At 43.5% G+C, this 60,948-nt stretch overlaps 3 protein-coding genes across 5 annotated transcripts; 1 reads left to right on the forward strand and 2 right to left on the reverse strand.

Moving 5' to 3' along the window:
- The first annotated feature begins 6,140 nt into the window (after positions 1 to 6,140).
- Positions 6,141 to 20,558, forward strand: LOC104326378 (granulocyte-macrophage colony-stimulating factor receptor subunit alpha). The gene is made up of 11 exons (XM_009931161.2): positions 6,141 to 6,246; positions 6,418 to 6,554; positions 7,268 to 7,388; positions 8,939 to 9,068; positions 9,156 to 9,331; positions 10,488 to 10,627; positions 14,303 to 14,335; positions 15,292 to 15,421; positions 16,073 to 16,166; positions 16,812 to 16,893; positions 19,545 to 20,558. The coding sequence occupies exons 1-11, from the start codon at positions 6,159 to 6,161 to the stop codon at positions 19,611 to 19,613; spliced, it is 1,200 nt and encodes a 399-aa protein (XP_009929463.1). The 5' UTR covers positions 6,141 to 6,158; the 3' UTR covers positions 19,614 to 20,558.
- A 1,751-nt stretch (positions 20,559 to 22,309) lies between these two features.
- SLC25A6 (solute carrier family 25 member 6) lies at positions 22,310 to 26,041 on the reverse strand. The gene is made up of 4 exons (XM_075427600.1): positions 25,856 to 26,041; positions 24,366 to 24,852; positions 23,456 to 23,596; positions 22,310 to 22,966 (listed from the first exon to the last, which is right to left on the reverse strand). The coding sequence occupies exons 1-4, from the start codon at positions 25,964 to 25,966 to the stop codon at positions 22,809 to 22,811; spliced, it is 897 nt and encodes a 298-aa protein (XP_075283715.1). The 5' UTR covers positions 25,967 to 26,041; the 3' UTR covers positions 22,310 to 22,808.
- Positions 26,042 to 28,411: 2,370 nt separating this feature from the next.
- On the reverse strand, positions 28,412 to 59,185 carry ASMTL (acetylserotonin O-methyltransferase like). Of its 3 annotated transcripts, none has more exons than XM_075427620.1 (13): positions 59,046 to 59,185; positions 57,399 to 57,530; positions 55,543 to 55,590; positions 54,839 to 54,903; positions 52,825 to 52,886; positions 50,639 to 50,747; positions 44,871 to 45,297; positions 40,613 to 40,775; positions 38,316 to 38,500; positions 36,216 to 36,345; positions 34,971 to 35,114; positions 34,301 to 34,423; positions 28,412 to 28,665 (listed from the first exon to the last, which is right to left on the reverse strand). In XM_075427620.1, the coding sequence occupies exons 1-13, from the start codon at positions 59,136 to 59,138 to the stop codon at positions 28,451 to 28,453; spliced, it is 1,896 nt and encodes a 631-aa protein (XP_075283735.1). In that variant the 5' UTR covers positions 59,139 to 59,185; the 3' UTR covers positions 28,412 to 28,450. The 3 variants fall into 3 exon arrangements, with proteins under 3 accessions (XP_075283735.1, XP_075283733.1, XP_075283736.1); XM_075427618.1 differs by lacking the exon at positions 28,412 to 28,665 and adding an exon at positions 32,137 to 33,308; XM_075427621.1 differs by lacking the exons at positions 28,412 to 28,665; positions 59,046 to 59,185 and adding exons at positions 32,137 to 33,308; positions 58,046 to 58,576.
- Positions 59,186 to 60,948: the final 1,763 nt, after the last annotated feature.

The following is a 60,948-nucleotide window of genomic DNA, read 5'->3' on the forward strand; positions in this document are numbered from 1 at the left end:
TGCCTTCTCTGCAATGCTGCTTTCCAGCAGGTCTTCCTCAGCCTGTGCCGGTGGTGGGCGTAGTGGCTCCCCAGGTGTAGGATCTGGCATTTCACTTCGCTGAAATTCATGAGATTCTTGTCAGCCTGTTTCTCCAGCCTGTCCAGATCCCTCTGGAGTGACATATTGATACATCAACCTTTTATCCCAATTTTGTATCATCTACAGAAATCAAAATACTGGTCTAAAGACTGAACTGATTCTGGGAAAGTTGCATTTAGGCAGCAATTTGAGAGGAATATTTCATTGCCTGATACGTACTGTAAGGTTTTTATTCCTGTTTTTATGTCTTCTGGTACGCTTAGAAAGTGTACGGTACTCTCCATATGTTTGAAATGTATCAGCATCAGTTTGTCCATAATGTATAAGCATCAGTTTATCCTTACATTACCCTATGATTAAAATTCAAATTTTCATTTCTGGAAGTGTGTCATGGGCAGGAATTATTTTCCCAGAGCCACTCAAGAAAATAATAGCACTGGCAAAGCTGGAAATTAGAACCAAGGAATCTTGGTCTCTGGTGATATTTTCTGTGCATCCTGCATTCACAGCCTAAGACTGAAGGCAATAGACTGAGCAGACTAGGAGGGTAGGAACTGAAAGTGCTTAAGTCAATATTTAATGGATGCTTTCTGTAAAAGCAACTATAGACATGCCATAGCTTTTAAATGTGACCATATTTTCCTTCTGACACAATGATACTGAGATCATTCTAGAGCAGATCAAGTCTGTCCATGCCTTGCTACAAAAGATCAAATGGATTCACGTTTGCTAGCATCCAACCTACCAGGGATATGACGTCTACTGGTGAGTAAGACGCATCATACAACTGGTAACATTAGATAATGAATTTAGCAACGTTTTCCTTGGTAAGATTTTGCTAGTAAAAAAATTAAACATACAGGCCATGCACATACCTCTAAATAAAAGAAAGCTCCAAGGCTAAGTGTCACTGACTGGCTTGTATTCACATAGCTTAAGTGGACAGACTACATCTACAGAAAACTGTCTTGGAGAGAGCTAGGGAATGAGCTAAGAATTTAGGAAGGTGGAAACCAGGTTCTTGGGTCCCCTCTGGGTCCCTCCCCTATGTAGCAGGGTAGACACATGCTAAGAGGTCAAAGCACTCGGGAGGCTGGACAGGAGAGAAATAAGAAAGCAAAGCAGAAACAAGCATAGAGTTAAGTACGGGTGTTTTCATCCTAACAGATTCTATATTATCTCCTGCATTAGTGAAATATGAGGAAATACCAGTTACACAAGAATATATGTATTTCTTCTAGACTGATCCTCCAAATAACATTCCCAAATGGTTTGACATATGTACGTGTTCCTTCTGACACCTTCAATCCTGAGGTCTGTTCAGAGCAGAGGGAGTTGTACCACACCTGATCGTGAAAGACCAGTCTGGGACAGGGTGGAAGTCCTGGGAGCACAAAGCTCCTACAGATGTGATGCTGGAACCACTTGCTTGGCCACCAACCTGAAGGTATGGATGGGTCAGGCAAGTGGCTTAGGGCTTACCACAGCTCCTACATCTCTTATCCCGCCTGCAGGTCACAGAAAAGCCAGAGGACCTGGCTATCTGTTGGTACCTTCAGCTGGGGTGATAGAGAGAACGTAGGCACAACCCAACACTAATCCTACTTCTTGTGTAATCTGTTTTAAACCTCAGCCAACCATGAAACACAAATCCCTTGGGAAGCAAAACCACTTAGTGTTGTGGTCAATGGAAATGGTCATTTCTTATGAGGAAAGTGAATACAGGCCCTGCTATTCTTGCTGCAAGCCCAATGACATGTCCGGAGCCTGGAGGCAATGGTGCCAGCAAGCACTCCTCTAAGCAGGCAGGGCTCCACAAGACTCCTTCAGCAGTGCTCCAGACAAGAATTTCCATGAGAAAACGTGAAGAGTGCTTGCAGTATGGGGCTGCTGCCATGTGTAGGAAATCTGAGGGAGATTTTGAAAGCAGAGAAGTCATGCGAGCAGACAGAGGGAGATGACAAGAAGAACGAAGCAAAGATTATAAAGGAAAGGTAAGCAAACAGCTTCCACAGAATAGGAAAAAAAATGCCTTAGAAGCAACATAGGATGAGGAAAGGAAGGAGGAAAGCTCAAGTGTGACTGAACAGGTGGCAAAAAATGGAGAAAAATATGGTTGTATGAAAAGGGGTAGACTGGAAGGACAAGAGGTCTTGAGGTTCCTGTGTGCATCACTGAGAGCATGGGAAAATGGAAAAATAACTGTTGAGACCAATATCTCACATCGCATTTCACAGCCAGTCCTCCACAGTGTTTGTACTTAAGATTCTTCAGTATCACCTCCTAGCAGCTGTGGCCACATCCTTACTGTAGCATGATGATTTACAAAGAAAAGATTGATGCCATGCGAGATAAGCAAAGAAGAGGCTACAGTGAAGAGTCTCTGTTGCAACCCCGACATGATGTCCTGTCCTGGCTTGATTCATGGAGACCATGACGAATGGGTCACATCAAGCCGTTTTCCATGAAATACAAGGTGGCCTCTGGAAATATTCAAGACTCCACCTGCTTGGAGGGTCTGGCTGAGTTTCTGCTTTCACCACAAATGGAGTCAGTCTGGAATCAGCACTCTGAAATGACCATAAAAATTAATGTAAAAGGACAGACAAGTAACAAAATATCACCATGTTTCTCTTTTTCCTGAGTTTCTAAGAATTTACCTCACAGTCTTAGAATTAACCTTAAAAATATCTGAAATCGAGAAACTCGCTACTAGGAAGTTACACTACTAGGAAATACTAAACAAAAAAACAAATGCATTAACCAGTGTTGGTTCTTCATGTAGAAAAAAAAAAAAAAAGCAAAAAAACCCAGGAAAACAAATGCTAGGAACAGGGAAATCTCTTCCAAAGAGACCTAACTTTCTCTGAGAAAAGGAAAATGGCACTTAAGATAGATATATTTGACAAGAGCTGATGCCAGTGTTTGACTAGCTCTCCTCAGACCTCCATGCCACATGAATGAATGTGGAGTCACCCTTTGGAGGTATGCACGCTCCCTTAATAATTTAGATTTCCTACAGTGATCTGTAACATCTGTCTCCTCGGTTTCTGACAGAGCAACAAGCAAAAATTTGAAGCAGACTGTTCTGGAGTGAGGGATGTAAACCTCTAAGAACAGAGGGAGTTAATCTAGTTTGAAAAGTGGAGAGCCATTTGTCATAGCAAACAGGAAAAAAATGCTGTGGTGGTTTGACCTTGGCTGACCATCAGGAGCCCACCAAGCACCCCTCTCACTCCCTCTCTTCTTTACTCTCTCCTTCCCACCAGCAGGTGATATCCAGCCACTCTCTGGCAAGGAGGGCCTCAGTACGCATAGCAATTCCTCTGGAAGGCAAATGCCTTAATAACAAACGCTTCCTCCCACCCCAATCCTCCTTTCTCCCAGCTTTTATCACTGAGCATGACGTCACATGGTGTGGGATATCCCTTTGGTCAGCCAGGGTCAGCTGTCCTGGCTGTGTCCCCTCCCAGCCTCCTGCCCACCCCCAGCCTGCTGGCCTTTGTGGGGTGGGCGGGCTGGGGTTGGAGAGACAGCCTTGACGCTGTGCGTGCGCTGCTCAGCAATAGACAGAACGTCGGTGGGTTATGAGCAGTGCTCTAGCTACAAATACAAAGCACAGCACTGTATGGATTGCTGTGGGGAAAGTTAACTCCAGCCCAGTCAGAACCAAGTGTTTCTTAAGCTAGAGAAGGGCGACACGTGAAAGAACAGCCATGAACTACCTTGTGGAACCAGGCGGCAGCGCCAACCCTGTCCTACATTCACACAGCCCAGAATGTAGGGGAGGCGTAGCTTCCTACACGTGGTCTACACACTGCTTCACGAGAAACAATATTCACACACTCTGTGAGAGACAAGAAAAAGTAGGCAAAAGAAACCTGACCAGATGTAAGGTTTGATTGCAGCTTGAAAAAATGCCTTTAGGAAAAAGACTTCCAAATCAAAGAAACTCAGCACAGGGAAACAGAAAATCAAATATATAGAAAATAGGAAGATACTAAAAAGGTTAATAAGACTTCTGTATAGTAATAGTCAAAGGCTTTAAAACAAATAGTAAGAAATTTTTTATGTGTACCAGAAGCAGTGAATGGAATTCAGCCATATCTCCATTGACTATAATGGGAGCATAAACAATTTGTGCTTATGTAAATACTTACTTGTAGATATTTTTAGATGTTTTAATATCAAAATTCATCCCACATAGGATATGTGCAGGTATGTTAATAGGCTTGTTTCATTATCAAGACATAGTGGAGGCAAGTCAAGAGGGAAAAGAAACACTGGAAAATATCTCATCTTTTGTAGCATTCCTCCTTGAAAGGGATCATTAGCATATACCATGTCATTTCCGGAAATTGGACTGAAAAACACACAAAGACAGCAGTAGGTTCTAGAAAATGTTGACAACTTACAGAAGGAAAGTTGTTGGTGCAGAGGACCAGAAATACCACAAAGGAAGGTGTACACTGTAATGGTGTAAATCTTTGTTCAAAAGAACTGTACATGAAGACTTGAGAGTCACGTTCTCTAAAATAGCTCTATGCATGTTCAGCATTTTTCCTAGCCTCTCAAGTGTATTTTATAGCCCAAGTTCAATTGTTTATCACTGTAATTATATTAGTTTAAAATAATTATGGACATATTCTATGAGCTAGCATCATATTTTGATTACAGAGCAGACATCCTTGAAGTTTAATAAAGTCTACTGTAAGATTCAAGAATTTCTAGACCCAAAACAAATGAAAACAAAGAAAGTGCAGGGAAAAAGTATCCTATTTAATCGTGAGATACAGTAAACTACATCTAACAACTGGGATTCTTCAGTATATTCGGTTTTCCATTAAAAGAGATGAGAAGGGAGGGACCATGTGCAAAAACGAAAAATTAATTCAGTTAGTCAGGAACTGACAGAAATGTCCTCGAGTTTATGATAAAAGCTGATATTTGGCATATTCAGGATGATGGAAAAGCAGCTGAATCCAGGGCTATCCAGTGCCAAATTGCCTTCGGAAAGGACCACCAAAATTCCTTCTCCTCAGGTACTTTTCTGAACAGAAAGCTGTTCTTAGCTGATCTTTTGTCAGAAAAGAAAAGAAGAAAAGATGATAGAAAATAGCACTGAAATTAATAGATAATATATATAAAACCAACGATGCGTCTGCAGTCAGCTTTGATCTTTGCCTCCAGGAAAAGAATGAGAAGTGATTCAGAGCACTGCTCTAAACATTGTCTTAAGGACTATTACGGCCTTACCATGTGAGATCTTGAAATCAGCCCCAAAAGCCTTTCAAGCAAGAATGTAGATTTGCCACAGTTAAAAAAAGGTAAGCAGGTCAGCATTTAATTCCTGCTAAAACCTGACAGAGATGGAGGCCTTTCTCTTCCTGCTTTGCTTAGACAGTTCAGATCTCATGGCCATTTTCCATGCACTTCTCAGCTGCGATGGCAGGAGCAGGTACAGGCTCTGAATGTGCCTGGTGGTGATGCCAGCTCTAACAGAGCACTCACGGAGAAGCGAGTCATCCACACCCTGACACAACCAAAAACCAAACCATCCACTTCCCAAAAGGTGCTTTCAACAAATCCTTGAAAGCCAGCCTAAATGCTCACTTTGCAACAGAAGCTGGAGCACTGCACAGGAAAATGTGCAGTGATGTTCACAAGATCAGAAAGCAAGAAACCCTGACTTTCTGATGGTATGGTTCAGACAGATATGTGGGACAACAGTAATCCTAAGTCATGGTCTCTTCACCGAATAGAGTGAGTATATGTATCATAACGAGAGTCTGTGGCCTCTCTATCTCAAACCGCTGTGTTGTAATAGATACTAGTGAGCCTATTCAGTTCTTTCAAAGAAGAGGTACCTGCCAGACGTCCTGAAGCACACCCTCTGTTTGGATTTTCCAAAGAATATTTTCTTAGGGTGAATTAGACAGCATCTTTGACTCTTCCCATAAAAAAAAATTAAGCTTTGCAGAAACCAAAGTACACTTGGGCATCACTTTTCTGTTTTTTTTTTTTTCCTTTTCTTTTTTTTCCTGAAGGCTTTATTGTCTATTTCCAGAGAAGAAAAGATGATTGATACTCTGGAACTCACTTTCATGATTTGGTGGTGTATGATGCTGTTTCATCTCTTGCATGCTGACATTCACTGTATGGGGTGTAAGTATATTTTTGCAGACATAATCTGAGAGACAGGGTTTAATTCTTAATTTATCAGAGATATTTGCAATTAATCTGGCAATTGTCATCTTAAGCCTGACAGATACTATCCTCTGCATTCAATGAAAACAATAGCGTATCCTTACTGAACTTCTTCTGTAACACTTTCAGCAGAGGCACAAGAATCACCTATTACAAGCGTGAAAATGAACTGGAGAAAAATGGAACTGTCCTGGGAGAGCAGCAAGAATTTCTCTAAGTACACATGCACCCTCATGGACAGGGATATGGAAAGTATACGAAAAGAGGTAAACTTGCTATGCTGTGAGACCACATGAGACTCGTAGAGAATTTAGAGAGACAGAGCAAGAGACGCTTCAAATAAAAAGTGAGTTCCCCAAACACTGCCATGGATTTTCATTATGTCAGGTTCTTCATTTATTTCCCAATAAATTGGATCATGCCTGTAGCACAGGTTATGTTATAAGCCTACATTATCCAAACAGAAAAGTAGGAAGCTTGATAGAAAGAGAGATAGAAGTGGCTTATTTAGCCTAGCAAAGCAGATGTCTTAGTTAGAAATACATATTAGAAAATCACATCACATCTTTATTGAAGGTTATTAGTATAATGCCAGCTTTCTTACCCTTGGGGAGGTCAGATGAGGACTTCTATTTTGCTTACTCCTTTGATTAAATTCCATTGTGGTTCCCCCATTTATTAACCCTCTTCTGTTCCACCACTGGAGCACTATCAGCCTTCTCCAATAGCTGCACACTAGCGCAGCATTCAACTCCTTAGCTGCAAAGCTTTTTGTGTTATGCTTTAGATCACTCGGCTCCATTCTACATCACCCTCAAGAAGTAAAGGAAAGAGTTAGCTCTTGAGCCTAAAACAGGTACATATACACGCAAGATTTTGGCCATGTGAATTGAGTTTCTTGAATTGCACTTCAACAGCCATCATCATCTAACACCAGCACTGGAAAAACAGAGAAATAAAACATCATGTTCTTTTTCAGGTGAATAGTCCACTATGCAGGTTTCCAGTGGAACAATACGTGCCTCTGCACAAAGGGGTAGACTTTGTCATTGAAGTGCCAGACACAAACATCTCAAAAACTTGCAGCTTTATCCCTGGAGGTAATGACTGTGGTCTGGGTAAGGTCTTCTGCAGTTGCAATCTTTTAAAGTCAAACATAGCCTTAGAAAATAATTCCTTGCCCAGGAGGTAACTGCTTTATTTTCTATTAAAAATCGTTTTTTGCAGATCTGCTAAGGTTATTTGCTCTGTAATGAATGTTTCCACCATTCTGCAAAACTACTACAGATGTATGAGTAATTGCATTATTCTCTTTCATACTAGGGCTCCAAAATGCCACAAAATTACAGTGGTTCAAGGGTGGTTTCAGATAACTGTGCTGGCTGTTACAACTTAACATGTTGGTGCCTATTTCTTTATTAAATGCTTTTCTGCTGGGCTGTTGGTGAGATTGTCAGGAGCCAGACCAGAGTTAGCTAAAGGCACAGTCTGGGGAGCAGTGAAACCCGTAAAATGGGAGGAGAGAGGAAAGCAGCTAGGGGCAAACTGGATGCAGCAATCTCCTCCTCTGGCCCTGGGGTGCACACGCCCGCACACACACACACAACACACACGTGCACATTCCCTCAGCTGCTGCGCACCCACTGAGCTAAGGCAACTGTTTGCAAAGATATGCCGAGCCTGGCCCATGTGGGAGTTAGTCAAAGTGGGATTAGGCAGATCCTAGGTTCGTAATTCCAAACCTGAAGTTTTTACGGCTCGTTTTTCCCTTCCTTCTTAACTCAGAGTACACTAAAATTGCCCAGTCACCACTGATCTGCAGCAGTGATGAGCTTGCTCATATCTGAGCAGAGAAAGTACTCCCTACTCCCCTCTTCCTGGGGACTTGACAGAGGAAACACTCTCACAGTGACCCTCAAAATACAAGCCAGGACACAGCACCTCTTAAAAACTCTTGCTTTCGGTGTTCCTCCCCAGCTGGCCCTAGCCTCCACTCATGCCAGTTCCCCAGGGGACGACTCCGTGCTTCCATGAGGGTGCCGGAGGGCGCTGGGGGCAGCAGCAGAGGAAGCCTCCACCCTTTTGCTGAAATTGGGGCACACCACAGAAAGAAGCAGAAAATTACTGAAAGAGAGAGAGAAGGAGGCTGAGCACGCCAGCCCAGCCCAGCCACGAGGCAGCTTCCAGAGAAATGAGGTTCTCACTTCGGTGTGCTCCAGAGAAGGAAGAGATCAAGTCTCTATCACCCACATCAGGGTGGAAAGCTCTAGCTTGGAGGCTGTTTGATCAGAGGGCCCCACCTTGCTTTTAAATGTCCCAGCTTTTTAAATGCTGTGTGTAAGCACTTCAGGAATGGATTGCTGAGAACTAATTTTTAAAGGAGAAATACTTCTCTCTGCAGCACCAAGGATGGTGTTAAAAAGCAATGTGCCTTATTTTAACCATGTGAATGCTCTACTCGCTCCCAGGTTTCACAGTTCAGAGGCAGTCAAAATATGGTGAGTCCAGCTTTTTCTCAGTCATCATGCCTAACTCAAGCAATAACCAGCTGGAATTGCAGGTCTCTCACATATTCAAGCATGTGCCAAGATCCTCCAGCTGAGAGCAGTCACACGATTTTTCCTCATTACGGATATTCCTGTATTTGCAGGCATGAATGGGTCAGCAATTGAAAACTTCTCCTGCGTGATTTATAATGTTTCCCTCATGAACTGCACTTGGCAGGCAGGCAAGGATGCTCCAGGAGATACTCAGTATTTTCTCTACTGGCAGAACTCGAGGTAAGTAGGTCTGCTTGAGTCTAAGGAAGTCTGAATTCTCATTTGACACATCACACTGCCCATGTTTAACTAAAATACTATATACAGAGACGATGATGTGATGGAATGTGAGCTTTACACTAAAGATGAAAACGGCAGAAACACGGGATGTAGATTCCTAAATGTGAGGATAGAGACTGAAAAAGCTTACTTCCTGGTGAACGGGTCTAGCAAAGACTCCTTGATCCAGTTCTATGATGAGTACATTCCACTGTATAAAATTGGTAAGTGAACATTTTAATTTTATTGTTGCTTTATAAAATAAGGATAAGTGGGGATTTTTTTCTCTGAAGAGCTGTGGTCTGTAGCCATCACAGGATCCTGCAATGCAGGACAGACTTCATTCCTGATAGCTGACAGAATATAGTTCAAAAAATTAACTAAAACAAGCAAAGGCACAAGCAGCCTGAAATAACGGCTTTGAGAAGTAGTGTGAACTTTTCCATGGAATCCAAGTGATGAAAAGCAATGGTTAGACTTTCAAGGCCAGTTTTCTGATGGGCTCATTTCTCTATCCCATAATTCCACGCCTCTCTGAAAGCCACAAAAGCTACATGCCCTAAGACGAGAAGGAGGGTTCAACTTGCAAATTAAGAGTGTGTTATTTAAGTATGTGGTTACCTATGTATGTGCTAGGTGTTTAAGCTCCGGTATATATCTGGGACAGGATTCAGTTGCCTAGAAACATGTCTCTAGTGCTGTTTGAGGCACCCTCAGACACTTGAGGCATCCACAAGGCTTGCAGACGTGGTCCAGGACCTGTGAAAGATGAGGATCTTCCTGGGTGTCCTATGCGGTCTGAAATGCACCGCGTGAGGCTGACTCCTGCCTGCAGCCCATGCAGGCTGTAAAGCCCAGAGCTACTCAGCCAAGCACGCCTGCCCAGTCGTATGCCAAACGGCTTTGCAGACAGCATGGGCACTACTGATGAGGTCTCCACTCGCTATAGTGGTTAGACACTTAGGTCACACCTAGTCCACTACATTGTAGGCACTCAAATTTAGATGACTTGGTCTTCTTCCTGAATACTATCACACGCACAAAAATTTCCTATAGTTTTTTCCCACAGAGACTTGCGTTCTTAATGTGAAATTTAGACGTAGAAGAAAATAGCACTCTGCTGATTGCACTACTGAATTGCACAAAATCCTTCATGCTTTTTTTACATGAACTTCAGTTACTTCAGAAGTCCAACAACTGAAGTGATATATTCCCAAGTTTTGCCACTGTACTTTACTCCTATTTACCAGACAAGATTTCTTAACATCAGTACCACACAGTTGTACATCAGTTGCCTCAACTTCACGTGTATTTTACTATGAACACGAGTTGTGGCTGATTACTGACCATGTCTACATTAATTCTTTCATTTCTTTCCAGAAATACTAACTCCTCCATTAAATGTCACTGTCACTTGTACTAGAGGTTCAGCTGGTTGCGTAATTACATGGCAACCACCCCGTACAAGTCACGTGGAAAAAGTACAGTGTTTTCAGTATGAAATTAGCATACAAAATAAGGTAAATGCAATTTCTTGGTTTGTACTTGGCACCTTACCTACATACATGCATATCTATAACATGCAAACTTCTGTTTCCTTTATTTATTGACTTCTCTCTCCTAAGCTGCGGTGTCCTCCTGCTCTGGCTCTGCTGGCCTTGCATCCCACCACTCACGAGCTTATTTCATATGAATCAGATGTGTAAAGCAGAAAAGCAGAGGAGAGCAGGGAAACGTTACGAGGGGTCTCTGTCCAAAAACTGGGAGACTACCCGAGATGCTCTCCCGCATAAGCACGCCTCACAGGAGGTGACCACATTACGGTAGCCCAGGATCTGCTATGAGGACCCGGACTGGGTGACAGCCTCCAGCCCAGGCCGGGACCCCTCACGCTCGCCCTGCTTCCCTGGGCACCTTGGCTTCAGCCACCCTGATGGCATTTTGCAGCTTCTGCACATGGGACTGTTTTGCCCCCCTCAGGCTCCACATCTCTCCTCCACCGCCTCTCCCGCTCTGTTGCCCTTCAGCAGCCTTCCCTCAAGCGGACACTGCCCTCCCCTCAGATGCTGCCCTTCTTCCACCGGAGCCTGGTTGAGCCAACCCAACCCCCGTCTGTCTACACAACATACGCCACAACCTCCATTTTGAAACTGGTGCTGAAACAGAAGCCACTCTTCTGAGAAATTAGGTACCAGCAACTCAGGGGAAAGTTCACACAAGCCTAGGGTAGACGTCTGCAATGGATCCGTTTGCTTTTCAGTGAGTTATCCTCTACTCTTTCTACAGTCAGATGCGGTGTTACCCATCTCCTTCCAAGGCAGATGACAGACAAATCGTGTTCCTAAAGTGCTTCTTTCTTTCTGTTGGCTATAAGAGAGCAACGTAAGATGGCTGTCTCAGAAGTGAACATGTATGTACCAAAAGTGAGATGGGATTTCTCCTACATTATAGGCAAAGTGCTGTCAACTTACCGTAGTGACGACAGCAAAAGAGCAGAACAACATAGAATGTGTCTTTGGCCATAGCTGAGGTATGTCTGGTTTCCACCAAGTACGAAAGAGCAGAGAGGCTGAGGTATCAAATCCTCCTCCACAAATCCCAGTGCCTAAAGGGCCTGATTTTAATACCCCTAAGGACAAAGCGCAGGAAAATTCTGTGAGCCTAGGATTTTGACAAGGAGGCAAGAAATAGCACTCTTCCTCCTGTCCCTGGGATACCTGTTTCACCATTACAGAATCACAGAATCACAGAATGGTAGGGGTTGGAAGGGACCTCTGTGGGTCATCTAGTCCAACCCTCCTGCCGAAGCAGGGTCGCCTACAGCAGGCTGCACAGGGCCTTGTCCAGGCAGGTCTTGAATATCTCCAGAGAGGGAGACTCCACAACCTACCTGGGCAGCCTGTTCCAGGGCTCCGTCACCCTCAGAGTAAAGAAGTTCTTCCTCATGTTCAGACGGAACTTCCTATGCTTCAGTTCGTGCCCATTGTCCCTTGTCCTGTTGCTGGGCACCACTAAAAAGAGTCTGGGCCCACCCTCTTGACACCTACTCTGGAGATATTTCTCGGCATTTATAATATCCCCTCACAGCCTTCTCTTCTTCAGGCTAAAGAAGCCCAGCTCCCTCAGTCTTTCCCCGTAGGAGAGATGTTCCAGTCCCCTCATCATCTTCTTTGTAGCCCTCCTCTGGACTCTCTCCAGTAGCTCCTCATCTTTCTTGAACCGAGGAGCCCAGAACTGGACACAGTACTCTACATGGAGCCTCACTAGGGCAGAGTAGAGGGGGAGGAGAACCTCCCTCGACCTGCTGGCCACACTCCTCCTAATGCACCCCAGGATGCCATTGGACTTCTTGGCAACCAGGGCACACTGCTGGCTCATGGTCAACTTGTCCTCCACCAGGATACCCAGGTCCCTCTCTGCAGAGCTGCTCTCCAGCAGGTCATCCCCAAGCCTGTACTGGTGCATGGGGTTATTCCTCCCCAGGTGCAGGACCCTGCACTTGCCCTTGTTGAACTTCATCAGGTTCCTCTTCGCCCAGCTCTCCAGCCTGTCACATGAATGACACCAATGCTGTGGCAGACTAGGGCTCCCTGCCTACCCTATTTCCCAGCCACAGCTCAGAAGCTTACTATAGTGGCAACTCTTCAGGCATTTGTAATACAGACCATTTCAGGAAAGATCAGCTGAGGGTTAAACATATATATACAACTGCAATAATGCAATACATCATTAAAACTCAATTCAAAATAAAGCCTGTAGCCTGCAGGCTATTTGGATTGCCTGGATTTTGTATCTTGCATGCATTAATAGTATCTGCTTGGTAGCTATTTCAAGGAGCAATTGCAGTACACGCAGCTTTCCAAATGGCTGGTATAATTTGACAGTAGCATCTTGTGTGAAATACTTAGAATGTTTTACTCAGAGATATAGGTTACAACGTGACTAAAGCAACATCATCCAAACTGTTTTTTTCTAAAGAAATACAGGTTACCTGCTGCAGTCAGAACGGGTGGGGGTCTGTAGATTCCTACATTTGGGTGTGAAATTCACCTCACAGGCTGAGAAACCTTAATGTGGGTATCTGCAAAGGAGCACGGATACCCCACAACGGTCAACGTGCATCTAAGGCTTCGTGCAGCTGAGTAGTAGGTGCCTCATTCCCCTTAAAGTTCTGTATGGGTACTGGAGGTACCAGAGGTACCTACATGGAAATGGCAGGTATACACAGAATCACAGAATGTCACACCTTTCAGGAGGGGGCACCTGAGGTAAGCCAACTAAAATGGCACAGCACACTAAAAGTTTAAGTAACTCATTTGCACCCTCCCTGTTCACAGCACAGGCTGATGACTTCCATCGTGTCCTACATTGAAAGACCTCAGCTGACAATGAGTAATGGGGAAATACTAGTCTACTTTATAATGCAACATACATACTGGGTGTATTCTATGAAACGAGACATTCCTTCCAATAACATCTTTCTTACTTTTCCATAACACGAGCCATTCTTCTGACATTACAGGCGAAAGATTTTCCCAGGACCTCATCTTTCCAAAGTTTTCCGGGATCCTTGCTAAAATCTCTGCTGTTGATTTGCTCACTCATTTTTGAACCTGTTATTTTTTCAGAATTTTCAGGTTCTTTGATCCAGGTCAGCGTCTGATTCTAGTTAAGTTACATTTTCATTGTATGGGATGTGCAAGTAGCTCTTCACAGTACTTCGGGGAAAGCTCCTGAGTATGTGTCACTCAGATGTCTAACAAAGACTTTGACAGAAAGGAGGGTAACTTTGCTGTTCACATCAATTTTCTGCCCCATATTACCAAACTATTGTGAAAGCACAGCTTCCAGATAAGCTGTGTTTGGAGGATGATTTGATTGCTTGCATAATTTGGATATATTTCTGCTGGATGAGAATGCACAGTGTAAATATATCTTACGAGGCAAACACAGCTTCTCATAACCACTGACAAACAATCATGTCTCCTTCCTTTTCTAAAATGAAACAGAGGAAGCCAAAACTGTGAATAAAGTGCTATACTCTGGCACATTACTAGAGAAGAGTATCCAACTGATTTTTCAGTTTAAGATTACTTGTGATCTTTATAAGCAAGAAAATGAGAACAAAAGAGGGAGAAATATTTAATTAATTCACAAGAAAACAATAAAAATTAACGTTTGTCTTTGGTTTGCAGGATGAACCCAAAGAAGAGAAAAAACATCCTTCTGTAAGAGTAAATATTCTTGTCATATATAAATTTGTGCTTTTGCCCACTTAAGCATATAAATACTATTATATAAAATATGGTTACTTCTACAACTATGGTTTTTGTATCAGTATAGAAATGAGAATTCAGGAAAATATGTTCCTGTGGTATCTTTATGTGTAAACTTTATACATTCCTTTTGGATGGGGTAGCTTATACTAGGCAGAATTTTCCATACATTTCACAAAACTTCATATTTTCTATTTATTGCACAAATAGATTTTGCTTAAGACAGATGTGACATTTTCCTTAATAAAAACTGGAAACATTCTCTTGCTCATATCTGTTGGTGGAAAAATATCACTGTAGTTCAGGACAGCTAGAGAGAGGGAACCCCAAGATCTTCAAAACCTGTGGAAAATAATACATGCTGTCAGTCTTCCCCTGACAAATGCGTGGTCCTCTTGGCCCGGGAAGAAATTTAGGCTTGGCAGATTCCAGACTTTGTATAAAGTACCATGAGGCCAGATGATACATATCTGTTATTAGATTGCCTCAAAACCAGTAAGCCTGTTTAGCAAAGACAGACACCATCCAGGAAACATCTGCATGATTAATCCCCACAAATGCTGCAAGGTGAATTTACAGGGTACTTCTCCAGTTTCAGCTTTCTGTCCTCCTGGATTTTTAGGATCCACAAACAAGGACAGGGAAAAAAGTGTCCTTAAAGCATAATAAAATAAAGACCCAAATAAACTTCAAAATCCAACTTCAAACTTCAAAAACCAGAAGGATTCAATAGCAGGATGCACTAATTTATTATGGTTTTAGATTTGGAGAGAAAAACATTTAAATAGTACATACCTACAAAATAATACAAGTTAGTTTTTTATAGAAACTATATCAGGAATCTAAACCCAAACTTTTATTAATATTTGCCTATGGGGTGAAATGCAGTCTGATTGCTTTGGTTTTAGGTAAGAAACAACAGATATGAATTCCAAAACTACAATGAGAAAAAAAATTACATTCTGAAAATCAGAGCGCGTGGAAAAAACTGTCTCGTAAGCTCAAGCTGGGGGGAATGGAGTAAACTCATTGAGTTTGGTAAGACTAAGAAATATGATTTTAACACAGATTTTTTTTTTCAGTATTACCATGTTTGCCTCCCTTTCTCTCTCACGCTCATAGATATGAATAAAATCTTAATTCTTACCCAATCACATGGAAGTAACCAGGTGGAAATTATTAACACAGAGGAGAAGCTCCAGTACTATGGCAACAGAGGCTGACACCAGCCTTTGAGTAGCTGGCATTGTGAAAGCAGCAGTTACTCAGATGCCCAGGTTACAGGAACAGGCTGAGACAGACCCAGTCTTGTCTTCAGTCCGAAGTGCTGAGGCTGCCTTCCAGTTCTTTTGCCATGAATACCATCCCCTTCCTTCCACATCTTCCTTTTCACCCTTTCCTCAGCACTCTTTGTACATTTCCACCACTTTTGTTCCATTATTCGTTCTGTGACTCTGCTTCTTCTTCTCCTTTTCTGGATTTTATTGTTTTTAATTCTGTACCTTTTAAGTGTTTGAAATGTGTTAAAATGCGTCAAGTGTAGCTGAACTTTTTGATGAGGTTCTGTAAAAAGTCAAGTTGAAGTCCTTTAAATTATTCAAAAAATTGGGTGAAATTTGCATTCATTACTGATAGTCACAAAAGGTAGCTTTCTGGCATGCTAAAATATTTCTCTGTTGGATGCTTCAGGAGAAGGGAAAAAACCCTCTATTTTTGTGATTTTACTTCCGATAGCACTTGGAACAACCTTAGTGACACTGCTCCAGTATTGTCTTTTCAAAAGGTAAATCAACTTTATTGATACAGAAACTATCTATATAGTGTTATTTCTATGAAACACATTCCTGCTATTTCCTGCCTTCCTGCCTACAAACATAAATAATTTATTTATTAATGTCATAAAGTATTAATACCAGCATTGTTTCGGATGTCACTTTGACATGCAAAATCACTACAAGTGGAAAAGGTGGAAAGGATGTTAGTAAGTGATTGATTCCACTAGATCCTGCAAAAACATTTCTGTTCCTATTTTTAAGCATTTAATACCTACATTGCTTTGAAGCCATTGGCTTCATACAGTACCAGACAAGAGGGAATTACGACAAATGAATGTGTCAGTATTTTGATAAAACTTCTCACTGAGTGGTGGAAGAAAGTTATGTCACATGACTTATTGAAAGTCATTGTTTAATAAAGTATTTACTGTGACTCTCACCACAGAATAAATTTCAGTTACCCAAGTGATAAGTACAATAATTGTTACCCACCAGCCTACACTCAAATTATTTTCCTTCTCACTTTGTGATATGTAGGGCCACAGCTATTCAGTCTTGAAAGTAAAAAGTGTCCCTAAGGTACAAGACAAAATGTTTGTGTAAGTTATCTTACCAGTATTTTTAATTTCTTACAATTCTTTTTGTGCCCAAAGGTATTGCAGTTTCAAAAGCGTATTTTCTCCCATTCCACAACCAAGAGACAAATTTAATACATCAGCTGATGAAGATATCCAGGTATGCTTTCTTTTCAAATCAGTCAAATTTATTAACTATAAACCATGATAGGCCAAAGACTAGAACTGGCATATGAAGAGGAGAGTTAAATTTGGCCCATTAAAAACTAACTTGCTCCCGTGCAAAGTATGCTGTTTTGAAACTAGAAATGCTCTGTGTCAGTGCTGAGACTAGTGATTTTCTGTACATATTTGCAACCATATTTTAAGGCCAGTTCTCACTTTTACTGTGACTGATAATTTCTGCATGTGCCAGTTCTGCTGGGTTGCAGTTCATACTTTGCAGATAATCTAAGCAAGGAAGCATTTGCCATTAGCATTTTCAAATATCAACAATCACAATACAACATGAATATATATGTAAGTCTGACCAATGCTCATGCAAAAATACTGTTGCATTGAATCATGAAAAGCAGGGCTGGAAAGCCTCACCAGCTTAACTAGCATTCCTGTTTGCTTCAGCACAGGATTAGTCACGACAGTTCTGATGCTCTGTGCAAATTGTGTTTGACCAATATTCTGTAGCACCCTTATGTGCAGTCTATTCTACTGTTTAACCATCCTTACTTTTAGCAAGCTTTTTTAATAGCCTATTTTATTGCACTTAAAATCTGTTACTTCTCATCCTCGTTCCTTTACAGTATCTTACACACTTGCACACTGTCAACAGCACCTCAATTCCACCGTCTTTCTCTGCATGTCATGACAACCAGGCTTCAAATCATTCATGTTTCTCTTCTGATTTGTCTCTGCCAACAGTGGTTTTCATTGCAAGGGAATGCTTTATATCGGCCAGCTAAAGCAAAGATGTGCTTTAAGCCAGTAAGTCAGGCTAGCTGTTTATTGCCTACAATGTTTCAGTGGTCAACACCACCCTTTTCAGAGGCTTTCAGAAGTCCTCACACAAATTTTCAACAGTCCTTTACAATGACTCCTCAAAGCTGTTGCGACTAAAACTTTCCAGTTTTGGTAACTACGCACCAGCACGCTGTTTTGTCTTCGTTGTCTTTGGTCCTACAGTCTTTGGCTTTCACAGAAGGCAGGTAGCAATGGATGAGTTGGATACCTTGGTAGCTGTGGTAACTTGGATGAGTTTGTATCTTAATTCATAAATACCTGACATCTCACTCCATATTAGGCTGCCAGAGCTAAGGCTATAGAGCAGCAGCCCACAGTCCACCAAATTAAGAAACAGTAATTGCTAGTAAAGTAGTAAGCAGTCCCTCAAAAACTGCAGACCCTCTGGATTGCTTGCTTTTTCTAAACTTGAGGAGCTTCCAAATTCTTGTACATGCACTACCAGAATTGTTACTCAAATCACTCCACTACAACCCAGAAAACTGTGGATGTGGTTTTGTAAATGGTGGCACCGGCACTTCCACACAGCCAGCAACTTCTCAGCAGTAACTGTCAGAGACCACATGAAGCCCTCAGCTCAGGTTGCCTCATACCTGCCAACAGGCACTGTGAAGGTATTGTGTAAGTCTGACACGTCTATAAAGTTTCTAGACTCTCCTTTGCCTGTTTTAATCTAGTCTTAAAGCCCAGTATTACTTTACCTTTTCTCTCCACACTCAGGTAACTAACACTGATCGAATGCTGTAATTCCTCAAAGCGGATAGTAAAGCACAAAAAGGTTCTCAGGAGACACTGCCTTCTCCACTGAATACCAGGATTATTGCTTCCCAGCATTTAGTGCTAATATATTCATGAGCTATTTTGAATCTGTAATGTCCTTCAATCACACCTTTTTAAAGCCTGCATTTCCTCATTTGTCCCTACTTACTTGACAGCCTTTCACATTTTCGCATGGTTTGTCCTGTTTCCTTCGATCACTGAAAAACCTCACCATTTACAACCCTCACCTTTCCACACCGAGTTTGCACCTGCATCCTTAACACTCATGTTAAAGAGCTGCCAGCTTTCCTATTCGCTGTGGGTAAGATCTTACCAACCAATTCATTCAGTTCAAACGCCTTGCATTTATTTTATTTCACACATCTTCCTTCATTTTTCAGTCACTCACTTCAAATGCTTTCCTCACCCTCACTCAATTACATTTTAAATATTGTTTTCCTCTTTTCCCGAATTAGATGTTCCAAGAACTTGCAAGGCACACCCTGTGCCCATGCATGGCTCTGCTCTGCGAATGGCCAAGCAAGCCTGCTCTTATTTTTCTTGGCTTTTTTTTTTTTCCAGTATTATCCCTCCTTTTTAAAATATAAAATCTATCTCCCCTCAATATTTTAAGCCCCAAGTCCTGTATCAGTACTATGATCTTGCCCAGCAACTTCCCCTCTCACAGAACTTCAGGTTAACCAACCTAAACCGGTATGATAGCAACCAAAATGTTCTCTCAGTAAGTCTAGTTAATGCCTACATATGGAAAACTCAGACAATACTTACTGAATAAATTTCTTATATTGTTAAGTTAGTTGTCCAGCATTTAAATCAACTTTTGTTCTTTTACCTTCAGCTGACAAACAGCTACCACTGATCATACGTGTTAGAAGTCAAACAATCCTGAACTGTAAATGTACCAAGACGAGCTCCCTTTGGTACTGGTGTATCTAACATTTAGAAATGTTCTCTCCGATCATCAACTGCAACTCCATAGCTTACTGCATGTTACAGAATTTTCTTTCTCTTTAGACAGAATACGTAAATCTACCAAAAAAGAGTTGTACTGAAGAAGTAACTATGGTGGAAGAGATGACCTGACTTTCCAGAAAGAAAACACGCTTGGATTCCCCAACATGAAATAAAATCATGGATCATCCTGAAAACTAAGGAGTCCTTCAGAGCACAGTCTAGCAGTGAATACCATCACCTATAAAACTATTTGTCCCATAAAAATCCACCTAAAATGGAGCAGTGGAAAAAAGTGAAAGAAAAAAATCAGTAAAATTTGTTCTTTACACTTTGTTGAAAAGCACAACGCCCAGCAGCTACGCTCTTCTGCAAACACCTACTGTGAAGACTTGCTTAAACCTTGCTGAGATTTTCTTCATGATGTGAGACAAGGCCTCTCATCCATAACAGAGAAATTTGTATTTATTTCCCATCTCCATTGCTGTGATGTTTCCTTCCTCCGAATACAGCGATTTCCTGTAGGAGGACAGGACTGCTTAAGAATGCTACAGTAGTTAATTTCCCCAGCTGACTGCTTTTATCTACCTAGTGTGTTTTCTGGAGCAGAAACTAGCTATTTAAAGCATTTAAAATTGCCCTTCAGCCTTGCAACCAGCAACACCAAACTGCCACAGTATACTCAATAAGCTTTACGCCAAACAGAAAATGGGGAATGATGTTTGCCCTAAGTAAGAATTCACGCTGGGCTGCCAGTCAGCCATTTCACAAGCTCAGTACTTCCAACGCGAATGTGAACCTCTGCAATATTAATATGGACTTAAATCACATAGATATTACTTATATCTTAAAAATCCAGTGTAACAGTTAAGAAGGAATAAAATCTGTAGTAAGATTTAATAGCTAAATTTTAAATGTAAATATTTCCTTTCTACAATGCATTTTATTTATTGCCTTCAAAGTGTGCAAGCCCTATTTCCAATGCCTTTTAAAAATATAGACTTTAGAAGCTAGTATTTTCCTGTACAAATTCCAGATGTTTTCCTGTCAAAAGTATTTTTCAAAATAAACACATTAGCAAGTAAATGTTTCAATAAGGCAGAAAACCAATGCTTTTTTTAAAAGTCTCATTTATTGTTTGCCTCATGTTCCCACACTGCATAATCATACATTGAAAATTGCTGCTGCATGACTAAGGGAAGCCACATAATTAAAAAAATGAACACCAAGTAGTACATGCTGAGCTCACAGCATAGGTACATTGCAGTTCCACTTAAAAAAACCCACCTACACTTGCATTGATTTATTTTCCTATTTATTCTGGTTAAAATCTAGTTCTGGAGTGGAGGGGGGATGCGGAGTGAAAAATGTCCTCCCCCTTTTAGGGGCTGCTCGAGTAACTGTCATGTTGGGTTCTTCCCTACAAAGCTAGGGCCACCACACACTCAGAGTGAGGTATCCTATCATTATCTCTACCTTTCAAGCCACTGACACAGAAAACCCGAGGCAATGTATTTATATAGAACAAAAACTCTTCCCCTGCCCCCTCCAATTAATATAGTTACAACTGAAATGACAGGTTGATTGGCAAGGTCAACACCAAATGATCAGCCCGCACCACAGGAGCGCTGCCATTACCAAACAGGATAAAAACACTTGCAGTAGGGACATAAAGTTTGCTATTAGCTTGTGTACAAAGTAATTGTGCAACGTACTTACATTCACATACAGATGTTGAAAGCGGTGTTTCTGCAACAGCGAAGGAAAAGGTAAATTATGTCTGAGAGGAAGGTAATAATCAGCCAAAGCCAAGTCATTAATTTAAATACTTCATCTTGAACACCAACCTCAGAAGGCACACAGAAGAACTCGAGACAGCTCAGCCAGCCTCCAACAACTCACACAATGACACACTGTTTCTTTCTTAAGATATAGGGAGAGTTCTTGAAAACACGATTGGAAGATGAGTATCTTTTTCCATTACTGGTCCCCTCCACCATGTCTTTGCAGATTACAAAGTACAAAAGCAAAATTATATACATATGAAGAACAGCACATAGGTATTACATCACCTCAAATAGCAGTATGAGAAATTATTTGATCTGATTTTGGTCTTCTGACAATCCTCAGAACTAGACAACAATCAGTTAATATTGAAGGCTGACCTACCTTGATCTGTATTTTACAGCTACACAGAAGCATACATATTCCCTCCCACAACCCCCATCAACTTCACCTCTTGGAACAAAGCTCATTTCAGATTAAATTCACCTTCCACAGAGGTACTGACCACCGCTACAGATCAGGCCAAACAGTATCCTGAAGGGCACAATCAGCATTTCCAAATAGCAGCAACAATACAACACACAGGTTACTCCGAAGTTGAAGGCATTTACCAGGTTCCTGGGTTTTTGCATGAATGCCATGTTGCTTTCTATATTGAATTTTTTTAAAAAAGAGTATTTCATTTTAAGCTGGTTTACCAAGGGCAAAAGTATTACTTTTTCACTGTCCTTGGGACTTTGGGTTCTCCTACCACTACAAAAGAACCCCCTCCATTTTAAAATCACATGAGCAGTTGCAAATCAATTTCTAAGAATCATGCAAAAAGCCACTTGCAGCAGCCCATCATACACTATCAGGCACAAAGAATGGGAGTGGTTTCTATTAGTATAACCCATGCTTCCCCCCCGTCCCCAAAGTTCTCACATTCAATTATTTCTTAAAAAAAAAATAATCAAGCTTATTCTGTTACAGAGTGCAGTGTAAGTGTATCAGAGGAACCATTATCGAAACAAGTTTTCAAACAAAAGAGGCTTTCCCAAAGCTTTTATGTAGTAATTTCAACACAGAGTAAGTATGTTTATTGTTTTACAGCAGAATGCCCCAATTTAAGAACAAAATTGCTAGATGTTCAGCTGTGCAAAATGGTACATAGTGCTTCAGTACAAGTGGAAAAGAACATGATTTGTTAGCAAGTACTTTCAAACACAATTTTATGGTCCTAGAAGATAGGACTTGAAACCGGGGACTGATCCACAGGCAAACAATTTTTTTCTGCCTAAATTGGACCCAGAACCAATGCCACTTGTTCCTCACTGCTGGGAAAAAAAAAGAAAATCACCACACTGAATTGCCAGATTCAGCATCTTCATGCATGTTACTAAGAAATGGATCAGTCCTCTTTGTCAGTTTCTAGCCCCATCTACAAACATCATCTGGCTCCGATAAATAAGACTCACAGGAATTTCTTGAAGGTCAATGGTCCATAATGGTAGTTATTCTACATGATCTGCTCAACTTGATTTCCAATTCTAATTAGGCTGTTTAAATGACTTTCTTGAATTCATCGTACAGCACAAGCACAAAAGCACCCCCCATGCCTCTGAGAACATTAGACCATGCACCCTTGAAGAACGCCTTTCCTCCCTCATCCCTTGCAATCTTCCGCCAGCAGTCAATTGTTCCAGAGTACATGATATCAGCTGTAGAAAAAGAGCAGAGTGTCATTTTTAACTCCTATAATTCTATCCAAGATGTTTTTAACAACTGCCCTGTTTCACTTCTCTAGCTACTCTGTAATGTGCCACAGCACATTAAGGCTGTAACACAATACCAGTTCAGGCAACAGAAAAGCTTCCAATCTGCTTGCCTAGTTATCGAAAGCTTGGTCACAAAATAAAAACATTAAGTGTTCTTTTTGGCAACTGCAGTGTGCCCCGTTAGCCTTCATTCAATCTGTCACTGTAAACAGGCAGTCCATTTCACATTCTATAAGGAAAAGTCCTCAGCATAACTCCTGGCAAACACCGCAAGTTATGACCCTACTGCATTTCCTTGTATCATTTAAATGTTACATAACTTAAATCAGATTTACAGAACAAGGAAGTGTAAGTGTTGAGGGATGACTACTGGGAAAAAAGCACTCCATCTTGTTAATGCAGCTTAAAGAACTGCACAAACGGAGAGCCTACCTCCTTTGCGTCCTGACTGCATCATCATTCTACGCCGCACTGTATCGAAAGGGTAAGAGACCACACCAGCCACCGCAGTCACCGTCTGGGCAATCATCCAACTGATAACAATATGAGTATTTCTGGGATCTGGGAGCATGCCTGCAATAAAAACAAAGTAATTAGCTTTTTATCTTTTACTTCCTCCTCCAGTTCACTCACTGCATGACGGCTACTTTACTAGACAAAGTATTCTGAAGCACTGTAAAGCCACACTTCGAAATTGCACCAAGACATTTGATAAAATTATAACACGCTGAAGCCGTATAAAAAAAAAAATCAAGGAAATTTCCAGGATTTTTCTTCTCAATAATCAAAACAAGTAACATCTAGGCACCAGGATTCTTTTCAGGCTGGCATAAGAAGAGATCTAACTATTCCCTACTCTTTTTAGAAGGAAGTGTCACTAAGTCATTATTCCCGTGAATTATACTAAACTATAACCTAGTATCAACAACCTCTATGCCCAAATGTCAAGCTCAACAAACAAGTGATTTGATAAAGCATCGCTCAATCCCATTCTGCTAAACACACTTAAATCTGTTTAATGTAACTACAGTAGCACACTAAACAAAAAAAAAGACTTGTAATTTTCTGTAGTTACTGACATGCTTTGCTGGCATTAGGAAAATCTCCTTTGAGGACAAGTGCAAAACCAGTAATTTAAAGTAGCCTGCTGACATCAATACAGGCCCCAGTTTTGACACAAACGCTGCAGTGCCACTGATGTTGGTACCAATACCCCGCTCCCACCTCCACACTCATATAAACTGTAGTTACTACAGACAAACACAGAGCAACATCCAAGAACAGGCATGAAGAGACAACACAACTCTGAAAATAGTTTATCAGATCCCCTCTGAAACTTTACCTTTTGCTGTATCATAGATCCCGAAGTAGGCAGCTCTATAGATGATGATGCCTTGGACAGAGACATTGAACCCCTGGTACAAGCCACGCAGACCATCAGACTTGGTAATTTTGATTAGACAGTCCCCTAGGCCAGAGAATTCTCTGTCTGCGCCAGCTTTTCCAACATCAGCAGCCAAACGGGTTCTCGCAAAATCCAAGGGGTAGACAAAGCAGAGGGAAGTGGCTCCAGCTGCACCACCAGAAGCCAGGTTACCAGCAAAATACCTCCAGAACTGAGTGTGCTTGTCTACACCTCCCAGGAACACCTGCTTATACTTATCCTTGAAGGCAAAGTTGAGAGCTTGAGTCGGGAAGTATCTGATGACATTTGCCAAGTTTCCTCGCCAGAAAGACAGCACTCCTTGTTCCTTTGGAATACGCACTACACAATCAATGATACCCTTGTACTGCTTATCAGCGGCAATCTGTTTACTTGCATGTTGCACCTGCGAATAAAAACACGTATTTTGACTGTATGCCTTGGCAGGCCTGCGCTACAGCTGGGTTTAGTCTGCGTACAGTACAAGCCAGAGAGCTGTTAAGCCTGAATGCTCGATGGCACAGACATTAAGCCTGTCCACCACGACAAACCACCCTGGCAGCAAACTTCCAAGCAGCAAAAGCTCCTGGGTCAGCTTAAGTCGTAAGACTTGAGAAGAACCGACATTTATTTGCACTCTGGCCAAGACCAAAGAACTCGGGGATCGGCTCGAGTTAACGCTCACAGGCCCAGGCCAGAGGACGTACGGGAGGGAAGAGCCACCGACACTGGACACCGTTCACAATCCCATGAACCAGGAGAAGGCTCCAGGCCACTCCCGGGCTGAGGCCGGGCCGCAGGCGGCAGAGCCGGCCGTGAGAGGCGCGGCAAGCGCGACACCAGCGCCATGCCCGGGGCTCCCGGCCGCACCGGGCCGGCGGGCTCCTCCCCGGGGCCCGGCCCGGTGTCCCCGTCCCCCCCCCGGGGCCCGGCCGCCGCGAAGGTCACGCGAGTCACCTTGGGGCGCGAGGCCGCCCCACGCCCCGCCTCGCACGGGGTCACGCCAGGCCCCGCGCTCCTACGGGCCAATGCGCGGCCCGGCCGCGCCGTCACGTGAAGGTCACCAAGATGGCGGCGCGCGGACGCCCTTCACCCCCCCCCAACGCCCGCCGGGAGCGGGCCGGCAGGAAGTGACACCCGGAGCCGCCCCCCCGCCCCTCCCTCCCGGCCCCCCACGGCCCGCCCCCACCGCGCCCCGCATAGCGGAACCGGCTTCCCCGCCGCCGCGTCTGCCGGCGCCCGCCGCCCACGTGACCTCCCCGCCGGCCGCCACCGCCTCGCGCGCGCTCTTTGTTCCGCGAGGGCGCGCGCCCGCCCTTCCTCCCCTCTCCCCGTTCGCCCGGCCCGCGGCGGAAGGCGACCGGCTGCCCCCGCTGCCCGCTCCCGCCGGGCGCCGCCGCGCCGCTGACCTGCAGCAAGAGCTTGACCCGCTCGATGGGCGCCACCGCGGTCTTGCTGATAGCGGCGGCGACGCCGCCCGCCAGAAAGTCCTTGAGGAAGGAGATGGCCTGGTCCGCCATGTTCGCGCCGCGCCGGAGCCGCCGGGGAAGAGACGCCGCTGCCGCTCAGGCCGAAAGGGCGGGATCGGCGCCGCGCATGAGCTAAATGCCGGGCCCCGCTGGCCCCGCCCCCCAGCGCCCCATTGGCCGCGCCGTCCCGGGGGCGGGGCCTCGCCGCCCGGGGCGGGAGGGGCCGGGTCGCCTCAGGGCGGCGGTTACGGCGGGCGGCGGGGCGGGGCGGGGCGGGGCGCGGCTCCCTCGCCCTCGCCCCTGCGGCGCCAGTGGCGCACCGCCGCGTCGTCCAGGGCGGCTCGGGCCTGCCGGAGCCTCCCGCCGCCGGCCGCCTCGGTGGGGGGCGGAGGCGGAGGCCGGCCCCCGCGGGGCGGGGCGGCGCGACAGGCCCGGCACCGCTGCGGGACCCGCCTGGCCCGGCCCCGCGGCGCAGCCCGCGAGTGGCCGCCGCTCGCCGCAGTCGCTTTCTGAAGCGTTTTGTGCGCGACCGCGCGCGCCGCGGCGCCCGCGAGGCGGCTGGCGGCCGTTGGGAGCCGCCGCGGGCTGCAGGCGCGGCCTCCCCCGCCGGCCGCGCTCGGGGAGGGGCAGTGACGCCGGTCGAAGGCAGCGCTGTCTGCGCGGGTTCTGTTCCCGCCATCGCCGCGCCGGGGGTCGCGCCGCCGGGCTTCGCCGTCAGTCACTGAACTGGCCCGGGGCCGCGAAACCGGGCCGAAGGCCTTGACCGCGGTGGCGATGGGGAAGCTTGGTCCCTCCCGGCTGCTTGCTTGGGCGCCGAGAGTTGGAGGAGCTGTGCTGCAGGTTGCCCGAGCAGGCGCTCACGGCAGAGCCTCTGCCCCTGCAAAGACAGGCCTGGTCTCCCGTCAGTGATTTCTGCTGATTTTATTGTGTGCTGAAAGTGAAATTTTATTCCTAGCGGCCAAACTTCTCCCTGAAATTATTCTTCCTAAAAGCAAGTCTTGAAATTGTTCTAGCTGCAGGGCGTTAGTTCACGCACACCTTTTGTTACTGCTCTCACTTTTAATGGATGTTTCCTACAAAAGTAAATAAAGCCAAGCGTTTTTTGAAAGATGACTGGTGAACCACAAAGCCGCAGTAGCTGAGGTGTCTGAAACCACTGCTTACACGTCTGTACTTTGCAGGATTTCAAAATGAGAGCGTCTCTCTCGGGGGGCGTGTTGTGAGAACATGATGTGCCAGGCATGGCCCTTGGCTCTGCTGCAGTACCACACAGACCGTGTCTCATACAGCACTATACCATCTGTTTGCACATCAAAAGATATGAAGTAAATGGTGTGCTATTTTATATTCTAAATCATAATACAGACACAGTGAAGTGACTCCTGTGCCCACACAGGGTTAGGCACATGCAGTGTTACAGGCCCATATTTTGGATGTAATGAAAGAAAGGCTGTGGTGCATATTCTCAGGCAGGAACACAGCTTAGTGTGGTATTTTTCTTTTAAAAAAAGCTCGTAACTAAATGTTAATACTCATAGCACAACACTGTGTGCTAGGCTGGGATTTTCTTCCCCATAAAATTTTCTATTGCTTAAAAAAGAACTTCATACTGTGGGACTCTAAAGTGTAGTCAGTTTGAAAAATGAAGGTCAAATGTACGTAACTTCTGCGACACGAAACTGTTCAGTCGATAGTTGTCCTGTCTCATTCACCTTGTGAGCTCAGATGCATCTGACTGGGGGAAATCCTTTTCCCGTTAGCACCATGCTTTTCCTTCTGTTTCTGCACCTTTTGGTTTTTTGTGTTTTGTTTTTTTTTGCTTTTCTGTTCTTTATCTAAACTCACGTTCTGCTATCCACTTTTGTAAGAGCTCACAAATTAAGTAGGGCTAAAAAGGAGGAGGAGGATGTTCTTGAACCAGATGAAATTTCTGCATTTACACAACTGCCTGTTTCCAGAAACCTCACAGAAGGCAGTCGTCTGTCTTGACTCTCTCAAGAAGCTGCTGCTTCAGTTCGTCTGTTTCCAATCTTGACTACACCATTGCAGTAGCAGTTTCCAGACTTCATCAGACAATGTTTCTTTATTTACAGTAGAAAGTGTAACATAAAAAGGTATTAAAATGGTGATGGAGTATGGAAATGATACTGCTTTAACTTCCTGAAACAGAGGCAATGTGTGCTAGTCTGAAAACTGGACTATTCTAACTGCACCAAGTATGATGATCTGATTTCTCAGCAATGTGAATACTGCTGTAGGGCTGCTGACACCATTTGTGGTTGGGTTGTTTCTGAGGGTACCGCAAGTCTTGTGCAGCCACAGCATCGCTGCCATCAAGAAGATTCCAGCATCATTTTACTCAAGTTCGAAACAAATGCAAGCAATCTCTCCCCCTTTTTAAAGGTACCTTCAGAGAGCTGACGTAACGTTTCTTGTCTATAATATTGATGAGAAACTGAGAATGCATTTGCATAATTACCACACATGAAACATGACTACAGACATCCATATTTTACTACTAAATCCATTTTTTTCCTAGGGCTTAACGCAGAGAACAACATCTAACAAATTTCCTGTCAATCTGATGTTGATGTTTGTGAATCCATGTTGTTCCAGTAAGCCTCGATATTCGGAGCCACTTCTCTCCTGACCCTCTGTCTGCACAAGCATGTTCAAAGACTGAAGCAGAGCTGTGCTCCTGTTCTTCTTCTCATCATCCAATACCATTTCAGCCAGCAAAATCCCACAGCCTAATTTAAAAAGAAATGCATGCAACAGTACTAATCCATTATCAGGCAAGAGAATTTCTGCTACCATATATGAGTGCGAAGTATAAGACATGGGTGATTTCATTTATCATTTATGGATTTGCTCTGCTATTAAATGATGAATCCACTATTAAATGCATAATCCACTCCTCTCACAAAACCCAGGAAATTCCCTTCTGCACTATGGAGGAATCAAACACTCACAAGCCAAGACACGTCTCTGTTTTCAGGGGAAGAGGGGATGACTTCTGTAGACTTGGCACGAGGGCTGTGGAAAACAGTAAGACAGGCAGAGTAGTTCTGTCTGCTTGGGAAACATTGCTGCTTCACATTCATACTGAAATGGTGCCCAGCAGACAACACGGTGGACGGCGCGCACTACAGAAGCAGAAAAGTCAACGCTGTACATTATTTCTGTAGGAACGGAGGTTTTTGTGGTGGGACTGACCTAGGGACGCGAGCAGAACTTAAATGATCCTGTTTACACACAGCCTCCTCCTCCACCTTCAGACCCATGAGGGGAAAGGGAAGACAAAAGCAGGCTACTGACAAAACGAGCATTGTTTTACTTGTCGTCTTTTGGCCTTGCATCTTACGTGCTGGTTTCTCTTGGCATGGGAGTGGTCAGAGGCCACCAACTCTCATCAAAATAGCAGCATTTTACAGGGGTTTTAGTACTACCAACCGCTGTATAACATTCATATCTTTCTGACCCTTAAGACAATCCCCTCAGAGCCATTCCTACCCAGACACCTCAGACTTTTAACAATTGATGAAATTAAACATAGCTCTGCAGTTTCTTAGAGAAGAGACTGAGATCTGCAGGTAAAATTGCTGGCTGACACCTCAGTGTTAACTATAAGGAGCCACGAAAGTCCTTCTGACAGCTCATTAATAAATTCCCCGTTTCTTCCCTGTATCATCAGCTACCTTACTAAATGCGAGTTCAAGCCACTTTGACCCAGGTTTGCTTCATAAAGGATTAGCCAAGCATGTCTGAGGCGAGCCTGAATCTACGTTCTCTCTCCAGTGGGATGCTTCTGCCCCAATTCAGTCATCCATAGATTAGATAGCTGTACTTCAGCTAGCCGTCTTAAATATGCTCTATCCACTATTGAATGTATAATTACTTTTATTAGGAAAATGAGGAAATTTCATTTCACAGATAGGTGAGACAAATCATCCTCTGAAAATGCCTGTTTTTCTCCTGATTGGAGAGCTCAGGGTGAACAGATGATTTGAATGCCTAATGTTTAGTGTCTAAAGTTAGGGTGGTGAAGACCGTTTGTTATGATTCAGTGGATTCTATTCCCCCGCCCCTTGCTGGTGTGATTCTCCTTTGCCTTCAACAGAGGGACCTGGGAATCGCCGTTCCTGGTTACACAGCAAATGTTGCTAGGTAGAGTAATGCAGGACTATCATTTCTAAGTCACCACTATATTACAGCTTTGGAAGACGGTGTCCAAATTTTGCATACTCTGGAAAGAGGACGCAAACAGAATGGTCATTATAATTTGTCACGGAAAGTTATTTAGGATATCCAGATAACATCACGGAAATCTGGAAAAAAATACGCAGAAAGCACAACCAATGTGGGAAGAACACCTTCAAAAATTAGACACGGTAAATTAAGTTTCTACAGGGAAAAGGAAAAAACATGCTCTCTACAGTTAATGAAGATTTACTAATGGAATTGAAATTTCTTCACAGGAAGACTGAAACAGAGCTAACTTTCAGTGCTTCCAGGAAGCATACTTTGATGAAGAAATTTTGGCCATGGTTTTACAGGGAATAAAAATCCAACATCCAAAACTGAACAGAGAGCTCATGCAAAGGGGCTGAGCCATTAAATAGCTCTTCCTAAGCTTTTGTGCTGGGTGGCTCGGATGACGTGCTACCCTTTGCTTCTGTCCCATTGCTTTTTCAGGCACACATACTGGTTAATAACTCTAACAAGGTCAAAAATTCATATAAAAATCATTGAGCTAGGACAGCCAACCAAGTTGTGTCTCTTCTTACAAACTTTTATCTTCCTCGAGGATTCTTACCTCAGCATTCAGTAGGCAAGTGCTGAAATTCTTGCTTATATTATTCATCTATCATTCTGTTAGCCCCCACCGTTCTCCACCTTAAAAAACTGTTTTCTGTGCATCACATTTCCTCTAAACTGTTGTTAAAGCAGAACGTGGGTAAAAGAGAGCAGCATCCAGAGGGCACAGCTGCATGAAACTACAGGTTGTGTTGGCAGAAGTTCATTTGGATTTTAAAACTTCGCTCCCTCATTCTTCATGTCCTGATTAGTGCACAGGCCCAATTCTTCCTCAGTTGTGCCTATTGCTTAGGAAGTCTTTTCAGTGTAACACCACCCCTTCCGCCAGTCAGCTAAAGATACCAGCTTTCTCCAGAGCAAGTGAAAAACTTAATTGGACATTAATGAGAGAAGACGAGCTTATCAATTCTCTGGTGACCGGGATATGTCAAATGATTATAGAACAGCTTAGGCTCAGATGGACCACAGCAGATCTCTAGTCCAACCTCCCGCTCGAAGCGGGACAGCTCTATAGGCAGCGCAGCTTGTTCATGGCTTTGTTCTCAGATCCTGAAACCTCCAAGAACAGAGATTCCACAACCTCTCCAGGCAGCCTCCTCCAGTGCTTAATTATCCTGAGAGTACAAAGCTGCGGTACATTACCATGGACACCACGCCCAAGGGACTAATGCGGAGTGTGTATAGAGTGTTGTGCTTTAACCACAGAGTACACCAAGGTGCCAAGCACATTCTATTAAAATTTTACAGCCAGATACATAGTACTTAGAGGCACAGTTTTAGAGTATGTGAGAGTTACAGGTATGCAAACTTTAGGATTGAATTCTTCTGACTCAAACAGCTTACAGCAGCTTAAAGAACAGCATTATGAACTTTATGAATAACTGAGATGAGAAACATCTGATTTCTGGAATGAGTCCCTCAAAATACAAACCTGTTATGCACAATAGCAAGCTTCACGTCAATATGGAAAAGAAACATTTTAAATTTATTCAGTTGTTGAATATTTTGCCTTATCTCTTTAAATGTCTGTTAGTTGAGATTAGTCAATTTTCCATTCATATAAGCCTTCTGCTAAGAATTAAAAACCCCACTGTGGTAAAAGTCTGACACTTCCCTGACTTTGTGCAGCTAAAATGCTCTGTAGTAAGCATGTTTCTCATGATGAACTGAATCACTGTGGCACTTTTGCTCTACTCAGTGCTCAAAGAGCAAAGTAACTTCTGATTAAGTAACATAAGACAGTCTACCAGGCAGATGTAACTCTTGACCTTGCTCACCAACTCTCTTTAATTTGCTGAGGTGGGTGATTCAGCATAGGCATGGCCTCTTTCACACAGTGGCTCACTGGGATTACTGCTGTAGAAGTGCGACAGGCAAGAAACTCACAACTGATACAGAAGACAGCAAGTTTGAACGTGCAACTTTAATCTCCAGGAAGGCTTCCACTACAAAGTACACTTTAAACAGAAAAAATAAATATCAACGAAGTATCAGGAAAAAATAAACATTAGGAGAGGTGACATCAGTGACAAATTATTTGAAGTGATGGGATACAGCTAAAGACTGGAACGTGAAGAAGCTTCTATTTTTAATTTTCATAAGAGAATTTAGGTATAAATCCTAAAACTCATCTCCAGTAATGAGACATAAAGCATATACGGTCATTTAACCACATTCAGAAAAACCTGAAACTGACAGAAACTGACAGGAGCAGCTCTCAGCTGCAACCTGTGTGGGTAGGTAGGGTGGCTGGAGGTCAGAGGCTGCTGAAGTTCCTCTGTGACATTGTAGCTGCTGTAGGACAAAGCTCAAACGTGTTCCTATTTTCACTTTTGCCTGAGGAAAAAGTGCTTTAAAAAGGGTATCCTTGAGATGTTTTTGAGTAAAGCCCCACAGAAAAGTGAAAAAGAGGACTATCACCCCCAAATTCATACAGGTGGCACAGTATTTATTTTTATTTTTTTCCACTTCTGATAAAAATGAGCAGTTACCACAGAATACACCATAGGGAGCCAATTCTCTTTAAGGTCCAAGAAAAATAAAGTGTTAATGTGGTTCATGGAAGCCTGTAGTTTTAACTTGCCATGCTACACAGCTATGTCAAGTCTGCCAACTAGCCAAAAGAAGTGGATGTGAAGGCATTTAATACACAGGAGTCTTGCCCTGCCCCAGACACTTTTTAAATGCACAGAACTCATACCTGCAGAAGCTGCAGTCTAATTTTTATTCAAGGCCTGTAAGAACTATGCTTCAGAAAAAGGGTCAAAACAATCCTAAGCTGACAGTATGTACTGGTTGATGATAGGTATATTGCACAAGGGGTGTAAAAACTCAGCATCCCTGTGCTTCTGGGCACACTATGGTGACAGATTCTTCTTGAAACACAAAACAGCATCCAGTAAATTTCCTGTGATCTTAATTTGTACATTTGTGAATCCATATTTCTCCAGTAGCTGTTTATATTCTGAGCCACTTCTCTGCTTGCCTTCAGTCATACTGAGGGACTGCAGCACAGCTCTAGGAGGGTGCGTCTTCTGTTCGTCAAGCACAATTTCTGCCACTAGCAAGGCACTTCCTGCATTTCCAAAACAACCAGAAGTGGTTCAGTAAAGCATTTCTAGCTTCAAGTTTCTAGTGTTTTGTTCAGGGACAGTTAGAGGTCCCTCAGACCAGTGTTTTAATGGTCTTCAGTGAAAATGAGGGACAGTAATTTACTTTGAGTAATCTCTTAACAATTTATGGTTGCTTACAGGAAAAGGAAGGGGGAGTTTAGAGCACCATCTCCACTTCAGTGACGTTCAGATCACTTCCTGAACATGCTCTTGAACTCAGTCTTGTTTCCATCTGAACCAAGCAACTCTCACAAGCACCTGTCATACCCAGCCTTCACATAAGAAGATTAAGACAGTCACCCAAAATTTTCTTTCATAATTTATAAACACGATTATGCTTTATGGCCTAGATCTAATTTTGAATGCTCTCCTATGAAACAAACTTCATAGTGACAGTTAATCCTGTTGGATTAAGGAATCAGTTAATCTCAGCGGTCAGGCTTTCTCCTTTTCTCTTCCCCTTTGATCTTTCATGCTGTCCAAACATAGGAGAAAGCAGAAGAGGCTTCTCAAGAAATCTGTGCATAAACTAGTGCTGAACTCCAGTTCATGATATTCTGGGCACCAGTGAGACAGCAAAACAAACTGCTGCTTCTTGATTAACCTGAAGGAACTTTAGTTAGGCTACTTGTATGTACAGAAGTAAGTACATGCTTAGGTATTTGATGATACAGGTATTGGTATGAAAGACTGGACATTGCAGAGATGAGGGAGATGATGTAATTGTGTGTGAAGTCTGCAACTACACTAAGGGCTTATTTTATATAGTTTTATTAGCAGCTTTGTTTCCTTTTTTTCTTAGTAGGTGTTACCATAATGCAGGCACAGACATTCAAGCAACGACTACTAACATTGGCCAGAAAAATATGCTTTTTTTAATATGAAGTTCTTATGATCATGCATTCTGTTTATGCATTACCACGCACATTTAAGCTCGCAAGATGAAAAAACTTACCTGGTTTGCAAACAGCTGCTATCTTGCTTAACAGCACATGTATCTTTTCATCAGGCCAGTCATGAAGAACACGTGAAAGGATGTAAAGATCTGCTTCTGGAAGATTATCCTTGAAGAAGTCACCTGTTGGAAAGCAGAGTTAGAACATTCCAGCAGAAACCACAGAGTACATTCCTACAAAATTAAATGAAAATATTGTGGAGGAACTAGGCGCTTCAGCAAAAAGAAACAAGAATGAACAGGCATAGGGATGCACTGATTTGCAGATAAGGAAAGTGTAGTTAGAAGAGCAGATCACAGGTAAGAATTCTGTAAAAAAAAAAAAACAAACAGAGAGAGCCTAAAGCAAGGAGGGAGACACTGGTGTCCTTTCTAGCCACCATGTTGATCTTGCCTAGGTAAGAAAAGCCTGAGAAAAGACATGCAGCCTCTACTCTCAGTAACACCCAATAATGACTAACTCAGACTTATTTATCCACATTCTCCAACTGTAGCTGGTTTGGTTTTATCCCCATAGGCTTGAGAAGTACCTGTTTAGCATGGGTGAGCCTACATTGCCTTGTACTAAGACACACATTTGGGGTTGGAGCAGGACAGCACACCATACTGTGCAGCAGAAGAGTGCTCCAGGATAAAAGAAGTAAGACAAAAAATTGTGTGTTACATTCACCTGATATAAATGTCACTGAAGCTGTGTGTTGTCCTGAAGGCTGAAAGTAAGAGGTGTTTGCAATGACTTCTGGAAGGTCGAATACCGTGACCTTGAGATTTGGATATATTTGTGCTAATTCATGAGCCAGAGCTCCAGTGCAACCTGTTGAAAGTTTAAAAAAAGCCAAATCAAGTCTTTTCTCCCAGCATTTGCAGACATTTTTAAAGACAAGGCTGTATATAACATTAAGATAGAGACCTCAAATCAGAATTAGGAGTAAGCAGTCGGTTCCACAATCAACACTGGCAAGAGCACTTCCTGGTGGATAGAGCAATGCTTTACAGCCTGGGGAGTGCAGGCATTACTCCTTACCGTCACTGAACTGCCAGTAAGACCTCTGATACAAGTACTTCAGCTTTTTGGGGGGATAAAAGCACAGTAAGGGCAAGTACTTGTAATTTGTGGATGAAGGGCACTAGAACTATTTACCATTCACAAAGCGCTGGTATCTGAAGTTTAACAAATACTCTCCAGCATGGTGAAGGATAGGGATGGTAAACTCTTGGAGGCTCTGCACAAATGGCAACGGTTGCACCAGGACTGCGTCAATTCCTCTGACTTGCTGTCCACCTCCCCAGGCACTAAGTGTTCTTCCTACAGTGGATCTTTCCCTGTGTAATAACCCTCCCTCTGTGCAACTCCTAGCACCAGGTAAAAAAGGACACTAACAAGAAGAGTTTCTTCAGGTATATCGTTGCTCTTCACCTTTTTGGTGGCCATCTTAGATATTAATAATTTAAACAACATACAAAATACTTATATCCAAAAGAATCCAAAGTTTTTGTTCTAGCAGTGTAGTGTTTCAAGTTTGACACCCCAATAGAAAAGGATTCAGAAATAAATCCTTCGTTACTTTTGAAAATCTTGGACATGCCAAAGGACAACAGCACAGTTGAAAATGGAGCTCCCAGCCCAATATTCTATCAGCTGAGCTACAAACCATCTTGTTTTCTGTGCTGAGCTATGTGTCAGTATGTAACTGATTGTGACAAACCCTCACTTATTTCAAACTACTCAAATACCATTTAAGTAACACTGCTTTCAGCTCACTGCACTCAGTTCTTTTATTCTGACATCTCAATGCCAGAAAAACAACAGTAGGCAATATTACTACAGTTCTATGTAAGTTTTAAGTAATAAAACATGTAACTAAAATCAAGCTTTTTCCTTTAATATGTATACCAGTCCAATTACAGGCAATACCTCCTAAATCACAAGCAGATTTAAACTGCGAAAGATCGAATGCTGTAGCCACATCTCTTGCTGTCAGGTGGGCAATGCTGTGCATGGCAGCCATAAAACATTGCTTCACCTCCTGGCTGTGATAATAGTCCTAAGAAGGGAAAAAAGCACAGTAACTGAAGTTTATTTTCATTGTTTAACTCTATGTAAAACAAAGGCAGTAGGTGTGTATCATTAACATTAGAATTCTAAAATTAAAAGATCAGTTAAAAGTGCCATTGACTAGTTGCTCTTCCATATGCTTTGCTGTTTCATGGTAGTGATAAACAGATTTTTGCATCCTCTCCAAAGTTCTGATCACACAGACGTCTTTTGGAGTGCGTCTCAAAGAACATACACTTAGCTGGTCTTGGTGATCTCCTAAGGGCTGTTAATTCAATACTTCTGCCCACTGAAGCTGGGGCAGCATAGCAGGAAAAAGACATAATCTGAAAAGTGCTTTGTAAAGAAATATTGTGCCTTTGATATACATTTACTAACACATTTGCTCCACAACAAGATGTTTCCAGGCTTTAAGACTGTTTGAAAGGACAGATCTCATTTTTTCTTTCAGTTTACTGTTCCTTCTTCTTGATATACTCACAAATTGCTTTCATTTAATTCTCACATTTATTTTCCCATGATGGGAAAGTAGCTAGATGATTGGACCATAACTTAAATCAGCAATATTAAAGCTCATACTGGATTTTTTTGCTCAGATGAGAAGCAAGCATTCAGTACCAGAACCTCATGCCTTTACCTTTGATATGATACATAAGCATGAATCCCTTTATGTCTCACTTTCATACATATTTCAGTAGTTATGTCGGGCTTTACAGCTACCATGAAGTGGAAGTATCTCCAGGCTGTGGTATGCCTAGTGCCATAGGCAGCCCGTATATTCTTGGACACACTATCATGTACACATACGGAGCCCAGGCCTAAACCAGTAGTGACTCCTGCTACAAGCATCGCCCAAGCGAACTCAAGTTGGTAATCCAATGTTTAGCAGAGGGCGAGATCCAGCTCACTTGTGTTAAAACGCTTAAACTGCGCATAAATTTAAGCATCTACTGCAGCAGCTATCCTAAAGCAAAGTACCTATGCTCCCTTTAAAATAGCCTTTGAAGGATTCCTAAAGAAGATTCTGTCCACCAGTGATCTAGGTACTAACATTAGGCTAACAGGACCTTCTTAAGCCTCCAAAACCCCTTATTTCCTTCCATCAACAGTGTATGAGGGATGCAGACATGTCCTTTAGGAGACTGGCTTCACCAGCATCTAGAAGTTAAGTACAAATGAAGAACCTCAGGATGTAGTCTGAAGTACACTTTAAGCCAGCAGTGCTGTCAGAGATGTATTCTCCTGCTCACTCTACTAGCCCTTTCCTTAAACAATCACAAATATTTATGCCCTCCAACCTGCTTCACAAGGTGGATAATTGACAAGTTAGTCTAGTTATAACCTTAAGTGATTCTCCAGTCTGAACACATCCACCAGGGCTAGACTGGAAAAGGATTGCTACAGAGATAGAAACAGATGGAAGAAAAGGATTACAATTCTTATCAGCAATATATACCACCTTGAAGCGTATACAAAACCAGAAACCTTCATAAAAGAGACTGGATCCCTTCTCCCCTGCATCAACACAAAGGAACATTGAAAACAGCTTTGATGACACAGTCAGCACAGACTGAACCGGACGCACATCAGTACCCAGTGACTGGCATTCAATATGGAAGGAGTGCATGCGGGACAAGGTACTACCTGGTGTTATAAAAAAGCCACATAAACGTAAGTTAAACAGGCACAGAGACTGTTCTGAGTGTGTTAGCTAGATGGAAAACACTTTAGCCAGGGAATTTTCACCAGCACTCGAACTTCCCAGTATATTCTGTGATTGCACCAGCACTTTAGAGCCTGAAGTTGAAGTGAACAGAAGTCTGGGACCAGTGAGTTGCATTGTCTTTCTACTGCTTCTGACACTGACCAACTTTCTTAGACAACTCAGCCTCCATTTGCCCCTAGCTTGGTTCTGGGCTCCTCAGAGCTGGTTTCAACACTAATAAGAGCTTACATTACCTTAAATAAATCCTCTGCTTTATTTCCAAAGGCTCGATGGTGCTGCCTGCTGCCTTCTTTGACAGCAGACTCCAAGTTTGTGAAGAGAGGCCAAAGGTGGTCATTAGAGTGGATTATATAGCCATGGAGTGAGTATTCACCATCTGAGGTCAGGTAGGTAGTTGCTGAATCTGTATTACTGTAACCTTATGGGAAGAAAACAATTGTAACCAGCTTTGTTTCAGTACTTACAACTGTCATTTAAAATCTGAAGGCATGTTTTCCTGTGTAGCTATTAAATAGCAAATCCTAATCTTAGGATCTTATTTTTTGTGCAAAGATTTCCATGAAATAATTCTAAAGACCTTCTCATTCTTAAAGGAGCAGGTACTTTGTTTAGAAAAAGAATTTGGATGCCAGAGGATACAGATAGGCACTGATCTTTTTATTTTTTTTTTAAACCAGAATATCTCAGTTACTCTCCCTGGAATATCAGGTGTAGTATCAGAATTTCCTCATTCTTGACTGCATTTTTCTCTAGATTATGGCTTCTCCTTCCCTTAAATTAAAGCTTTCTCCAGTATGTTTTGCCTTTAGGGCTTTCTCCTTGGTCTTGTCCTCTAACAAAGTTGAAAGCCTCCTTTATTTCATTTTCTTGGCACTTGACCACTTCAGGTCTTATTATGTAAATTATGCGTATGGAAACTTGTAACTGCATAGTACAAACTGAAGAAGTTAATCCTAATACTGACTCCCTTACCTACATACACCTTCAAGCACTGTTCCAAGTTAGAGGCACTAAAATTTAAGCTGTTGTCCATGAAGAGGAACACATTCCACAGCTCTCCTCAGTAAAACATAGAAACACAGAATGATTTGGTTTGGAAAGGACCTTTAAAGATTATTTCCAACCCCCCTGCCATGGGCAAGGACATCTTTCACAAGACCAGGCCACTCAGAACCCCGTCCAACCTGACCTTGCACATTTCCAGTGATGGGGAGTCCACAACTTCTGTGGGCAACCTGTTCCAGCATCTGACCACCCTCATTATAAAACATTTCTTCCTCATGTCCAATCTAAATTGACCCTCTTCCAGTTTATAACTGTTGCCCCTTGTCCTGTCACTACAGGCCTTGGTAAAAAGCCTCGCTCCATCTTGTTGCAAAACCCTGACTCTCTGCTGAAGAATGTGACTCTGCATTGCCAGAGCAGGGAATGGAATTTGGTCCTTATTTTCAATAGAATCATAGAATCATTAAGATTGGAAAAGACCTCTAAAACCGTTATGTCCAACCGTCAAACCAACACCACCATGCCTGCTAAATCATATCCCAAAGTGTCACATCTACACGCTTTTTGAACACCTCCAGGGATGGGACTCAACCACCTCGCTGGGCAGCCTGTTCCAATGCTTGACAACCTTTTTGGTAAAGAAATTTTCCTTAATATCCAATCTAAACCTCCCCTGATGCAACTTGGGGCCATTGCCTCTTGTCCTATTGCTAGTTACTTGGAGGAAGAGATTAACACCTGCCTCACTACAACCTCCTTTCAGGCAGTTGTAGAGAGCAATAAGGTCCCCCCTCAGCCTCGTCTTCTCCAGACTGAACAGCCCCAGTTCCCTCAGCCACTCCTCATAAGACTTGTTCTCCAGACCCCTCACCAGCCTCGTTGCCCTTCTCTGGACACGCTCCAGAATCTCAATGTCCTTCTTGTAGTGAGGGGCCCAAAACTGAACACAGCACTCCAGGTGCAGCCTCACCAGTGCCGAGTACAGGGGCACGATCACCTCCTGACTCCTGCTGGCCACACTACTCCTGACACGACCCAGGATGCCGTTGGCCTTCTAGGCCACCTGGGCACACTGCTGGCTCACGTTCAGCCGGCTGTTGACCAACACCCCAAGGTCCTTTTCTGCCAGGCAGCTTTCCAGCCACTCCTCCCCAAGCCTGTAGCGTTGCGTGGAGTTGTTGTGACGCAAATGCAGATGATACATCTGAGCTATTACACGGCTCCCTGGAACTGCCAATGCAACTTTCTCTTCGAAATTTCATCAGTATTATGTCCAGAGACTAAAAGCAATCTAGGGAGTCCTCAAAGGAGACCCGAATGTGTTCATTAGATAAAGTCTACCCCCAAATGAAACAATTCCAGCTACTAGTAATGAAAGCAAAGAAGCAACAATCCCTTCCCCTTTCCCCAAATCCAAGTTACCCGCAACATCAAGTCAGACCCTGTGACCTTCAAAGCATCTCTTCCACTCCTGCCTGCCTTTCAGTACTACATATGCAGTTAAATGGGAGAAGAAATTAGTCACCTTGTTGTGTTTTCTCCAGTAATCCAAGAGCAGCACATGCATCAAGGAGTCTTTCTGTTCCACACACAGAAGTTCCAATCTTATTTGCAATATCCACAGCCTTTCGTGGACCTTCATCTTTCAGATGATCAAACACCTTCAGCTTAGAAGCTACAAACAGAGCCTACATGTAGGAAAAAAAAATAATATTAGCATACTGTGTTTAATACACCGCAATGAAGAAACAGAAGAACTGTACCTTTTGCCTAGAATTATTCTACACAACTACTGTTGTTTAAGAAGTGCAACACAGTTTAACACAATTCCTTAAAACTGCTATGATACATTTCGTCCCCTCTCAGAGGGTTTCACTATGTCAGCCAAGTAACAGAATTTTGAACAGAGGTGTTTGGGAGAGAAGGGAACTCAAAATATTGTGGAACGCAGCCTACAGATTTTGTATGAAGACCACCTCTTTATTCAGATATTTAGCATATAATAGAATTAAAGAATCATTAAGGTTGGAAAAGACCTTTAAGATCATCAAGTCCAACCATCAACCCAACACCACCATGCCTACCCATAAGTTGGGCAGAGAGGAACCTGATGAGCTTCAACAAGGGCAACTGCAGGGTCCTGCACCTGGGGAGGAACAACCCCATGCATCAGTACAGGCTTGGGGCGGACCTGCTGGAGAGCAGCTCTGCGGAGAGGGACCTGGGTGTCCTGGTGGACGACAGGTAAACCATGAGCCAGCAGTGTGCCCTGGCTGCCAAGAAAGCTAATGGCATCCTGGCGTGCATTAGGAGGAGTGTGGCCAGCAGGTCGAGGGAGGTTCTCCTCCCCCTCTACACTGCCCTGGTGAGGCCTCATCTGGAGTCCTGTGTCCAGTTCTGGGCTCCCCAGTTCAAGAAAGATGAGGAGCTACTGGAGAGAGTCCAGCGGAGGGCTACAAGGATGGTGAGGGGACTGGAACATCTCCCCTATGAGGAGAGGCTGAGGGAGCTGGGTTTGTTCAGCCTGAAGAAGAGAAGGCTGCGAGGGAACCTAATAAATGCTTATAAATATCTGAAGGGTGGGTGTCAGGAGGATGGGGCCAAGCTCTTTTCAGTAGTGCCCAGCGACAGGACAAGGGGCAACGGGCACGAACTGCAGCACAGAAGTTCTGTCTGAACATGAGGAAGAACTTCTTCCCTCTGAGGGTGACGGAGCACTGGAACAGGCTGCCCAGGGAGGTTGTGGAGTCTCCTTCTCTGGAGATATTCAAGACCCGCCTGGACAAGGTCCTCTGCAGCCTGCTGTAGGTGACCCTGCTTCGGCAGGAGGGTTGGACTAGATGACCCACAGAGGTCCCTTCCAACCCCTACCATTCTGTGATATCCAGAAGTGCCATATCTATACATTTTTTGAACACCTCCAGGGATGGGGACTCAACCACTTCCCTGGGCAGCCTGTTCCAATGCCTGACCGCTCTTTCAGTAAAGAAATTTTTCCAAATATCCAATCTCAGCCTCCCCTGACGCAACTTGGGGCTACTGCTTCTCATCCTATCGCTAGTTACCTGGGAGAAAAGACCAACACCTGCCTCACTACAACCTCCTTTCAGGCAGTTGTAGAGAGCAATAAGGTCCCCCCCTCAGCCTCGTCTTCTCCAGACTGAACAGCCCCAGCTCTCTCAGTCGCTCCTCAGAAGACTTGTTCTCCAGACCCTTCACCAGTCTCATTGTCCTTCTCCGGACAAGCTCCAGAACCTCAATGTTTTTCTTGCAGTGAGAGGCCCAAAACTGAACACAGTACTCCAGGTGCGGCCTCACCAGTGCCGAGTACGGGGCACCATCCCCTCCCTGCTCCTGCTGGCCACACTATTCCTGACACAAGCCAGGATGCCATTGGCCTTCTTGGCCACCTGGGCACACTGCTGGCTCATGGTCAGCCGGCTGTCGACCAACACCCCAAGGTCCTTTTCTGCCAGGCAGCTTTCCAGCCACTCCTCCCCAAGCCTGCAGCGTTGCATGTGGTTGTTGAGACCAAAGTGCAGGACCCAGTGTTTGGCCTTGTTGAACTTCATACAGTTGGCCTCTGCCCATCGATCCAGCCTGTCCAGATCCCTCTGCAGAGCCTTTCTATGCTCGAGCAGATCGACACTCCGAACTTGGTGTCATCTGCAGACTTACTGAGAGCACTGAATCCCTTCATCCAGATCATTGATTAAGATGTTAAACAAGATTGGCCCCAAAACTGAGCCCAGGGGAACACAACTCATGACAGGCTGCCAACTAGATTTAACTCTATTCACACACAACAATCACAGAATCTATTTCTTTGCAACTGCAGGCAACTATAATGTACTTAATCAAAGGCAATCAAGGAAAAAAATGGATCAACACTCTGTTAATAAAAATCAAATGGAGAAAAAGAGATTAAATTTGAGAAAGGTCTGGTACTGTGTGTCATTATATTTTATCATCTTCATCCTCTTTTTACAGTTTTCTCTGTTATTCTAATAAGAACGTATAGTTGGGATTTCTTATAATCCAGGCTTTCACAATGCTGAACCAATTGTTTCCAGTCTACAACCATTTGGCTTCCCAGACCTGCCCAATCATTGGACTGATACCAAGTGGAAACTACAAGAACAAGAAAGAGAAGGTGAGAAGACACGTCAAAACCTTGGCTGATCCAAATCACTCTTTCTACCATTCTGTAATTCTCAGTTCAAGGAGGTGAGGGGGAAAAAAAAATTAAAAAAAAAAAATCAGACAAAAAAACCTAAAGGTTTGACAATGGATCAGTCAATACAAATTCAGAACACGTTAAGTTTGAGAAAGCATGATTCAACCCTGATGCCCTCCTGTTCTGCAACAGCAGCCGTTCAGAGTAAAATTAGCGGCAATGTCTTCGCCTGCAGGAGATTTTACTCTGCTTTATGAAGTCCTTGAAAGAACACTCAAGGATCAAAATGAAATCAAGCTCAAAAGCTTTTGTGAAACTAAATGCTTTTGTTCTCTTATCCTTATTGTACAAGTGGAGAGATGATGAGTTTTGTCAGATCACAGGAAGTGTTCATTGCAACTGGTAATTAACTTTACAAAGATCCAAGCCCCAAGGAAAAAAATTTCCCACTAGTTCAACATGAAACTCCACACTTCATACTATGACTTTACACTGGATTAGTGGGAAAGAAAAGCTTCTGCTTACAGTCTTCACCAACTTTCACTGCACAAAACCGAATTTGGCATCACACCACTGTAAACAGTGTACGTAACGTGCAACAAAATGCTGATGATTCTCCATATTGTTTTCGCTTAGACTGAAGATATGCTAAGCATCATCTCACCCATTCAAATACATCAAAAAACTCTCTCCCTGGGGATACACAAGGAAGTTCACAAATGCAGTAATCTCAAGGCTGCTTTATTCCAAATCTCTCAATGCTGCTTTGCATGCCTGCAAGCAGTACACCCCAGATCTACAGGGACCACACCATGGTTTTCCTGCAGATCCAAGTACAACTTTCCGCTGTTTCAGCAAACATTGACTTGATGAAGAACAGTGATCTAGTAGAATGACTGGCATTCATTTCTCCTTCACTATTGTCTTCACTACACTGGAGCTGTGAGTAGAAAACTTGGCAGCACTTAATGTCCAGCTACTCATTTCCCACCACACTTGGCTGCTACACAGACCATGTGACCTTCTGTCTGCAAACTGTTACGTGTATGTCTCCATCAGATACTCCATGGAGATTATCAGCTAAAACATACCTAGAACATGAAACAGGGTATAAAAAAATCATCTCCTTAATCGGGAATGAAAAAAATTAAGTTCTTCCACAGAATTCTAATGCTAAGCATTAAAAGTTAGAAAGGAAATCTAACCTATACAATTCTTGTCACATTTTTAAGTCAGATAATTAACCACACTAAATGCTTTCTTTGCAGGGTATATAAAGGTAACTTCCTGCTTTACTGTGCTCTTGTGATCAGTACAAAAAAAAAAACCACTAACAAAATCTTTTTCCTCTCAAAAGACAAAAATTTTTATCAAATGGGTAATTGAAATTTCATAGAAGAGATAAAAGCAAACGCCAGAAAAACACTGTTTGCACTGCACCAGAAGTTTCAGCTACCTTAGATTCCCTGGTACTTCAGTGGTCTTTTTACACTAATTATTAATACTCTCTTGCTCCAGTATTTCACATTACCTGCTATCTATTGAAGTCCAATGAAACAATTGTATCATACAGCAATGTAATGAGTAATTTTATTTTCTGCCTTACCTTTGAAGCTCTAAAACCATCCATCAGCTCTAGAATTTTGGATGGAAGTTTCGCTGCACTTTCTGACACACCATTCTGTTTTTCCAAAGGTATCATAAAACCAGTTTTGACACTGGAACTGTGTTTGGAATTGTAAATAGCTCCCGAGGAACACATCCCACTGCTGTCCAAATTACTAGCACCTTTGTGCTCTGTGAAATTTGAAGATTCACTTTCTTCATCACTTAGGTTCTCAAAAGTGTCCACAGAAGGGATAGAGTCATACTTTTTATGTTGTACATGATGTTTACGGGGCGGATAGTACAATTCTGCTAGCTTTTTGCAGAAGTGATTCAGAGGAAATCCCACCACATTCAAGAAGTCTCCATGGACATACTCAACCAACATTCCACCGAGGGCCTGGATTCCATACCCACCAGCCTTGTCCCTGGGGGAGAGAAAGCAAAAACAACATAAAACTAATTAAGGTTAAAGGCAGCACAGAACACAAATACTCCACCAGTACTGCAGAGTCTGGAATAAAGACTAGTGAACTCAAGTTAGAGGTGGATTAAATCTACTAGTTAGGCTCAGCATTTCAATTTATAAATCTCAAGATAAACACAAACATCAGTATTTCTTCCGAGGGTGAGTAGCCCAAGTCCTTTATGCGCCAGATGGTCCCAGTGCCATAGTCACCCAAGCAGAAGTACCTCAGCTGCCTGCAGTCGGATTGTGTTGCCATGGGTTACCCAGCATTCTGCAGGTCCTGGCTACCAAAAAGGTAACAGCAAGCCCCACTGAGGCCAACATTGCCACTGGGTCACCCAGCTGCGTACTGACCCTAGCTCTACTTCACAAGAGGCTGAAAGGCCTTTAGGAATACATTAGCTCCAAAAGGAACTCACAATGCAGAAGACATCTTAGAACTCAAACGATTTAATATGTGTCTTGTGGGTCCCAGGCACAGGAATATCTAAAATTAGTATCAGTAAGATAGGACTTTCTTGGGGAGGAGCAACCTATTCAAATACAAAATCCACTACCATCTCATTCAGCCCTATCCACTTCTTGTGTAACCCTCTGAGATGTAAGCAGAGTTGTGGTTCACAACACTGTGCTTTTAGATGCCATGGTAATATTAGTAATTTGGCACAGGAATGTGTTTTCACAGAAAGTAACCTTGGAAATCTAATTTGTCTTTAGGTGCAATTATGCGAATTCCACTGTGCGGAATAGAAATGCATACAGGCAGATGAACTGCAATAGACCAAACTGTTTTACTGTTCACATTTAAGTTAGAAGTATGCCCACTACACAATAACTCCAGAATCTGAAAGCCTATGTCAGCAAGCTTTGAAACCAAAGCTCGGTCAATCTCAGATCTATTAACTTCAGATAGTATGGAATTACACGAAATACTTGTGGAATAAGGTTACTACACAAAGAAGATTGTAGTTTTTTCATCTTATGATTTGATCAGAACCAGTTCTTTACATTTTTAGAACTTATTTCTGGATTCCCTTTCAGATTGTCTCCTAAGAGAAACAGAGGCATCAGTATCCCAGCAAGGGGGATTTCTCTATTGCTATAAACTACAGAACAGGGCTTTTCCTTTAGTCTTGCATTTTAAGCACCACTGTATAGCTTTGTCATTGTTTAAATTATTCCTTCTTTTATAACATACTTAAGATTTACACCATCTAGATGAGGAATATTCTAATGACTAAAATGTATTTTCATTTTTAAATGAAGTAACCAGTAGGATGAAGTCATTCTAGTATACACTGACAGGGAGGCAAAAAACGTTGTGGCCAGGAAAAGTAGTGGTATCATACTCCCTCCAAGGACATTAACACAATTGGCCACATCTTGTTTATTTTTATACAGAACTTTACATTCTGGCATTGGATCCTGAGTGGGATTCTCCACTACAACTACAGCTTCTAGTCTAAAAGCATGAGGCTATGTAGTTAGTAACAGCTCCATTGATTTTTCAACAAGTGTCTTCCATGCTAAAACCCAGAATACATCGGTATTTACACAGCGCTCATAACTAGCTGTGGCTAATCTGACTGGCTTTTGTAACTGGATACTTTTATTAGCATAGCACTAATTTTAAGGCTTCTTTTAAGGCACAGCATCAGTTAATTTGCTTTATGGTAAAAAATACAACTCACTTTAAAGATGTTTTGACAAACAACAAGATCACAGCTGCAACAATGTAGGGGATAGATGATTTCAGTGGGAATGTGTGCAACACCCATTGATTAAAGAAAAAAACAACACAAAACCACAAACAACCAACAAACCCACACGCAATACAGCAGGAACGTGTGCAACATCCACTGATTTAAAAAAAACAAAACAAAACAAAAAAAACCCAAACAAAAACACAAACAACAATCATGCCCTCACACAATGCAACAGGAGAAAAAAATGTTGAGAAAGAGGTAAAATAAATGTAACTCCTGAAAAGCACATTTCCTTTATTAGCTGTAGAACTTTAACTTTAGTCATGGCACAAAATAGTATATCCATGTGTACGATATCTGAATTGTCCAACACAGAGCAAATGATCAAATAAATCACTGTTGCACCAACAAGCACTACTGCTCCTACAGATGAAAGGAGATGCTTGGTTGGGTTTTAGGTGGAATTCCAAAGGCAAGAACACATGTATGACAGTTATACATGTGTCTTATCCCATACAGTCACATTAGTAGAGATACAGACAAGTCTCAGCCGCATTAGACAGAACTGATCTGAGCTAGTGACTGGGCTTCACTAATAGTCTGAAAGATATAGATACATCACTGATCATCTTTATTGAAGCAAACATTTCAGATACATTAGAAGCTGTACACTAATTTCTTGCATCCCTATCAACTATTAGTTAGGTGACTGGATATCCAAGCTTAGTTATCTTCAATTCACATATCTACAAATTAGACAAGTCCCACCTTTAGTTCCTTTGAATATGAAGTTAGTGGTTTTGTAGAGCAAAGAGACAAAAACTACTGACATGACAGAGGTAAGGAGAAGCAGCATTTAGTCACCTATCTCTTGGGAGAGGCAGCATGCCCGGCCAGCATACAGACATGGAACCAGTCAGAGATGCGTTTCTATTTGCAAAGGAACTTGCAAAGGAGCAGAGGTAGGCAGGTACAATAAAAAGATTTGCTAGTAAGTTCTGGTGAAAGTCGAACAACTGTTATGTACAGAGGAGTCAACTGCAGCAGTATGAGAGACTAAAAACAATATTCAGAATTAATTCTAGTATAATAACAGTAGAGCTCCCCTTACTTCTGTAATCCTGCACCTGGAAGATTTTTGCTCTTATGCTCTACGAGCTGATAACCTCAAGCTATGCATGAGCTTATTTGTGCTGTGAGACTGTAATTATTCACAAAATCTAGAAGATATGTTTGCTATAGCTTTGAAGGAAATAACTCTTAAGAGAAGGGAAGAAATACAAAGGAAGAAAGTTAGGCATTTACATTCTACATTTTATTACTTCATAGTTAGGTCTGAAACTGTAGAGGTCCAGCCTCTGTAATCACCTCTTTCCCAGAGCGCAGTAGGGTCCTTTGCTTTCATTGCCACCATTCAGAGCAGAGCTACCAAAAACCATACAGAATCTTCAGACTGGAAGTTGTGAGCAGAGACAGAGCAAGTTGTTCACAAGCGATAGATTACAAAATAAAAAGCTGGGTCAAAAAGGCTGACCGAAACTAAGTCTACTCATTACACGAGCCCAAACCAGTTAGGATTACTATGGCCAAGCCCTCTTTCTACAGAGAGCCAGAAAAGAAAGCGACCCACCCAGCAGGCAGAAAATCCTTGGTTGGAAAGAGGAACAGGAGTCAAGCAGAAAAGGGAAAGGCCATCTTTCTACAGCCAAAATTTTTGAGGGTTTTTATAGCCTCATCACAGGCTACCTTGAGATAGCACTTTTCCCTCCTCCCTTTTTCATACTTAAAAGTTAGCTATATACTTTTAGAACTCATCCCCGTGTCACCAGTGACTGACGTTTAAAATACTATATGCCTATATACTATTTTATGCTTGCTATAAAAAGAACTCAATCCATTCCTCAACAGCACAAGAGAGTCAATTTTCTTTTAATTTTTCATGTGATCATTAAGTCTTCTATGATTTCACAAAATTAAGTCGCCATTAAAAAATAAAAAATGGTCACCTGAACTGCACTAATGTTTAGAAAAACATGTACGCACGTAAATGTGTAACCAGTGTGGGTGGCCATGGAGGAAGGGACAAAACAACCCAACTAAACAAAAAAAAAACAAAACATGAGAGACTTCTCCTTACTGTTTTGCAAAATCTATAGGACACTATATTCAGTAGTTCCTTCACAAAGCCATAGCAAATGCTTCCTATCCTCTTTATTATATGAACGAAGACAGATTGGCTTCTGCTCCAGTGTAATGAAATATATTCTCTGAACCTTTGGTCCCTGAAAAACCCTTGCTGTCACACACCCTGTTTAGCAGAATGAACAGAATTACCCAGCGCTTCTCATGAGTCATTTTGCTGCAGCACAGCACTGCTAAAGCATATTTTCTTCCAGAGGAAATAATCGGAATATTTCAAAGTATTTTTCAACCTAACATTCTTCATAAAAATCCATGGTCATTTCTCCTTCAAACTGCAACTTTATAATCAGCTGCGTACTGAAGATGACCTTCCAAAAACCTAACTAGGAATTTATGTTACAAACTGTATTCTTGCCAAAGAATTCTTCTGTGCATAATCCAATTCAGCTTCAGTCTTTTTAATAAGCTGGGAGCCTTACATGTTCAGCAAGCATGCCCCGTTTACACATAAGCACTTTAATAAATCCAAAGTCTACACTGGTTCCTGTTTCCCCAAACATGACTGTATTGCTTTATAGCACAAATGAGTTTAAAGACTACCACGACTGACAGTCTTACACAGTCAGTACCGAAGTTACAGAGCCAAAAGTTCACCTCAGATCACCTGGTATGCAGTCCATAGTGCTAACTATGGCCTGATTTGCCTTCACTAAGCTTCAGCTAACAGAAAGGAAAGGCAAATTCCATAAAGTCACAAACATTCCCTTGTTGTCTCAAAACTCCTTTGTTAAAAAAAAAAAAAAAAAAAAAAATCTAGTCAACTTTATCTTAAGACTAGTTAGGCATTCTCTTCTCATCCTATTTCTTCTGTGGAATCAATGTTGTCTCTAAGTAACTAGTATATTACAAGGGCACCAGAAACACATCAGCTAAGAGAGAATTATGGCATAGGGACACATCTAAGCTGGCCACAGGAGTAGGTGAAAATTAAGTTGGCGTTTCTTGCATCAGAGAAGTGTGACTTTGATAAACTAAATAAACCAAGTTCAAGCTTCTTTCAATAAAGTTCTCCAACACCCTGATTATCCAATACACTCACTCTACTCACCCATTTTATAATAACTATCCGTTGTCTCAGGTATCCAAGCTCCCTGAGTGCCTCTTAATACAGGGGTAATTGTATGAATGCCTGCCTGAATCCAGAGTATTTCAACAGTCTTCACTTTTCAAATTTGTTAGGGTACTAAAAAGGTAGCTCACTTTCCTTGGAGGAATGACAGTTCTAGACAAGAAAAACTGAATACCTGCCTTGCATCACCCATGCTATCATTTGTCATATACACACAGCAAAATTTCACAGAACACAGGACAAGATGTTTTATGCTGGTGGCTAGTAACGTACCCTGAGGTCTAGTCTCAAGAACTGTCCGATAGCTTCAGGGCCTTACTTACATTGGCTCCCCGCTATGAATGTATTCCCATAAGAGCTCTTCAGAGAGGTCAGAAAATTTTACTTTCGTCTCTTCGTAGAAATCAGTGACTTCTGTCTCTAGTTGATTATCTACAGAAAGGAAGAAGTCTTATTAAAAATAGAAATGGTAGTTTAGAGAGCACAGCATCTCAGTTTTATTTCAGTTCGTATTCATTTGATGTTTTTGCTTGGGAAAAATTAAAGATACTGTACAGATCTATGAAATCACTAATGATGCTCTTTAAGGACAGTGGACTCAACTTCCCCAAAAGAGTAAAGGCTTGCATTTTCAACCTGCAGTCCTGTCTTGAGGCTAACAGGTTGCTTTCCCTGTGTGGAATGCACTCATAAATTAACAATGCTTATGCAGAGTTTATGAACTGCTAGCATACACATCCAGCGCTGAGTACACCAAAGGCTACAAACACCCTTCTAACTTTATGACTGTTGTCACAGAACCCATAGTAACACATCAAACACGTATCTGTTATAAATGCTTGAAAGTGAACGTGCAGCCGCATCTGTGCTGCAGACTCAGGCATCCAGCAGTCCCTTCAGTAACCATCAGTGTAATTTTCATATCATCCCTCAAGAAATAACAGGATTATTTCAGACTTCCATATCTACAGGTGGTTGAGAGAAGACCAGAGGTGCAATAAAGTACCGCACATCCGGGTGCGGACGCTGTTGCCTGTGGTACACCGAATCTGGTATCAGTGAAGATGGAGGCTTTTTCAAAACATGTTCAGAAGGAAACCGCCTTGCACAAATGAGTGTGCATGTTATGGATTGTTAGTTCTCTCCACTCTTTTCTATAAAAATCCATGTTACTGCTGTTCTGATAGCACTGGAAATTCTTGAGGAAGAGTAAGATCCACAGTACAGACCAAGGGAAGAATACTAACCAACTGCTAATCGTGTTAGTGTTGAAAAAACATTTCATGACTCAGATGAAATCAAAAAGTTGTTGCATATGAAGACAGATTACTCTGTCTTTGAGCATTGCTAAAAAAACCCCAATCAGCTCAAGATGAAAATTCCATCTGTAATGTGTATGTGGTACTTCACAACAGTATCGTAATTATAAAAAAAACCTGTATTCTAGAAAACTCTTTCATTGACTGCCTTACTTGCAGAGCATGCAGACTTATGGTATTTTTATTCATCTAAATGTGATGTGACTTCAATTTGTAAACTTCAAATGAGACGTGCTGTCATAGCATCAGTGCTGCAGCTGTGTGCATTTTTACTGTCTTCCTACCAACGAAAGGCATTACTATTCTTGCAGGACTGTTCACAGGAACCCCTTGATAAGATGTTTTATTTCTTTTACAGCAGCTCTCTTTCGACTGTACTAACCTATTAGTAAGGATACGGGATCACTGACTTTTCATTTCTGTTACAAGAGCTAAGAGCAGTCATTCTGGTAAAGATTAAAAGCTGTAAATAACTTGTCTACAGAAAGACTATGTCCGGTGAAATTTCAGAGAAATGATCCTTGCAAAAGTTCCACTAAAAGAATATTGGCATAATTGTCAGAGGAAGTCCCTCAAACCAAACACTCCTCAGATGATATTAATGGTACTGTTCTCAAAATCCACTTGCTTCCTATATAAATTACCTGATAAAGAACACTGATATATTGCTCCCTACAGTTCATTAACAGTCTGAGGCATTAAGCCATTACTTTACTCATCCCCTAAAAATGGTCTCTAAAGCTTCCCTGATTTACTGAAAAACTGTAGTTTCTGAAGCAACTACAGATACAGCAACTGCTTGTATTCATCAGCCAGTGTAAACAGAACACAGGAATAAAGTTAATGTTAATCACGTTCTGCTCAGTCCCACAGTTTGTAGTGCCTTACTGGAATTTCATTCAGAATATTTCCACAATTTACACTGGCCTTTTAATTACTCCCACAGCTTTCAGAGACAGCATTTCTGAAGTCTATTGTGTTTTGTCATCCTCCTACCTGTATGAAAACTGAATGCAGCAAGAAGGTTGGCTTTTGTAGGGAGTTGTTAATTTATATTGATAAGGGAATTCTCATCTTGAGCTGGAAGCCAGTTCAGACCATATATGAAAAAATTTCCATCCTGTTTGTTCACTTGCGCAAGGAGAATAGTTTAAGGCAAATATTGAGTTTTAATAAAATGACACATGTACCTTTACTGCTGCAGTGTATGATAGCCACTCCTGTGAACACGCTGTGCTCCTTCCCACTCAACCTGTCAGGGAAAAAATGTGCACTGAGCAACAGTTTTATGAAGTCTGTCATGTGCATAAGTGTTCTACACGACTAGGTTATTACAGCCTGAGAAACAGCCCGTGGTATTAATACATCACTTCATGGCTCTGACACGTATCCTAAATATTTTTTTTCTTTCAATGCGGGTGAAAAGACATTGGCAAAACACACTATCAAAAGATTCAGCCATCTGAGGTCTCCACGATCTGACTTGTGCTGATGTCCCCAGCCCGGCAAAGCGGCAGGGGTTGCAGGGACGGCCTCATCCGCCCCACGCGGTGCCGGTCAGCACGGTATGAACTCGCCACGGCCGCCAAGGCCGGCAGCCGGCAACGAGCAGCCGGGCGGCTGCAACCCAGCCCGAGCAGCCGCCGGGCAGCCTCGGCCGACGCGCTCTGGCCACCCCGACTGGCACCTCTGGCGGGGTGAGCGGAGGAACGGGCCGCGGGCCGCCGCCCGACCCCCGCAGCGGCGCCTCGCCCGCCCACCAACACCTCCCCGGGGTTCCTCACAGTGAGGAACAGCAGGTGACAATGTTAATCCCACACCCCGGTTATATATACACACACACACACACATATATATATGAATATAAATATAAATATACATATATATATATATATAAAATCTAGACACCCTGGTTATATATCTGTATCTATTTGGGGTTGGGCTAGATGGCCTCCAAAGGTCCCTTCCAACCCACAGCACTCCGTGATTCTACACGCAGATATTTACCTTGTCCGCATTTTTTCCTGTTCGTACAGAACAAAGCTAAGAGGAGTTACGAAACCCTAAATTTTAAGCGCATTTCATATCCACAATTAAGAGACTGACCCACTGAACTTCAAAAAAAAAAAAGCCCAATCCCAAAATATTTGCATGCGTCAGAAGTAGACTAAGCTCTGCAACAACAACAACAAAAAAGTACTATTTTTGAACTAACCAAACTTGGCATGATTTCAAGGAAAAACAGTTGTGAGAAATCTCGACAGAGACTCCTTTGGGAATCTCCTATTGATAACACATGCTGCTGTCACTTTTTTTAAGACTACTACTTTTAAGTTAGTAACATGCCACAAAGGATCAAAAATTCAGCCAAAGTCATTAACAACAACAACAAAAAAAACCTAAAGTAGACTTACAGAGCAAAACCCCAAAAACAACCAAGCCACTTGTGTTCTGTCTTTAGGAGATGCCCAAGTTAGAATGTAAACTGATGAAACAAGCAGGGAACCTTTTCTGTCTTTCCCCCATAAAACAGAAGCATGACTAGTGGATTCATCACATTATCCTTCAGAAAGGAGCTGGCTGGAGTTATTTACTTTGTCTTTCTTAAAAAAAAAAAAAAAAAAAAAAAAGTGCTACAAGATACAAGATAACATCAAGCTTGTAGGGAAAAATATCCTCTAGGAAAAAAGCAGAAGCCTCAAAAAAAACAGCCTACCATCCCTGGAGGGCACAGATGGAAGGAGATTTTTCTTTCTCAGTTAAAGTATAGAATTTAAAGCAATTGTCCATGAACACATATCATCACGTACCTTCTTGTACATGCAATATTCTTCCATTAAATGTCAAGCCTCAAACCACTTCTATGATGGTTCTGTCCTTTTCCCATCATGATTTCTCTCCACATCTCCCCTCCCTGTACCAGCTGAAGCATACACAGAGTCTTGTGGTAAGTGACTCTGAAAACTAATCCAAGGGAAAACAAAATGGTTCGTTCTGTCCCTGACCAGCTTTCGACGGCAAAGGGGGCAACAGCAAGCAGCTACAGGTGACATAAGCAGGTCGAACTTTTTCAGCAGCAGCACTGGCTAAAAATGACTGAAAAATCTGTGTCCACAAAGTTCTTCACATACATCAAGGAATCCGTACACCTCTTCTTAAAACAACTTAATACACACATTTGGAATCTTACTTAAAACTACAGACCTTGACAGCATCCTATACGCATCTTGCTTGTCAACTGGTTTCTCCAGGATCTGCTCATCCACAGCCTAAAACAGAAAGACAGAGTGAGTGTGCTGGTTTTTCTTACTTTTCAGAACCTGAGGTCAGAAATGGCGTTTAAACCATGATTGCAGCCAGGGCTTCAAACAGCAGTCTACTGAGTAGAGCAAGAAGCACAGACACTTTGGTAGAACCGGTAATTTAGGGTCAAGCACATGAGTGCAACACTCTACTCTCCAGTGGCTGCAGCTCTCAAACAAAAGGGTAATTCAGTAACTTCCATCCTCAACCGTTCACTGTCTCTGTGGACATGACAGGTATACAGTGATGCCCGCTACAAGGCACAACACTGAACAGTTCACGTGATCTGGACTTCCTGACAGTCAACAGCTGCCCGAGAACAGAATTTCCACTACATACCAGAGGATCCAAGGCAATACTTACACAATACCAGTATCTCTTGCAAAAACAGGAGTAAGGCTTCTGGCACTCAAGGTACCAAGAATTGTCTTTTTGGGAAAAAAACTCTAAAACCCACAACCACAAAACCAAGAGACGCATCATACTGCAGGTATAACTTCTCAGTGAAGACAGGTTTCAAACTTTAACTTTAAACCTTAAGATACAAATATTGTCTACACTTCTCATAAATTAAAAATAATGCTAAACCACATGAGATTTCTTACCACAATAGTGTCTGCTCCTATGACAACATCAGGTGTTCTCAGGTGTTTCTGCAAAAGCATAAAGAAAGAAAATATTTCTCAAAAGAGGTAGAAAGAACAAAACCTTTTAAAACTCAAGGTAAGAAAATGTAAGTTCACCGGTTTACTGGCAGGGCTCTACACTGACCTGAAAACAAGACACTGTTTCTCACCTTTTGCACTGTTTACAAAATAGTAACCACTTAGATCACCATGAGAGTGAGGAAAACGGGAGGCTTGAGCAGACCATTCTCAGGTCATGATTCAGCCCAGCCACGTTACTGATGAACAAATGCATTCAGTAAAGCACTAACTGCATTCTCAAAGGTCAACCTGATCTTCAAGGTGGCAGATAGAACTCCCTTAAAGGAAGCACCCTGTGTATGGAAGCCAGGGAGTACGGCACTGTAGGATCATTTTTCCAAGCCAAGTTTTGCTGAAAAAAAAAAAAAAAAAAGCCTGTTTAGCTATACTTCGCTTAACTCTCTCAGAACGGACCACATACAGTCCATTTTGGGGAACTGAGAGGTAGGGGTATATAAAGATTCCTTGCAGTCTTTTCTTGCCTTTAAACTCCAAGCTGTTCTCACAGCTGAGTTTTAATTTGTTTGCATGTTACAAGGTACATAGTTGTTATTTAACACAGCAAGAACGAAACTTGTAACTGTGATCATCATATTAAATACTTCGCAGGGAGGAGATTCTTCTATATAAAGGCTGTTGATGCGCTTTAAATAGTGGAAATAATTAAAGATATCACTAAAAAATTCCTGTATGAAGAAGTCTTTTGAAATCCACTGAACTAACATTATCACCAGCACAGCGTTTTGCAATGAAAGCCCGATGTCAGTCAGTCAGCAAGGCTGGGTTTAAAATCCACTCTCCTAACGCCACACAATTCTCAGAAAAGAAGTCGACGGAAACCTGGGTAACGATTTACATTGGAGATCATGCAATATTTGCTTTGGAGAATGGTGACATCTGGCGACATTGCTGGTTTAAAGCGTTTAACATGCTTTTTCTGCCATCAGTACAGGTTTGACAAACGTACTCTCTTTCAGAGCTGTATTACTAAGAAATTGTTACGGCACATTTTGTGGGTTCTGATCAGCTAACACTTCTTAATAGCTTCTGGTAGAGAACAGGCTTATGTGCTCAAACACAGTGACCACAGCCAAGGGCAGAAGTCAAATACGCCACTAACAGTGTAAGTCGTACCACCGGTTTTGGTAATATTTAGGACACAAAATGGGTGCCTTGACAACGGAACCTGAAATCACATCAGCTTCTCCATTCATAAAATGAAATTGCCTGTTTCTTTGTCCACAGTGCTTTAAAACAGAAGGTGTCTTCTTTTTTTGCTTTCCTCCAGCACCTCTATACTCACAAATTCTGAGCTATTCCCCTGTCACAACTGTACAAGTGAACTACTGTTCGACAAAAGCTACAGCAGAGCGGTGGAGTCACATCAGTGCGTCCTTCCACAGAGTCTGCCTCCACAGCCGACAAACACCTGGAACCAACAACTGTCCAGCCACACACCTGGCTGCTGGAGGGAACTACCAAGTGCATATCCCAAGTGAGAGCAGGCGCGTTGCTGACAAGAGATGCGGGCCACTTCTGTTCGTGGAAAGCCCAAACCGCAGGCATGAGACTTTCTTTGGATTAGGTGAGTTAATTTCAGGAAGCTATCTTTCACAAATGACAGAAAACTTCCATTTCCCTTTACTGGGGAAAATGCACTCAGAGACCATCTAAGAAGTACATGCAAATTAAGTCACAGTAACACGCACCACCTAAAGACAAAAATCTCATTGCCAAAATAGCTGGTAACTTACTACATGCATTCTGTTTGCTACTTCCAGAGCCTTCTGTTTTGCTGTTTCCACAGCATACTCGTAAGGGGCTGCAAAAGATGACTTCTCAAGCGTCTCCTTAAACCAGGATGGAACCACCTCAAACCGCAGGCCCTGTAACAAAGCAAAGCAATGCAGTCAACCCAATCTTGTCACTACAGGTTGTTCCCAAGACATATTAAGCAAGTGACAAATTTCATTTTTGCCCTTTCCACTTTAAGGCACCCCCACCCCAAACAGAGGCAAAACCAGTGCTTTTATCACAGTGTTTTGTGTGCACGTATCATTTGCAAGCAGTCCAAAAAACCCAATCAGAAATAACTTTTAAAGTAGCATGCTTACTTGAGTTTATCTTTACTATTTTTTAGAACCTAATCAGATCAGTAATTTCACCATTCTCCTATAAAAATCTAATAGTATAAAACTTATGTACTTCACAAAGAGACTGGATATTTTTTATTGAATCCGTTCACAGCACTTTACTTGAGCACCAGTAGTAAACGTTCTGACAGGAGCTTTACCACCCACACTTTGTATGTTACTATACATGACAAACAAAACAAGAGCCAGTTTATGTATGGTTTTGTAAAAAAAAAGAACTATTTCCTATTTCTTGCCTGTAAACATACCTGCAAATTTACCACACCCAGCAGGCACATTATGTTTCTAATAACTTAGTGCATGCTTGAACCTTGGTGCTTCTTCACATGTCCATATTTTGGAAAGAATATACTAATTTAGCCATTTAAGTTCAGCTTCTCCCATGAAGAATAGTAAGCAATCTTAAGATAGATGCGTAGTAAGACTCAGGTGGCATTCAGAAGGCTCCTGCAGGCTGCCCAGTGAGGTCCAGTGAGCTCAACGTGTTCCTCCACAGGGGCTGACCCATCTGAATGCTGGGCTAGGGCTTCACCTGCGCTTCCCATGGGCCTCAGAGAGAGAAGGGACGGCCACCTTCCTCCTCCCCCCGCCAGTACCAGTCCCGGTCAGTCTTCGCACGTTTCAGAAGCCAAAGTTGAATTTTCAGTAGCTTAGGTATTGAGCATCTAAAGTAAGGGCGATGGCAATACATTTTTAATTACTTCAGTCCGTTGTAAGACTTGCTCATTATACGCCAGCAGTAGTTACGCCGGCATTTTTCACTCCGAGCAAGTCCTGCGTTGGCTTGCTCACAGCACTCCCTAACACCCTCCCGCATTCACCACACCACCCGCAAACCTGACGCACGCGTCCTTCCTCACAGCGAAAACCTGACCAAGGAGAACCGGGATCGAGGGGGAAAAAAAAATCAATAAAAATAATCCAACTGGCACGCAAGCCGGCGTGCAGGTGATGGAGCAGACGGGCGGCGGCGGTCGGCGGCCTCCGCTCCGGGAGCGCCGCCCGCCCCGGGCCCACACGCCGCTGCCCGGGCTGTGAGGCGGGCACGGGCGGCCGGGCCGCTCGCCGCCGCCATCGCTCCCGCCGCGGCAAACCCGGCAGCCGCCGCTGCCCGGCCCGGCCCGGGGCCGCCGGAAGCCGCTGCCCGCGCACCCCGCAGGGCCCCGGCCGGCGGGTCCCGAGGAGGGCAGCCCCGCCGGCCTGCCCCGGGGCCGGCCGCGGCGAGGGGAGCGGCCCGGCCGCACTCACCACGCTGGTGAGGATCTCCTGGCGGCGCGGCGAGGCGCTGGCCAGCACCACCCGCTTGCTGCCCAGCTGCCGCAGCACCGGGCTCAGCGCCATGGCGCCGGCCGCCGCGCCTCCGCCTCCCGCTCCGCGCAGACGGGCGGCTGGGGGGGGAGACGGGGGGGGGGGCGGCGCGGCCTTATGGCGCGCCGGGGCCGCGGGGCGGAGCCGGGCCGGGCCCGTCGCAGCCAGTCGCCGAGGCCCCCGGGCAGAAGCCGGGCGGGCGGCGCTCGGGGCTGGCACGGGGAGGGCAGGGGCCGGGCTGCCTGTACCCGCGGGCCCCGGCCGCGGGTGGGCGCGGCGAGCGGCGGGGTGGCTCGGCGGGGGGGCCGCGGCTTTGCCGGTGAGGAGCCGCACCGCCCCTGAGAGCGGGCTCGGACGGAGAGGACCGACCGACATGGCGGGCGGGTTTTGCGTGTGATGCCCCGCGGCGCGTAACTCTCCGAGTGCGGTGTTTGGGATAGGGGCGGCATCGTTCGATTTCTGGGTCGGTGGGAGCTGCTGTCCCCGGCCGGCCGGGTGCCAGCCTTGGGCATCCCCTGCTCGGCCGCCAAAGCGCCTGGAAAGAATTCAACGTAGAAACCCAAGAGTTGCTCCCAATGACTTGCAAATAGCGTGGCACTGTGTGTTTTTTCCATTCACTGGCAAGAAAGCAAAACGTTCACTCTAGCGTTTCAGAAACCCATCCAGTCGTTAAAACAGCGGTTCGCGTTGGATAACGGGGCCTGTCAGCACCTGCCCGGTGGGCCGTCGTGTCTCTCCTCAGGGGCTGCCATATGGCGGGAGCCTAACGGGTGCAGGCAGCGACGCGGGTGTGAGCAGCACCGCAGCTGCCTTCCCCTTCCCCTCCCTGGAGAAAGGTCTGTTAGGGGGAACATAAATCACAGAATCACAGTGTGTTAGGGGTTGGTGGGGACCTCTGTGGGTCATCTAGTCCAACCCTCCTGCCAAAGCAGGGTCACCTACAGCAGGCTGCACAGGACCTTGTCCAGGCGGGTCTTGAATATCTCCAGAGAGGGAGACTCCACAACCTCCCTGGGCAGCCTGTTCCAGTGCTCCGTCACCCTCAGAGTAAAGAAGTTCTTCCTCATGTTCAGACAGAACTTCCTATGCTTCAGTTTGTGCCCATTGCCCCTTGTCCTGTCACTGGGCACCACTGAAAAGAGTCTGGCCCCATCCTCCTGACACCCACCCTTCAGATATTTATAAGCATTTATTAGGTTCCCCTCGCAGCCTTCTCTTCTTCAGGCTGAACAAGCCCAGCTCCCTCAGCCTTTCCTCATAGGAGAGATGTTCCAGTCCCCTCACCATCCTTGTAGCCCTCCGCTGGACTCTCTCTAGTAGCTCCTCATCTTTCTTGAACTGGGGAGCCCAGAACTGGACAGAGTACTCCAGATGGGGCCTCCCTAGGGCAGAGTAGAGGGGGAGGAGAACCTCCCTCAGTATACGTATACACCCCGCCACGACCCCCTCCCTCCATCTGTGCAGTGTGGGCTCCCTGCAGCTGACTTGAAGCAGTGCCCCTGGGGGTCCCTCCACACCCAGCCTCCTGCTCCTGTCACCACACGCGGAGGTCGGCCTCTTGTCACCCCAACCCTGTACATCGTCCCGAGTCTCCGAACTTAAATCTGAAATTTATGGGTAGCGGGGACTTGAGAGTGCATTTGAAAATCTAGAGGCATTTTTCTCAAATAATAATAATAAAAAAAACTAAGGCCCCACGCAAGAATGCAGGTGTCCCAGTGTCTCTGGCTGCAGGGAGTGCCTGAGCCTGGCGCTCGTACCAGCGGACAGCAGAGACAACTGCTGTGTTCGGTGCGAGCAGGTGAATGATCTGCTCAGCCTGGTGGCAGAGCTGAAAGAGGAA

This window comes from Opisthocomus hoazin, chromosome 1, assembly GCF_030867145.1.
Source record: "Opisthocomus hoazin isolate bOpiHoa1 chromosome 1, bOpiHoa1.hap1, whole genome shotgun sequence".
Taxonomy (NCBI): domain Eukaryota; kingdom Metazoa; phylum Chordata; class Aves; order Opisthocomiformes; family Opisthocomidae; genus Opisthocomus; species Opisthocomus hoazin.

Excerpts from the sequence above, each read along its gene's own strand:
- LOC104326378 (XM_009931161.2), top strand. The coding sequence starts at position 6,159 with ATGATTGATACTCTGGAACTCACTTTCATGATTTGGTGGTGTATGATG. Across the intron at positions 6,247-6,417 it reads TGACATTCACTGTATGGGGT|CAGAGGCACAAGAATCACCT; the intron begins GTAAGTATATTT and ends TAACACTTTCAG. Across the intron at positions 7,389-8,938 it reads TTGCAGCTTTATCCCTGGAG|GCATGAATGGGTCAGCAATT; the intron begins GTAATGACTGTG and ends CTGTATTTGCAG.
- ASMTL (XM_075427618.1), bottom strand. The coding sequence starts at position 59,138 with ATGGCGCTGAGCCCGGTGCTGCGGCAGCTGGGCAGCAAGCGGGTGGTG. Across the intron at positions 40,776-44,870 it reads ATGGTTTTAGAGCTTCAAAG|GCTCTGTTTGTAGCTTCTAA; the intron begins GTAAGGCAGAAA and ends TCCTACATGTAG. Across the intron at positions 35,115-36,215 it reads ATCTGCTTGTGATTTAGGAG|GTTGCACTGGAGCTCTGGCT; the intron begins GTATTGCCTGTA and ends AACTTTCAACAG.
- SLC25A6 (XM_075427600.1), bottom strand. The coding sequence starts at position 25,966 with ATGGCGGACCAGGCCATCTCCTTCCTCAAGGACTTTCTGGCGGGCGGC. Across the intron at positions 24,853-25,855 it reads GGGTCAAGCTCTTGCTGCAG|GTGCAACATGCAAGTAAACA; the intron begins GTCAGCGGCGCG and ends TTTTATTCGCAG. Across the intron at positions 23,597-24,365 it reads GATCTATGATACAGCAAAAG|GCATGCTCCCAGATCCCAGA; the intron begins GTAAAGTTTCAG and ends TTTTTATTGCAG.